The sequence below is a fragment of the Nuphar pumila genome, chromosome 10 (genome assembly GCF_984573655.1).
Source record: "Nuphar pumila chromosome 10, dmNupPumi1.hap1.1, whole genome shotgun sequence".
Taxonomy (NCBI): domain Eukaryota; kingdom Viridiplantae; phylum Streptophyta; class Magnoliopsida; order Nymphaeales; family Nymphaeaceae; genus Nuphar; species Nuphar pumila.
In genome coordinates this window covers 78,152,846-78,212,250 of record NC_143258.1, presented here as the reverse complement: position 1 = coordinate 78,212,250, position 59,405 = coordinate 78,152,846, and the positions used below count along the sequence as shown (strand labels likewise).

Genomic DNA, 59,405 nt, shown 5'->3' with positions numbered 1-59,405 from the left:
CCAAATGGGGCGAGGCGGGGCAGAGCCCCGCTTTCCCTCGGTCCACTGCCATCCCTACTTGTGCTCTTTAAATCAGCCCAACTCCTTTGTAGTAATTTTTTTTTTGAAGATGATGAGCCCTCGTCGAAGTGAGGAAAACCTGGGTGGGGCCTCACGTGGCCCACCTGTGAACACCAGGGTTTGATCTGGTGTGCTCATTTCGTTACCCTCACAACCACACTGCTGGCCGTGTGGACGACCCTGGGGGTATTCCTTGTCTTGCCACTTTTTGGTTGGTCTGCAGATAGCATATGCCACATCGTTTACGAGAAACACTTGAATGACCCGTAAAGAGCATTGTTATTGTTGCACATGAAGTCTCAGCGAACCTTGCAGCATGCCAGTGGTATGAAACTTGGTACGGTACTTGGTGCAGAAGAAGTGTGTGCATGATACAGAGTGTGTTCTGTGCCTAGGTTCGGCACTAGGCTGTACAAGGGGCATGGCATCTGTCTGGGCGTGGTACAACGCAGATGCGACAATGGATGCTCAGATATGTTTGAAGTGCGGTGGAATTGCCTTAGGTGCGATGGATTGGTTGGCTGCAACATGCATGGGGCAGTCGGGCCAGCCCCGTAGCAAGCAGGCCCAAAGTGGGCCTGCCCGTATGTGCAAAGGCTGTGCACGACCTCCTGGGTGCATTAGCAGGCATGCACAACTTGGTGTGCGTGCACAACAGTGGCACCGTGCATGGCATGGGCTACGACCGTGCATGCTGGGCGCACACGGCACCCACGTGTGATGCAGACTTGAGTGAAGTTCCAACTACCGTAGTGGGAGAATCTAGCAGAGGTGCACGACAAAGGGTCATGACCAGGTCAGGACAAGAGGATGGAAGTAGCCGCCAGGTCAGAATTAGTACACAGCAGGTCAACCTAGTGTGCCTAAGGTAGATGAGTCTAAGTGCGAAAATGAGTCTAAGTGAGGAACAGGGTGATCAGCACCAGGTCAGGTCAGAGGCAGCATGGTCTCAACATCAAAGATAAGGTCATCAACAAGCTTGGGCCGCCCAAAGCACGGCGCCAAAGCTAAAGTCAAAGGTATAAATACCTGATCTTTTGTAATAAGAAGTATTATGTAATCTGGATAGTTTTGAGAAATAAATTTATGATTTCTTTGGCTCCAATTAGAGATGGCCTCAATTTGAGGATCGACCTTTTCTAGTCTCGTTCATAGGCTAGCAAAGGATTTCCACTTCATCACTTCATCTTCACTCACTTCCAGTTCTCACTACTGAAGTTGCGCTAGCGTTAAGATGATGAGCCGCATAGAGTTGATCTTGATGATCGAATTTTCAATCAGCTTAGCATCTAGCTACCGCAAGCTGACATACTACCGCAACATCCGATCGCGGATGACTCATTGAACATCTTAGCTCATGATCGTCTCAGCTCTACTAGCAGATGAATGCAAGCACAACATTTGCTTTGATAAACACATAGCTATACTTGACACATTTCCTTTACAGCTGCAATAGCTTGATTGTTCACAGTCGGAGCTTGAGATCTCGCCTATCACCACATCAGTGCACACCAAACCGCAAGCACAATGCATCCGACGTCTTTGAGCTCATAGCTCACAACGTCGATTCAGTGCGCCAAGCTAAGTGCATAAACACCTAACGTCGTCCTAAGCTTCTATGTTCGAACTATGGACCGTGTACTTGTTGCGGGACTTAGGCTCAGCAGAAAGGTCGCGCATCTACATCATCAACTCATAGAAAGAACTCTGCACTTAAGGACATCGCAGAGATTTCGGTGTGCAAGATCGATAGAGCTACGTGCGCCTTATACTGCAGAGCACTTGTGTGCGCCGTGAGCTGCAGAGCGCTTGTGTGCGCCTTATACTGTAGAGTGCCTGTGTGAGCCTTATACTACAGAGCACTTGTGTGCATTGTGAGCCGCAGAGCGTCTGTGTGCGCCTTGTGTTGCAGATCGCTTATGTGCGCCGTGTGCAGAGGAGCACATACATGTGTCTTGTGATAAGCAGCGCCTGCGTGTGCCTTGTGCAGAGGAGCGCCTGTGAGTGCCATACAGTTGAGTGGCCACAGAAATAGGCGAGTGAGTAGCTAGTGCGGTGAACGCATCCTGGATTGACCGCAACATTTGTGCCGCACATGAGCGCATGGGGCGTAGCGCATCACATGCGCTACGTGTGCTTGCATGCGGTGGCATGTGGCAGCGTACTACAATATGCATGAGCATGCAACTGTGGTGAGCATGACAGGAGCATGGCACATGTAGCAGCGTGTGCGACTGCGCACGATCTTCTGAGGCGGTAATCCAACATGCATTTGGAGTTATTTGGGGCCAAGATCGAAGATTCACCGTGTAAATAGACTATGAGAAACTCGTGGGTGAAGGAAAATTCGAAGTTAAAAAATTTATGGTTCTCCAAGTGTTTTTTCAGTTCCTCCTATTGGTGGGAGCTCAGCTCCCAAAACACCTATAAAGGGGACCTCTTGTTTGACACGTCTTGGCATCAGCTTGGCACATGCACCCCCTATATCGCACGAGTAACACTGTGAATGTCTGGGGGTGTTCGTGTGTAGTGCAAATCTTTCATTGGATATAGGTAAAGGATTTGGGTGAGCGGGTAGGCAGCCCTTGGTGCGGCGGTGTGGTCTCAACCTTACATGCATGGTGGCACGGGGTCATACAAGTGAGTGCACAACAACGATGCACACGTTTGGGTGGTGTTGTTCGCTATGGCATGTAATCATTAATTGGCTTTCAGATTGGGGGTCGAAAGACCTTGTCCCATTGGTAGTGAGGTTTTGCTGGGGGAGTGCTCATGAGGTTGCTATCCGCTCCATGGTACACGAGGCCAAGGCATCCGTGCGTTATTGGCTTGGGTAGCTGAAATTAAAGAAAGGTTGCTCAAAATGATACTTGGAGACTTGGCATACATCGACAACATTGAGTTTCTATGACATACTGAACATGGGATATATTGAGTTCTGGCACCTGCGAGCTTCTCATAGCGTACCATGAAAAACTCTTATTATGGTGGAGAAGGTCTTTTGACCCTTCAGTCGAAGCTAGTGGTACGATCCCACTAGGAGGACCGCACCAACTGGGAGCATAGGCCCAAGTTGTGCGCATTGTAGGGGTGGCGTGTGCAGACAGCCGTGCAGGAGGCAGGGCGCAGGCAGTGTGCTGTTACAAGGTGGCATGTGCAGGTAGCTGCGCAGGAGACTGGGCGCTGGCAGGAGGGTCAGTCTCAGCAGCCCCTGCGGCAGGTGCGCCGCAGGGGCCTTTTGTGGCAAGTCTCAGCAGCCCCTGCGGCAGGTGCGCCGCAGGGGCCTTTTGTGGCAAGGCTCAGCAGGCACCCATTATAACGCACCTCGGGACTGACCCCTGCACACTGTGCAGGGGTCTTGTTTATTTCAGAGAGCCGTTGGGGGCTCTTCTTTTTGGTTTTGGGCGCCCCAGCCATGGGAGCCCGTTTTTGTAATGGCTATAAGCCTTCCCTGTTGCGGAGTAGAAGTCATGGAATTTTGGAACTAATGCACCTTCGAGTTGCCATTTTCTCTTCTTTATTCCCTTACGCTCCTGCAGGTGCAAGCTCGGAGCCAGACTCACACAGTGAGTAGCTGAAGGGCGTGGCTCTCCCTTGAGCTGGCCGACAGTCGCGTGGTTCTCGACGTCGGATTTCTGGGACTCACTCAGCAAGTAGCCAAGGGGACGTGGTTCTTCCCCCTGGTCGGCCAAGGTCGCGTGGAACGCAACCCCGGATCTGCCTTCCTCAGTGGCGGCAGCAGCAGGTTAAGGCGTGGGATGCCTGCCGGTCTCAGCACTCCCTTCCACCTTCGCCAGTGGCGCGCCAGCCTCCGCAGCGCGGCACTCCACCCCTCCATCCGCAAGGCCCTCGACGCGCCTTGCCTCTCGCCCGTAGCTCCCATCGTGCGCCCTCCCGGCGCACGGCCTTCCCTGTCACTACGCGCAACCCTCCGCATGACCGCTCGCTCTCGACCTTCGTGGCACGCACCAGCCCCTCCTTCACCGCACGCGCCTTCCGCGCGCCTAACGGTTCCAAGCGGAGAATCTCCCCAGCATCGCGCACCGCACGCAACGCGCGCGGGGGATCTCGCTGCCGAGAAACCTCTCTTCACCAGCGCGTCGTCGCCTTCGCTGAGCCGAACTCCGTGCGCATTCCCGCTATCGCGGTGTGCCCCTCCGCGAGCAACCATTGCGCGCTGGGGTTTTCCCTCAGTGCCTAGGGGCCGACGTTCTGAAGAGTGCCCCCTCCAACAGTTGCGCCAGTTCGGACTTGAACTGGTGCACGCCAGTGTATCAGTTGCCTTCCCCACCGAGCCACAGGAGGGCGAAAGTTTTCAGGGCCCCAAACAACAGGAGCTATCAACCTGGTATCAAAGCGAACCACAGATGGACATCCCCGAGTCTTCCCACGATCGTGAACGTCAAAACGATTCCTATCGCCACAGCATGCAAGCTTTGGCAGTGGCCGAGCAAACCCAGATCGACATGGCAAGGGACCGCCAGGAAATGGCAGAGCATCTCAGGCTTCTTCAACATGCTATTGCGACCCTGACAGAGCGCATGGATACAATGAGTGCCTCCATGCGTGTCGGATAGGGCACAGGTGGTCTTCACACCAACCCGCAGCACCCCAATGGCGCGACAGGCCTTGGTGCATCAAGTTTTGGTGCAGCAGGCCTGGGCGCATCAGGTTTTGGTGCAGCAGGCCTGGGCACATAAGGTTTTGCTGCAACAGGTCATGGCGCAGCAGGCCCTGGCACAATAGGCCCAGGCGCCGCAGTCCCAGGGGTAGCCGATCAATTCAGTATGGATGAAGCAATAGGCTCTTTTCTTGGTGAACCACCAAGGCACGCCGCTGCAGGGAACTTTTACGGCTATGAACCAAGGCTTAGCCGCAAGGTGAGATTCGAGATACCCCCATTTTTCAGAGAAAATGTGCGTGAGTGTCTGTACAAAACAACTCAATTCTTCACCTGCCACGACATACCACATGATGCCAAGGTAGATGAGGCAGTGGCCCGCCTCGATGGCAGCGCCCTTAGATGGTACCAATGGGTCGTTACAGTGCGAGGCAAGCCTACGTGGGATCAATTTGTGACTGGGGTGATGGAACGCTTCAGACCTACCACCCTAGTCAACTACCACATAGACCTAAAACACTTAAGACAAAAAGGCAGCCTCGAAGACTATCAAAAAGAATTTGAGGAGCTTTGCACGTTGCTCCCGCATGTAGATCAAGAGACATTGTTGGGCTCATATACGGGCGGGTTACGTGAGGAGCTGTGAATCGAAGTTTTGGCAGCCAATGTAAGATCCCCCGAGGAGGCTTACAAGGTTGCCCGATTGCACGATGAAAAACAGAAAAGCTTATGGGCTGCCAAAAAGCCGCACCGCCCAGCCGACGCGCATGCAAAGGGGAAGTCAAGCAAACTGAACCCGCGATTTGCAAGGGGCACCTCCCCCTCCATGCCAAAAGTAGAATTCATTACGCGCACCCAAAGGGAAGACAAAATTAAGAAAGAGTTTTGTTTTAACTGTAATGAAAAATGGTCCAAAGACCACCAATGCAAAAAATTCCACGTGTACCAAGTGAGAGAAGATAGCGGAGACGAAGCGAGTAGCTCCGCTGACTCAGAAGAGGGAGAAGCAAATGAAAATGAGGAGGATTCCATGCATGGAATCTCCTACCACGTGCTCTCGGGGGCACCAAGTCCCCAAAGCATGAGGATATGGGGAAAGGTTGGCACGCATGATTTGGATGTCTTGATAGACACCGGAAGCACCCACGACTTCATTCGCGAGAGCCTTGTGCTATCCTTGGGATGCAAATTCAAAGAACACCCCACGTTCGATGTTATGGTAGGGGACGACTCCCATCTCAAATGTAGAGAAGTATGCGATGATGTTCCCCTACGGCTTCAAGAGAGTGGATTCGAGGTAGATCTTTACGTAATTCCCATGAAAGGAGTCGATGTCGTCCTTGGTATTCAATGGCTGAATGGCTTAGGGCATGTTGTGTGGGATTTTTCCTCCATGGAAATGAAATTTCAAAATGAAGGAAGGGAGGTCAAGCTTGCGGGGGTCAAGGCCCCCACAGCCACCGCTATCGAATCCACCGCAGCACTTAAACTATTGCGGGGTAGCCATACAGCATACCTCCTCACGGCCCAATCCGTGGACCCTAGCCAAGAGAAGACCCCCAAAGCGGTCTCTCCAGAGTTAGCTCAAGTGTTGGAAGAATTCACAGATGTGTTTGAAGAACCATGCGGTCTGCCCCCCACTAGGTCCCAGGATCATCGTATTCCTCTAAAGGTTGGGAGTGGGCCCGTATCAGTGAGACCTTACCGGTATGCCCATTCCCAAAAAGGGAAAATAGAGAGACTTGTACAAGAAATGGTCGATCAAGGGATCATCCGACCTAGCACAAGCCCCTATTCATCCCCAGTTCTATTAGTAAAAAAGAAGGATGGGGGATGGCGATTCTGCGTGGACTATCGAGCCTTGAATGACACCACCATAAAGATAAATTCCCGATCCCCGTTATTGAGGAACTACTCGACGAGCTCCATGGCACTAGTTACTTCACGAAGTTGGACTTAAGGTCCGGCTATCATCAAGTGCGCATGAGCGAAGAAGATGTCCCCAAGACGGCTTTTCGCACCCATGAAGGGCACTACGAATTCTTAGTCATGTCGTTTGGGCTAACCAACGCCCCGCTACCTTCCAAGGCATCATGAATGATATTTTCCGGGGCGCACTACGGAGATATGTGCTTGTGTTCTTTGATGACATTCTTGTCTATAGTAAGTCATGGGGAGAACACTTGAGACATGTTAGGGAGGTGTTGGACACATTGAGAAGCCACCGTTTGCATGCAAAAATGTCTAAATGTCTTTTTGGCCAGCGCAAAGTTAGCTACTTGGGCCACATTGTGACCGGCCACGGGATTCAAGCCGACCCGGATAAGATTCAAGCCATGATAGATTGGCCCCTACCCCATACCATTCGGGGACTCCGTGGCTTCCTGGGCCTCACGGCTATTATAGGCGGTTTGTGAGAGGCTATGGGCACCTAGCCCAACTGCTCACCAGCCTCCTCAAAAAGGATAGTTTCCAATGGGTGAGCAGAAGCACAAAGGCTTTTGAGAAGCTAAAGGTGGCCATGACACAAGCCTCGGTCCTAGCAGTTCCTGATTTTTTCAAACAATTCGTAGTAGAAACTGACACTTGTGATTCAGGAGTGGGGGCGGTCCTAACCCAAGAGGGCCATCCCATAGCATTCATGAGCAAATCCATGCCCAATCGTAGCAAGGCACTCTCTACTTACGACAAGGAAATGCTCGCCATCGTGCTGGCCATCGATAAATGGAGGCCCTACCTCCTTGGAAGGAAATTTCTTGTGCGTACGGACCATCGAAGCTTGAAATTTCTATTGGGGCAACGAATCACCACCCCGAACCAACAAAAATGGATAGCCAAGGTCTTGGGGTATGACTTTGATATCAAGTACAAAAAGGGGCTTGAAAACAAGGCGACTGATGCCCTTTTAAGAAAATTTGAAGACTCACATGCAATGCACACACTCACCACTTTTACATATGATGTAAGAAGCAAGATATGTGAATCTCAAGAGAAGGATAGTGAAACACAATGAAAAATTCAAGAGATCCGCAAGGACCCCCAGGCTCACTCCCACTTCCATGAGAAAGGGGGCGTTCTTTACCACAAGGGAAGGATCTACCTCCCAAGTGGCGATGAACTCACCAAAGATCTCATTAAAGAGTGCCACAACACTCTTCAAGCGGGCCATGGGGGTGTTTCTAAGACATATCAAAAGCTCAAAAAACTATTTTTTTGGAAAGGGATGAAAAAAGATGTGAAAACCTATGTGAAAGAGTGCCCTACGTGTCAAACTAACAAGTATGAGAGGATCAAGCCCCCAGGGATGCTTCAACCCCTACCTATTCCGGAGGGGGCATGGCAAGATATTTCAATGGACTTCGTTGAGAACCTACCGCGTTCTGGAAAGAAAGAATCCATTTTTGTCATAGTGGATAGGTTCACCAAATATGCCCACTTTGTGGCCCTCCCAAAAGACTATACGACTCACAAAGTGTTGGACGCATTTTTAGAGAATGTGGTGAAATTGCATGGTTTGCCCAAAAGCATTGTGAGCGATCGAGACTCACTCTTTTTAAATCAATTGTGGGAGGAATACTTTCAACGAAGTGGAACTCGACTCCGATTCAACACTTCCAACCATCCCCAAACGGATGGGCAAACGGAAGTGGTAAACTGGATTCTTGCATCCTACTTACGGTGTTTTACCAGTGATCGACCCACTCAGTGGGCTGCCTATCTCCTTTGGGCAGAATATGCATACAATACGAGCTTTCAATCCTCCATCGGCCTCACCCCATTCGAAGCCTTGTATGGGTACCCCCCGCCTGCCATCATCTCCTACAAACATGGGAGCGCCGATTCATTGGACGTAGATCGAGAGTTGCGAAACCGTGATGAAGTGAGAGCCATCCTCAAGGCCAACATCGCTCAAGCACAACAGCGAATGAAGCGAATCTATGACAAAGGGCGGTTAGATCGAAACTTCGAAGAAGGCGATGGGGTGTGGCTTAAACGAGCTCAGCGAGGGCAAAAGTCCCTCTTCGGACAACACTACACCAAACTACTTCCAAGATACTATGGGCCGTTTCAGATTGAGAAAAAGGTTGGCAAGGTGACCTATCTTCTTGATTTACCCCAAGAGGTTAAGATACACCCCGTGTTTCACGTTTCAAGGCTCAAACCATTCTATGGGACGCTACCAGCAACAATTGAAATTCCGCAAGATGATGACTGCCCCCTTCCCACAAAGATCTTGAAGACTAAGAGGTTAAGACGTGGAGGAGGGCGCTTGGTAAAAAAAGCACCTGGTAGAAATGGACAATGGAGGTACAAAGACTGCTAGTTGGAAATGGGAGAGTGAACTTCGGAAGGACTACCCGGGGTTCTTGGCTTGAGGGCAAGCAAGTCGGAAGCATGGTGGGACTTGATACGATCCCACTAGGAGGACCGCACCAACTGGGTGCATAGGAGGACCGCACCAACTGGGAGCATAGGCCCAAGTTGTGTGCATTGTAGGGGTGGCGTGTGCAAACAGCCGTGCAGGAGGCAGGGCACAGGCAGTGTGCTGTTACAAGGTGGCGTGTGCAGGTAGCTGCGCAGGAGACTGGACGCTGGCAAGAGGCCAACGCAGGTTCTGGCAGGAGGGTCAGTCTCAGCAGCCCATACGGCAGGTGCGTCGCAGGGGCCTTTTGTAGCAAGTCTCAGCAGCCCCTGCGGCAGGTGCGCCGCAGGGGCCTTTTGTGGCAAGACTCAGCAGGCGCCCATTACAGAGCACCTCGGGACTGACCCCTGCACACTGTGCAAGGGTCTTGTTTGTTTTAGAGAGCCGTTGGGGGCTCTTCTTTTTGGTTTTGGGCGCCCCAGCCATGGGAGCTCGTTTTTGTAATGGCTATAAGCCTTCCCTCTTGCGGAGTAGAAGTCATGGAATTTTGGAACTGATGCACCTTCGAGTTGCCCTTTTCTCTTCCTTATTCCCTCACGCTTCTGCAGGCGCAAGCTCGGAGCCGGACTCACAGAGTGAGTAGCTGAAGGGCGTGGCTCTCCCTTCAGCCGACTGACAGTCGTGTGGTTCTCGACGTCGGATTTTTGGGACCCGCTCAGCGAGTAGCCAAGGGGACATGGTTCTTCCCTCTGGTCGGCCGAGGTCGCGTGGAACTCAACCCCGGATCTGCCTTCCTCAGCGGCGGCAACAACAGGTTAAGGCGTGGGATGCCTGCCTGTCTCAGCACTCCCTTCCACCTTTGCCAGTGGCGCGCCAGCCTCCGCAGTGTGGCACTCGGCCCCTTCATCCGCAAGGCCCTCGACGCGCCTTGCCTCTCGCCCGTAGCTCCCATCGTGCACCTTCTCGGCGCACGGCCTTCCCTGTCACTATGCGCAACCCTCCGCACGACCGCTCTCTCTCGGCTTTCGTGGCACGCACCGACCCTGCCTTCACCGCACGCGCCTTCCGCGTGCCTAACGGGTTCCAAGCAGAGAACCTCCCCAGCATCGCGCACCGCACGCAGCGCGCGCGGCGGATCCCGCTGCCGAGAAACCTCCCTTCGCCCGCACGTCGTCGCCTTCGCTGAGCCGAACTCTGAGCGCATTCCCGCTACCGCAGTGTGCCCCTCCGCGAGCAACCATTGCGCGCAAGGGTTTTCCCCCAGTGCCTAGGGGTCAGCGTTCTGAAGCGCGCCCCCTCCAGCAGTTGCGCCAGTTCGGACTTGAACTGGTGCACGCCAGTGTATCAGCTGCCTTTCCCACCGAGCCACAAGAGGGCGAAAATTTTCAGGGCCCCGAACAGCAGGAGCTATCACTAGTTGCTAGTGTGACGTAGTGAAACTCTCTAACTAAGAAGAATCATTGTCGCTCAACATGTACTCGTCGAGTTCCTTGTAAGTGTGCAAGGTTGGACGACAAGACATGTGACAAGTGTGGGGGCCCATGCATGTTTGAGATGCCCAAGTAGAGAATTTACATACTCGCGAGCACTCCCATGCACTCCAATGTGCTATTCACAAGACATAAGGGTTGCCCACTCAAGATCGCACGGTAGTACATCAATGCAAGTCAAGAGGAAGATATCCTATATAGGTGTTGTGGGTGCTGACCCCTCGCCAGTAGGAGGAACCCTAAAACCATTGAAAACACAACACTTTTGATCCCTAATGGTGCTCTGAGCTAAACTATCGTATTTCACCAAAACAATTGCATGATTGTGTCAGCGAGATTTAGATATTAGCTCAGAGATTCTCAATGTGAATGGGAGATACACGACCCTGAAGTTTGGGCGGGCTCATGTAGGCACCGACACGATAACCTAGGATAAAGTAATTTTTTTTTGTATTTTGACTTCACAGATGCGTTTTTCACATATGACTGTGCAAGAGAATACTCAATTGTGGTGGATAAAGTCTTTCATTTGCGAACATAAAGTTGAAATAGGTTGTGGGTGACATGGAGCATGTAGCTGAACAAATGCACTTGAGATGTAATGTGCACACTTATGATTGCTTGCTGAGCTTCTAACAAACAATGTTGCATTACCTTTTGCAAAAGCTGCATTTCATAGCCAAAACATGAGCTTTCTACTTAATAAACACGTGTCGTCATAGGCTCCACCACAATGCACATGCACCACTTTTGGCGGGTGATGAATAAAGTTGATCACATGAAGGATGGACAGACGGTATAACACTGCCATCTCACGCCTATGATGATGCCTTGAATGACAAGCCGAAAAACCTCCACCAGTGATGCCAGCCATGCAAGCCTCCTCCTCAACTTTGTGTTATTATTTTCATTTCGAGATTGGATCAAATCTGAAACGAATTATTAATAAGAGAGAGAGAGAGAGGTGGGTTTGAGGAGGTTTATGTGGGATCATCATCCACTGGTGGTGACCAAAGCATTAATTGGGTAGTCAGCGCTCTTGGTTTTAAGATGCGACGTATAGTTTCTAAAGGCTTCCTTCTTTTACGCCCGCCCCATGGCCAGCATAAGCCTCATCCACAAAGAGGCCTTCACCTACTACCTAAAGAAGCTCAAGTCTTACCAACTGGGTCTCCACTTGTCTGGTAGGAGCAGATAGTGCATGTCACTTTGTGTTGGAACGTTGCAAGTTCAAATCCCATTGGTATCGTTGTATAACTGGTCGGGGTCTGCCTAACCCCAGCTTGCCTTTAAAAAAAAAATGAAGCTCTTGTCTTTTCATTAAGAAGCTTAAGCTTTTCCAAAATGAGTTTCTTATTAAAATGTAACTGTATAATTTAGATAGTTTTAAGGCTTTTTCCGCTTTACAATAAAGTCCTCTAAAAATAAAAATATCTTGTCGTGAGTACAAATTTTAGTTAACTTTACACATTAAACATAAAATACAGAAAGTATATTTAAACTTTATTTGAGTAGGTAACTCTTGTAATACTACAATTCTATAAGAAAATTGGGCTGCATAATTACAATGCATTAAATAAAGTGAAAAGGGTAAATAAGCAAAGCATAAACCATATAGTGTTTTTTAGCATTTGCACGATGATGAAATAAAAAGAGGTAAGAACAAGTAAATGTAGAAGGTGTACAATTGATAAAAAAAAAACTTTGCTCCCAGCTCTTGCACTATTAATCTCATTTCTGCATGATTGTTTTTACAACTCATATAGATTCAATGGGTCAAATTTGTATAAAAACATTCTTTTCAAATCAATAATAATGTACACTAGTGGTTAACCATTATGTTAGCATGATCAATTCAAACAATTTAGTTTTTACTAGTATTTGATTTTTCATAACATTAAGGAATGAAAGTTCAAGTTTGTTCATATTTATTTCGATTTGGAAAATATTTTTTTAATATCTAAAAGAAATTTATGTTTATATCTCAAAAGACATTGAAACTTTCACATGGAAATGCTTCAAGGTTTACACCTTTTCTTCTCTAAAGAAAAGGTGTACACCTTGTTTATATTTGTCAAAATTCAGTTATTGCACTTCAACACCATTAAAATCCGTAGGTGCAGTGCGAAGTACTGCATAAGATTAATACTTTGGAAGCCTTAAAGGCGAGAGGGTGGTGTATGTTCCCCCCCCCCCGATGATTCACTGAATCCCACGTCTGTGTTCGGGGCTTTGAATGAGCACCACATATACAAGCACATGGGGCTCGTATTCCCGTGTATGTTGACATAACTTTGCATCGAACTCTGGTGTTGTTGCAAAGACTTAAGTACCCTTTCTTGCTATTCTTCTCATAAAGTGATGGTTTGAGAAAATGACAAAAATGCCCTTCATTCAAAAAAGAAAAAACAAACAGTTCAAAAAAAGGACAAACATGTCCTCCATCCAGAAAGTCGAGGATGATGTTGACTCTTCAAAGTCTTCTTCTTCTTTCTCCGTAAAACACTATAAAACCCTCTCTCTCTAGAGAAGAAATCAAGGGAGGCAAAGAGTTCTCCCTGGAGAAGGCCATGAACATCAACCCTCTCACTCTTTTTCCCTTCTCTTTTTACTTCTGTGCACATCCAACAGACGATCCTACATTGCTCCATCAAACACTGACTGACATGCACACTGATTGTAACATCGTTCAACTTGAAGAGTTGTGGAGTCTGATTCAGAGTTTTTGCCCTTACAGGAGAAGGGTTTGGGGGCTCCTCCCAGCGTGGGTAGCATCGTTCAACTTGATTCGTTGTGGAGCCTGATTTAGAGTTTTTGCCCTTACAGGAGGGGGGTCCGGGGGCTCCCCCCTGGCGCGGATCCCGGACCAGCTCCGTTCCGGACTAATTTTTTTTGGGGCCTTCCAACAGCGATTTGTAGTGTTATCGGGCTTTCCTACAGCGATTTGTAGTATTTTCGGGTCTCCAATGAGCCCCACAACGATTTATAGTGTTATCCGACTTTTCAACAACGATTTGTAGTGTCTTCCACAAATCGCTATAGCGATTTATAGTGTTTTTGGATCTCACTGTAGCGATTTGTAGTATCTTCCGCAAATCTCTATAGCGATTTATAGTATTTTTGAATCTCACTATAGCGATTTGTAGTGTCTTCCGCAAATCGCTATAGCGATTTATAGTGTTTTTGAATCTCACTATAGCGATTTGTAGTGTCTTACGCAAATCGCTATAGCGATTTATAGTGTTTTTGAATTTCACTATAGCGATTTGTAGTGTCTTCCGCAAATCGCTATAGCGATTTATAGTGTTATTCAGTAAGCAAATCGTTGTAAATCGCTACCCGAATTAGGACCAACTTGTTAGGGCTATATCTCCCTAACCGGAGGTCATATTCCAAATCCGTAAAAAACGGTGTCTTCGTTATTGAGTCTAGTTTATTCCTGTAAATTTTAAGCAATTTCTATTGTCATTTCATTCTCCATTTTAACTAAAAATCAGACCCTTATTATTTTGTGTTATTTGAGTTGCACAACACCATTCTCGCTTGACATCCACATCTTGATTCTGGCATGCTCCCTGTTGGATATTCCATTGATTTCTTCCAACCTTGCTTGGAACAAACATATGTCTTTCTCACCACGACACCCTGTACATTTTTTGACCACGACACCCGGGACCCGTGCCGGGGGGGAGCCCCCGGACCCCCTCTTGTAAGGGCAAAAACTCTAAATCAGGCTCCACAACGAATCAAGTTGAACGATGCTACCCACGTTGGGAGGAGCCCCCAAACCCTTCTCCTGTAAGGGCAAAAACTCTGAATCAGGCTCCACAACGAATCAAGTTGAACGATGCTATCCACGTTGGGAGGAGCCCCCAAACCATTCTCCTATAAGGGTAAAAACTCTGAATCAGACTCCACAACTCATCAAGTTGAATGTTGCTACCCACGCTGAGAGGAGCCCTCAGACCCCCCTTCTGTAATGGTAAAAACTCTTAATCAGACTCCACAACTCTTCAAGTTGAATGCTGCTACCCACGCTGGGAGGAACCCTCAGATCCCCCTTTTCTGTAAGGGTAAAAACTTTGAATCAGACTCCACAACTCTTCAAGTTGAATGATGCTACCCACGTTGGGAGGAGCCCCCAGACCCCTCTTACATAAGGGTAAAAACTCTGAATCAGGATCTACAACTCATTTAGTTGAATGATGCTACCCACATTGGGATGAGCCCCCAAACCCTCCTCTTGTAAGGGTAAAAACTCTGAATCAGGCTCCACAACAGTCAATGTGCAGGTCAGCCGGTGCTTGATGGAGCAATGTAAGATCTTCTGTTGGATGTGCATAGAAGCAGAAATAGAAGAGAGAGAGAGAGTGAGAGGGTTGATGTTCATGGCCTCCTCCAGGGGAGATATCTTTCTCAGATAATCCTGCAGTGCAGAGACTGGGTCTTAAATAATCATCTTCAGGGCACTTAAGTCTTTACAACCACTCTTTTTCAAGAATCGTCATTTTTTTTGGCACCAATGGAGGAGAGGGTACTTAAGTCTTTGCAATTGCATCAAACTCCAACGCTAATTAATGCTGACAAACATGGGGATACAAGATGCACATGCTTATATACGTACTCTTTGGGACCCCCGAACATGAGATGTAGCTAACTGCCCTGTTCGGCGGGGGGGGGGGACATATAACCTGTTTCGCTTAAAAGCGATACCTTTTTTCTTTTTTTAGGAAAGTTGGGGTTAGGTAGACCCACCGGTTACTATTCAACATACCACTGGGATTTTGAACCTGCAACGTCCCACCATAGGGAGACATGCACTGACAGCTCCTACCAACCACTTAAAGGAAATACTTTCTTGACACCATAAGTGGATAAAAATGCAAACGCCACACCTCTCCACTCCTCACTCCTAATCATTAATTGCTCTCTCTTTCTCTAAAAAAAACAGATGAGAATTATTTACCTATTTTGAAAACGATACTCATGCCTACATGCTATAAAAATTAAACATCAGCAGCAAAGAAAATGTTCAACCACAATCAGAGTTTGTTCAACAAAGAAGCATAGAAGAGTCGTAACACTCAAACAGCTAACACGACACCATGGTAATTGCTGTCAATGGAAAATACTGATTTTAAAGATATAAAAATATTAATAACTCTTTTTAGTCCAAGTTATATTTGTTATGTATGTTATATATTCTTGGTTCGCTCTACTTCATGGCCATATATTTTCCACATAACCTGATTAGGGTTTTCCTTGATTTTAAGAGAACTGCTTCCCTTAGAGAGACGAAGATGTGTTTCGAGTGTATTGGGGTTTTATAATTTTCTTGTAAGTTTGATCTCCATGATGGTAATCTTTTGTTATTGATAGTAGATTTTTTTGCTCCTTCACTTATGAATGGAGTTTAAAGGCTAGTGTTTCTCTTCTCTCTTTTTCTCTCTTTCTCTTTTCAATACCTGTTTCACAAAATAAAATATATATCTATGTCATACTTTGTTTGTTTCGTTTTTTTCAACTAGTATTGTTATATGATACATGATTGTTGATAGTAGAAGAATAAAAGGACAAAAGCCAATATGTTTCCAAATTTCAAACTATGCACGCAACACAAACTATGTCTGTATAACTGTCATGGGCTAAAATTTCAAGGCCAACTTTCTCACATTTCAAGCCAAGGAGCGCCTGTGCGGTACTAGCTAGGCCTTGCGACCTAGTCAGCCTCTCAGCACATGTTTTCCACACGTAATCTTCTTACACAACAGAACTTCAACTTAGTGAACTTTCCCTTTCATTTTAAGAAATCCTTTCGACATGGTTGTCGTGCATCCGATAGCTACTTATGTGCATAACCGTCTCATACACCTCCAGCCAAATGCCCAAACGTATCTTGCCGCTCACACAGACAATGTACGCTATCATCGGCCAAAATGTACCTTTACGGCACTATCGACTTAACCAATATCCAATGCAGGTCATAAGGAGCATGGCACATCCCCAAAGCCTTTACCGATGCATGCCAAGCCTTCAAGTATCATTGCGAGCCACCTTTCCTTAATTTTAGTTACCCAAGCCAATAACGCACAGATGCCTTAGCCTCGTGTGCTATGAAGCATATCGTGACTCCATGCACACAACACCGTAAAACCTCACCACCAAAGGGACAAGGTCTTTTGACCCCCAATCCGAAGACCAATTGATGATTGAATACCATATCAAGAGCACCACCCAAACTCATTCGCCGGTACCTAGGCATTCACTCGCCTAGCCCTGAGTCACCATACTCGGTTGGAATCACCTAATGTAATCCCTGGAAGAATTAGCCCTAACCTACACACACCCACGTCCGTCCAACTGCTATGTGTGGGACTTTGAAGCCGAGAGGTCTTTAACCAAATCTCCAAATGCAACATCCTCTGATCTGCTGACACTGCTTAACCAAACAATTCTCCACGTCTGTGTCGCCATACAACAATGCACTAACAATAATATTGTTGCCTATCGCATGCCATGCTACCACCGCACGTCACCGATCAAGCCAACACATACCGCATGTTCCTACACTCGATGCATTTTCCATTCAGTAGAGCTCTGCATTGCGCATGCCTCATTTTGAAAGATTAGCCCAGAACAATAACAATATATATACTATATTACCTTAGATCCTTCTAATTGAAAAAAAAACAAAATATCACAGTTCTCCGTTCATGGAAATTTTGTTTCATAAATGAGAAACTAGCCAGTTTTTCAAGAAAACCATTAGTTGTCTGATGAAGCCAACTTGGCCTTAACATGGAAGCTTTTTGTGACATAAAATGACCGTACTCTACAATGAAAATGGCACATTAAAAAAAACCCATAATTTGCTAAATTCGTTCGATGACCAAAACCGTAAATAGCCAACTTTGTTAAGACATTTTTACCCTTCATATATGAGAAACTCATGAAATTCATGCAATATATCGCTCTGCTCATCAAGTATTACAAACTCTCGCTTAAAAGGAGGTCCACACATTTTTTTTGCGAACCTCATAAACATGCAAAAAATTATATTATTTATGCAGTCTTTTCTGTTAATCATAAAATCATAAATACCTTAGTAAAATTGCATGTTTTATACTAGTCATGGAAAACCGTGCAAACCTCCTTTTTTTTTTCTTTAACTCTCACTTAAATCTATATTTACACATTTGTTTGCAGTCTTCATGAAATGCACAAAAACAAATTTGTGAACCTCTTTATGATGGTAATTTCGTAAATACCTTAGCAAAGTCACATATCTATGACACCAAAGTCATTGAAAATCTTGCGAACTAACATAGAATAAATGCGACTCTTTGAGGATATAAAAAGTGATTGTTCGCACCCTAAGGCTATTTTCACATATTCTAGGATTTCTTTATGGTTCCCAACTTGTGGTCCCCTTCTTGATCTTCCACAAAAAAAATCGTCAACTTTTTTAGCAACTATTTTCGGTCATTTTTTTTTGGCGATTCATCAACAACACTTCATCATTGAGTTTTTTAGATTCATCGATAATGAGTTTTTTGGTAAGCACATTCTTAACGATGAGTTTTTTCGGTAAGCACAATATTTTCGATGAGATTTTTGGTAACATTTTTCCTTAAGTTGTTGCATATACTCTCTTGTACCTTCTTTTATGAGTTTTCCAATATTTTAAGCATTGCAAAATTTTCCTTATTTGATACAATTAAACATTGTTTTATGCTTTTTAAGCATGTTTTTAGTTTAGCTTTTCTGGACTACATACAAACATTATTTGATGACTATGAGCACTTTTATCTTCTAAATCCTAGAGGCTTAAGACTCATGTTTTTAGTTTAGTTCATTGTTTATTTTATTTTTTTAAGTTGTTTTGTATGCAGTGGTGTTGTTACTGGTGCAGTAATCACAACTATGGCTAATAATTTATTCTCATGGATAAATAAATTTTATGCTTTTAGTCTTGTGCATGCTTTAATAGTGAGTATGCATAGTTTGACACAATGTGATGACTTAGAAGTTTGTGTCTGAGGGGCCCATACCTACATTGTCTGTTAGTGTTGGATCATAACAAGAAATGCCAAAGAAGAAAACCATGTACTAGGTCATCATATCTACTATGATGTACACCATCAACTTGACACATCAATAGAGAGGGAACTTGCTTCATGGTCAAAATACTGGTTATCCGATATTTACCACAAAAAATGTAACCTTAGTTATGAGCCACCCTCAAAGGAACAACACAAAACACATGAAATATTGGCTAAATTTCAGTTAACAACTCCTAGGTGGTGCAAAACTGAAACAAAATGTGCAAAAATAGATGAAGAGTTTGTTGCCACAATCATGTCTCTCATTCCGAAAGCATCTAAGAAAGGAGACTCAACAAACAAGAAGTTTAACTCATGCACTCATTATAAAGTTGTTGGTAACCTCAATGATCGAATAGATGAAGTTGTAGATGCAATCATGATGAATATGGATGATAGAGGGGCAGAGGAGGCACCTCAACAAGGAGAACAAGAGGAGATACCTCAACAAGGAGAATGAGAGGAGTCACCTCAGAAAAGGGAGGAGACACCTCAGCTAAGAAAGGATACATAGAAGAAAGTGCAAGCTCAGAGAAAGAGATCGAAGCAGGGATGAAGGTTTGGTGCTCTTGGATGGGTACTTTGGTCATTTATTATTTTGTATATAAATGTTTCTAAGATGTTTGCAATCATTTTTTATTTTACATTCAATCATTTATTAAATTGTCATACATATATTATAGAAGTTGAAGATGAGAAGAGTGATCGTATAGGCTACATGCACTGGTTTTACTAATTTCAAGCACAAGAATGGTTCCTATCTCTATCAGAGGATGCGAAGGACATGCTTGATCATATGTATTTTCGAAAATTCTTGGAGATCACACCATGAAACATCAGTCACCCCTCATAGAGGTCATTTTGCAATTCTGGAATGTGGTAACCGATATATTCCAATTCAGATATATTGAAATGACCATCACGTTAGAGAACGTGGCATAAATCACTGAATTTAAGTGTCATGGGGAGCCAATGAGTGGACATTGATGGAGAGATTTAAAACACATATGATATTTATTTGGGAGAAAAGGATGATGCATTCATATGAGAAAGGATGAAGTTATCATGGCTGATGAGTCACTTTGACCTAATAGAGTGAGGAGAATAAAGAAGAAACTATTATGTGTTGGAGAGAAGGTTGGTAACAATTATATCTTGGATAAGAAACTTTGAGCATTCTTGCTCTACATCTTTAGCACATACATATTCATCGACACTGGTGGGAAGTCAATCCATAGTTTATATATTAAACCAGTGACAAACTTGAAACACGTCGAGTAACATGCATGGAAAGTTGTCGCACTTGCATACTTTTGTGCAAGTTTGATTAGCGCGAGGACTGAAAAAATAAACATCACTGACATGTTGGTGTTATTGGAGGTAGTTTTGAAAACTTGACTTCAGTTGAGAAATTTCATCACATCAAATAGTTTTGCTAATAGCAAAAGAGAGACTCGCTGTTTAGACTTAAAGGCGAAACTCTTATCCATATAAAAGTAAAGTTTCACTTATTTGTGTAACCAAAAACTTTGTATGGATTTTCAATGGAAGGATATTGTAATAAAGATCCAAACTTCTGTTGTTTAGATCCTCATGCAAAGCTTAGTTATGCTCTTATTTGGTCTTTCATGAGAAAGGAGTTTTGAGAAAGGGTAGTGAATGCGAAAGCCATTTTTTTTATGTTTTAGCAAAAGGGTAAAATCATCATAAATACTCTTATATTCAACAAAAATTAAGTTGTGGGATTCAAGGAATATTGCGATATCTTGTTACTATAATGTGAATTCACATTATTCTCAGAGGTAATACAATCATTTTCTATAAAATTAAATCCAATTGTGGCCCCACGTATATAACAAACCAATTTGCTCATCAGGTCCATATATATTCAACATTCATAAACAAAGCCATTAATTTAAGCACTTGGGAAGCAACATATACTAAAAATTGTATGAGAAATATTCATCAAGAGATATCCTCAGGATATTTTTAACATGTTTGTTTTTCTTTTTTTTGTTTCAGAAAAATATTAACTGGGTTTTCTAAAGAATACCAAAAGAAATTGAAAATAAAAATTACTTGAAAAGAATAAAATTGAGTAATAGTTTAATGGTAGAATTGAGACAAGATTTTGATAATCAAAGGTTTTTTCAAAAGGTCAACTAGGTCAAATTACCACTTAATGCCCAAGTAGATCAATGTCCCACAAGGGCTTCACCCATTTGTTAGGGGCAACTTGTGAACGTCACAAGGTAGAGTTTTGTAACCTATATGGGGCATCCCTTGTGGGTGTACTCCTAGGCAAGGAGGAATTTCAAGGGTTTTACCAACTAGAGGATGGGGTCTCCCTTGGCCTAGCCAAAAGAAAAAATAAAAAGGCCGCAATACGTCCATGTATAAGTAGGGGTGTCAACGGGTTGGGTTGGGTTTAGATCCATGTGGAACCAAACCTGGCCACAATTTTTGGGTATGGTATCAGATTTAGACCTGGATCTAATCAGAATTACCATAAGAAAAACCATGTGGGCCTAATAAGAACTACATGAACCAAACCCGAACCATACTTAGTAAAATAATGTTTTTTATCATTTCTACATTAAAAAATTATGGGTCTTAATCAAAACTTGGGTCAATCCAGTGTCTGGTATAAAATTTTACAAACTATACACAGATCCATGTATTAATCGAACCTTCAGGTCTGGACTCGATTCTTAATCGGGTCTTCTTATTTATCACCAAACTAAGACCCTATAGGGTTTGGTACGGGATGGTCTGAGTAAACCTACTCCATTGATACCCCTATGTATAAGTGGTTAAGGTGTGATCCCTTTAGTTAAAGCCCAAGAGGCTAAGGCTCTGTTTGGGAGCATGTTATTGGAGTATTTGTAGTGTAAGCAGAGACAATTATCTAATATAAAATTCATCTAACAGATTTGGCTGCCATTTGGTAGGAGTTGGAGGGAGTCGACATTTTAGGCTGGGAATTAGCCGACTCCAAGTCCTTCAAAATATCCATTTGAACTCCTCTTAAAAAGATGAGGTATTTGTAACTCCTTGAATCACAAAGATTCTGAAGGGTTCCTAAATTTCTGATGGTTCAAAATTTTTATCCCATTTACCTCAGTAAATCTTATATTCACCTATTTTACCTCAATAAACAATAGGATTTTACACCAGTAAATCCTAATTTTTTATGTTATATATATATATATATATATTATGTATATACATATAATATATATACATACATACATAATATATGTGTATACACGTAATATATATGTATACATAATATATATGCATACATAATATATATATTTGTATACATAATTGTAACGTCCATAAAAAATCCAATCTTTTTAAAACTCTCTCAAACCCAAAATTTTGACAAAAAATTGAAACTTTTTATTTATTACAAAAATTTGCATGATTCTCAAAAATAATATGCCAACAAGTTTGTCTATGACCACATTCCAACCATTTCAAATACTAGATGGCCCACCTGAGCGCAAGCGCAAGTGTATATTAGTCTCCTAGTACAAGATCCAGTATATAATCATCCATAAACACAATTCGATTGGGGTCATTACTTTAAGGATTCTCACACGTGGACAAATGTGGAAGACAATTTATTTAAGGTTTAAGACAATTGAGAAGTTACGTAAATGTTTAAAGTTCCCAAACCATACGCATAACCATTGCAAAAATGAAAATACAGAATTCAGAAATCTTCTCATTTCAAAATATTATAATTCTTAAAACGTAAAGATCCAGACAAAAAGTTAAATTGTTACAAGTTTATAACCATCAAAATTTGCCTAGGTTCTTCAGGGATCGTAATAGGTAAGAGTGGAGCCTTCAGCCATACAGAAACCCGCACTTTGCTTCAGTCCTCCACGAGGTTATCTGTAGTATTGTAGGGCATCAATCACTTGCCCATAAAAAACACAAAACTAAACTTGGAGAATACAAATCAAGTTATAATGGTATAATCAAAGTGTGATTTCCATCATTTTAAAAATAAGAGTCAAGAGAATCCACAACACATGCACTTAACATTCAACCACATTTATCATCATTCATTCTATAGCATTCATAATTGCATAAGTTATAAGCATGAAACTCAAACTCACATTGATTCTCAATCATGATATTAAATATTATATTCATTCATATCCATGATAGGTGTTCGCATACATGAACGAGAATTCATAATTTATAGCATAATTCAAAGTGAAGTAAAATACAATAGTTCATGAAAATATAAACTTTCACTTTCTTTATCTTCAAAAGAGCATATTCATGTCCAACTCATAACTATGATATACATTATCTAAATTACTAATTCCAAAATCCATTCTCAGAATATTTATGCACCTTAGCATTCATATATATATATATATATAACATACCCTAATTTGACCTTTCTCGTGTATCTCACACACATAAGCACCTCGCGTGCAACAACCAAGCTTGTGGCTTGTATCAACAGGTCAATCACATGACCAACATAAACATGTCTTTTTCATTCACATGTAACAACTCATATACAATAACCATGCAAACCTTAGTAATCTCTACATGTTCACATCTATATATTTATGCATATGCTAGTAGTGATTCTAAAACATCCAATTCATTGTTTCTCTTGTTTATTCAAACCCATCTAGTATAAAAGAGGGTATAGACATTCAGAAACAATCATAAGAGTACTTATTATTCTATGTATTTAAATTGCCTTCCTATGACTTAACTAGTTCTTTCCTGAGCAATTAAACCCTACAATACAACGGTTGGGAGAATGGACCCATGATCCTAGGTCTTGACCTATGCCAAACCAAAATCATTAATGAAAAATTGAGCATGCATCCCTAACTCTGCAGGGCTGTGGTACTATCACCTAAGACTCATTGGTAGACTTGTCTTAAAACTTCTGTGAGACGTGAACAAGAGACAACTTTAGTCCTAAAAAACTCAATGTGTCCCACGAGGCTTGTACCGCTTTTCTCTTTCTCGGTAGAACAAGAGACCGAGACAGATCCAACCATCTCAAAGAGCCCGGCTTCACTGGCACCTCAAATGGACCCATGGTCCAGTGTTATCTTTATTATTAAGTCATAGGTTACAACCAAATATCATTATCTTATAGAATAACCCTTTCATGCCCTCATGCATGATATCAACAGTTCATGCCCTTTTCGCATAAAAAAAAATAGTCTATGCCATATGCATAACTTAATCTTATATGCTCTCATACATGTATATGCCATAATCATTTTTTTCTTTCATGTATGATTCAATCATGTCATGATTTATTCTACACATGCTCTCATGCATGATCCATTTCTAATATGCTTCAATTACAACATGCCTAATGTATGATTCTTCCATATATGTTACCATGCATGAACATGTTATAGATGATTCATTTTTTTTCATGCATAATACATGTCACATTATAATTAGCACACAAAGAGGATATGTACTAATACATATTCATATTCACATGCATGATATGTTCATTCTATAACATGTACTCATGATATATGCTTCACATACATGACATGAGTCACTCAGTTATTAATTCACATAAGCATTCAATGTGATCAGGTCAAATACACCAATTTATGCACATATATTTCACACAATGCATACTCAAACATGTACCTGCAATAAACACACTTCATATTTCACTAACTATAATCCTGACGTGCATGATCTCCGAACTACAAAAATAAGATCACTTTTATTCACATACATTCAAATCATGCTCAACATGATCTCCGAACTATAGTCATAATAGTCTTAGATATCCACAACTAGGTGAGTGTGCGAGCATATAATGGTATGGCATACAAGCACTTCTATCTTCATACATTCAAACCATGCTCAGCATGATTTCCGAACTATAAAAATAAGATCACTTATATTTTCATACATTCAAATCATGCTCAGCATGATTTTCGAACTATAGTCACAACAGTCATAGATCTCCACAACTAAATGAGTGTGTGAGTAAGAAAGTGTTGCATATAATCAAATAAATATAGTGTATGATGCATTTGCACCACCTACTTACCAAAGGTATTTACCTAATTTGTGTTCTTATGTATTGTATTCATTGCACATGACATTTCTAGCTGCAAGCGATACTTAGCAATAAGTATCATTTATCCTCCTTTTTTTTACCTGTAAGTAAAAATTTATATCTAAGTTTATTTCCTTTTTTATCGCAAACTATGCACGTACACGTGAGAAGATCCCACTAGCAATGTACATGTTAACATAGTTAACTACACACTATCACACACTCTCAAGTGCATGTTTACAATGAAAACTATGAAGTTAAAAGTCTATTTATACATGTATCAAGACATACTCAACTTCGGTATTATACAACATGCTTAACAATGTTAATACACTACATTAATCGTGCTAATAATAAGAAAAGCAAAATTACTAATTTAATTCATGCCAAACCATCTAATTATGCAATTCTAACTTAAGTTGCAAAATTTACACTATGTTGGAATCCTACTCAACATAGTACTTGAAATACATGAGATTAATATCAAACAACAAGAACTCACATTATGCAAATTTAGTTTAGAAATCCTACCTTTGTGATGCGATGAAAAAATATAGCAGAACTCAAAAACCAAGAAGTCCCGCAAAAACCGCAATTGCCTTACCGCATAGGTAAAACACTGAGCACTTGGTGCACGACACGCAACACCAAGTGAAAAAATCTAGAACAGATCAACTAGCCATCCTCTCACAGTGAGAGAGAGTGCTACAATGCTGCACAAAACTGAGGAACTTATCGAAATCTGCTTTCGCACATGAGCGACAAAATTTATAATGTAAATCGATCATTCGATTTGCGAAAACCATGAAACAACCAATTAAAGAGTCCAAAACCAGATTGGCCCGAAGTGTGGAGCATTGCCACATGCTGCACATTGTCCAACACATCACCTCGATGATAGCACAAAAATCAAAGCACCCAATTTCAAGGAAAAAATTACATTTCCTTGGAAATCAACTCCAAAATAGGGAAAACACAGAAAAATGATGGTGAAGAGAGGGATGCACTTGCAGCCATGGCTGAAAGTGGTGTCGTCAGCAGCCTAGCATGATTCCCAATGTTGTGAATCGGGCATGCAAACCAAGGCAATGATAATAATAGAAATCAACTAGAAGTATATGTAAACAACGAGTAATCAATGACTCAACAACAACAACAACTACGCCTTCATCCCAAAACAATTGGGGTCGGCAACGAGTAATCAATGACTAAAATTGAAAATGATGCACATAGGTACCTCAACCCACTATTAAGCATGAAAAATGATCCCAATCTGCTGAGCATGGATCCCTATGCAAGGGAACATTAAAAAATAATCAGAGAGATGGATTCAAAAGTACTTATAGAGAGATGGGTCAATATCAATATGTTCGTTCTTAAGGTAGACACAACTCATTGTCGATGGTAAGTTGTTGAGGGTGTGCAGTTCTTTTCTGGGGAGGAAAGAACATGCCTCCTGCAATAATAGGTCGAGGGTCCAAGCTAATCGAAGCATCGGGGTCATGAACAAGACTCCTCAGGTAGCAACTGGGTTGCGCAACACCCATGGCATAAACATTGAGATTCAATGCCAGAATAACCCTCACCAACAACAAAACCATCGAGCACCCAGATTTCTTTCTAAAATATGTTGGGTTACAGATTCTTCTTGGCAAGAAAACACCAGCACTGAAAGACTCCCCTCTAGAACCATATTTTTTGAGAAAACCCGCTCCCACGCCATTGTGGGTAGCTGGAGAGGGGGCCAAGCAGATGATGACAAGGAGCAGCATCCTGACACGCCTCCAGCCGGTCATCTAGCCGTGAACCCAAAACAAAATCCTAAAAGTCGAAAACAAATTAAGCCTAATCCCCAATTCAAAAAATCTCAACAAAATATATTGAACCAATGTAAAAACCCCTTTCTATCTACACAGAACCGAGAGCAATGCGTTTAAAGAAGAGGCAAAAAGGCTTATCTCAGAAACAAGGGCATTCAGATGGGTTAGCTTCAGGTGGCTCCCCGGCATGAGTGGTGGAAGACGGGCAGTGGCCGACGCCAAAACATGGGGGAATCGTCGAGGCTCGTGATGAGAACCGAAATTCGACGAAGATTTTGGTGAAGGATGGTCGGCCTTCGGTCAGGGTTGGGGGGAAAGAAGGAGAAGAGATGGAAAAAAAAAACGCGAGGGGATGTCGGCTGGGGTTGTGGAAAAGAATGATAAGAGAGGGAACAAGAGTGCCCTAATGGCCTCACCCATTTCTCTTTTGCGTGAGTTGTGTTGGGTCCAGATCAGGCCCGGTTTGGACCCAAACAAAAACAAAAACAAAATATATAATAATAATAATAATAATAAAGAATTAAAACTTAAACCTATTGAATGAATAACAATTTATTTTTAGACAAAATATGTTTTAAAACAACACCATGATAAAAATAAGATATTTTACTTGTTTTATTGTGAAAAATCCTTAAAAATTTTATGTTCGGGTCGACATAGTTGGGGCCAACCCATATAGAGTTCAGGTCCTTTATAAAATCCCTAATTTTTTTCTAAATTTATTTCTTATATGTTATTCATATTAATTACTTGTCTAATTTTAAATAATTCAAGGGCTTTGGTATTTTTTAAAATAATAATTTATTCAATTAAAATATTTTCTATAGTTTATTTTATGACCAAAATACCCTTTATTAGAATTTCTTTTGAAAATCACCAAAATGCATCTAGTTAAGTTCAAAAGACATTGAAAACACCTAGATGAGTTTGTGACCTTCTAAAACAATTAATTTTCATGATAATTTAAATATTTTAATAATATTTTATCTAAGGTATTCTTGAAATGACCATTTTACCCTTATTGGCCAGTAAGATATAATTAAGCATATAAAATACCCAAAATTGATATTTAAAAGATAGAAGCATATTTTTAACTCGAAGATAAGTTTAATTCTTTATTTATTTAATATTTCAAAATTTTATGGGTTTTATAATAATATATATGCACATATTATATATATGTATACATGATATGTATACATACATAATACATATAATATATATGTATACATAATATATTTGCATTATATATATATATATATAATATTTATACATATATACATAATATATATGCATACATAATATATATATATATAAAATAATAATTTATTCAATTAAAATATTTTCTATAGTTTATTTTATGACCAAAATACCCTTTATTAGAATTTCTTTTGAAAATCACCAAAATGCATCTAGTTAAGTTCAAAAGACATTGAAAACACCTAGATGAGTTTGTGACCTTCTAAAACAATTAATTTTCATGATAATTTAAATATTTTAATAATATTTTATCTAAGGTATTCTTGAAATGACCATTTTACCCTTATTGGTCAGTAAGATATAATTAAGCATATAAAATACCCAAAATTGATATTTAAAAGATAGAAGCATATTTTTAACTCGAAGATAAGTTTAATTCTTTATTTATTTAATATTTCAAAATTTTATGGGTTTTATAATAATATATATGCACATATTATATATATGTATATACAAATAATATATGTATACATGATATGTATACATACATAATACATATAATATATATGTATACATAATATATTTGCATTATATATATATATAATATTTATACATATATACATAATATATATGCATACATAATATATATATATATATATAAGCCCTAACCCAGCCCAAATACCATGCTACTGTTCCAAACATGTGAGGAATGAAGAATAGTTACAAGCCCGAGTCCTTGAAGGAATTGTTTATGCGAGAGAGTCCACAAACTCCTCCCAAAGCCATTTTTTTAAAATTCCGGTAGTTCTACTCTGCCCAACACGTGTGCAGCCAAAGCCAAGGTCGTTTCGAGTGGGGCCCAAAACTGCCAAAAGGGAGTTACAAGTTGCGCAAGTTTCTGGCGTGTAACAGGTGAGGGTAGGAAGGGTTAGCGTGGAATATTCTCCTGGTTTTCCTCCTAAGAGTCGTGTGAAACGAAATGAGGTCGAATTGCTTTCAAGGCAGAAAATATTTTGATAAGGGGAAACTGATGGCGGTAATGGTAATGGATTGGTGGTGGTTTTCTCTTCAACTTCAAGTTCTCGGCGTTACGCTTCATTTGAATAGAAAGGGAAGGCAAGTTAATTATATGGGGCTTTCTTCTACTACAACAATGGCTACACTGCCGTGCAAGTTCTAACCTTCTATCATGCCTTTCTAAACTAATACAGCTGAAGTACAAGCATGGTATGAAAAAACCAACAATAATAATTGGTCATCGCTTGCAGCCGCTAGAGCAACGATAATTGTTGCGTTACAAGGTTTCCCACATAAAATCTACCAGTCTTATTATTTACAAGTGCAAGAAATTTAAAGCAACCAGTATGGCATCACACTAGTGAATTGGTATTAGAACCGTAACAACATGTCAATAATGGTATAAGTAAACACACACAAAGGACCATGGTACAAATAAAGGGTGTTGCCAATATAAATTAAGCATATACATCAGTAATAATGTATCATTATCTGTGGCATTTTTCTTACTGTCTATGGACATCTATTTTCTTCTGTTGTATTTTTTTTCGCACATCCTATGATCTGCAGACCTTTTTTTTTTTTTTTACAGGGAAGCCAGCCATTATTCACATACTGAACAATTTCCTTTTTCCTTTTCTATCTTCTATGTTATTTTCACTATTGGCTTCCTCTTTCAGCAGTTCCATAGGCATTCGAGATCCACAGGTCCACCTGAAGAAGAAAGTGCTTCTGGATCATTGTCTGATCTGCTACCCAACTGATTCCTAGAAACCACTGAAGAAATCTCCGTAGTGATATCTGTACTCAAACCCGTCTCTTGTGACATAGAAATCATGGATTGGTTGTGGTTGGAAGCACGACCGTATGTGGCTTCCTGCAGGGACGACTCTCCCTTCTGCTCTACTTTGCACTGTATCCTCAAGTTGTGCCGATTGGTATCTTCCATGGTTCTCAAGATTGCATGATCGGATGAGCTAAAGCCGGAATGCGGAAAGAATGATCCTTCTAAACTGTTCCTCACTTGATGGTGAAAGTTGGTAAATCTTTCAATCCCTTGCATGTTAAACAGTCGATTTTGAAGGGGCATCTGAGTGTAGAATAGGGGACTCGCCGGAGCCATGTTAGGGTTCGCTTGATTCAGGTGAGGGTAGCTTTGAAGACCCTTTTGATCACCGAAGTCTGTGGAGACGCAGGCCGCATGCAATGACGGATCAGAGACCTGTATTGCGAATGTCGGTTTTAAATCATCATCTATATCACTTAAGATAGGCCCGTTCGCGGGGAAACAAGGGGAGTCCAGCAATGGTGGCAATGAGGAAGAATCCAATTCATCGTCAAATGAGTTGATCCTCAGCAGCTCAGACCTTTTAATGCCACTGCTTTTCTGGAAAATTCTGCAGACAACCCATTCGTCCTGCACAGTAGTAAAACATATAGATATGGGATAAAGTATGGATAGAGAGAGAGAGAGAGAGAGAGAGAGAGAGAGAGAGAGAGAGAGAGAGAGAGAGAGAGAGAGATTCACCTTTGCTGCTTTGGGGTGATTGTAGTAGGAGAATTTTCCTTCTAGTCGATATTCATGCATGACCCAGTTGGTTTTCTCTCCTTTAGGAGCTCTTCCTTTGTAAAAGACTAAAGTCTTCTTCATACCCACCGGTGTGCTTCTTCCTTTATAGACCTCCTTATCTTTCCCTGTGGCCTTCCAGTATCCTGCCTCTGTGGCTCTATTTGTCCTTATACCAGTTGGGTACTTTCTATCCCTCATACAGAAGAAATACCACTCCTTTTCTCCCATCTTGGCCTTCCCTGTAGATATGAAGCAACAGCTTCTTGTCATCAATCTAATAAAGAAGACAAAAAAGAAAGAAAGAAAGAAAGAAAGAAAGAAGAAGAAACTAACACGGAAGATCCCAAGGTTCACAGTTATTCAAATCCACTTCTCCTATCGCTCTTGCAGTGAAACTAGAATCCAGAACCTTTTTTGAAAGGTAATGGGACACGAGTTCTTCATCTGTAGGATGGAAGCGAAATCCAGGAGGCAAGTATAGGTTCTCGTCTCCTCCCCTTGTCAGCATCGATGATCTCTGTTCCATCCTCCAAAGGCAAACTCCAAATCAGCAGTGACAAGGCCAAGCCGGAAAACTGCAGACTGCAGGCAGAGATGGAACTAACTGGATCGCCGCCGATAATGCAATTTATGGCTAAGGTTTGGAGGGAACAGAAGAACGGGAAAAGGAAGAGGAAAAAGATTGTCTTCGGAATTATAAAGGTGTTGAGGATCTGGACTCTTCTTCTTCCTCCTCCACCTCTTCTTCTCTGTGTCTCCTTAAAACCACCAATTACAGGATGCAATTAAGAAAGACGCACCCGTGCAAGAAACCGGAGTTTATAAACAGAATTTCCGGAGGGGGAAGGTTTGGAGTGGTGGGGTCCGTGCTCAAGAAGGCACTTCCCCAGGAAGCCTTACAATTCAACAGTTTTTTTTTTTTTTTTTTGTTATAAGATTAGAAATATATAACTACTCCTTTCTCTTATTATGTTTTCTAGTTTTGTTCAGCATGCCTTTTGGTCTTATGAACTCCGCTTTCCTTTTACGCGGCTACTTATCTATCTAACCATGTTGAAAGCACTCCAAAATAGTTAGTCCTTTCTAGTTTCTAGAGAGAGAGAGAGAGAGAGAGAGAGAGAGAGAGAGATTCAACCCCGTACCTAACAGTGCTAAAACTTAAGGATGGGTTCATACTTCAACGCCAGGTAATCGCGGTCTAGTAAGTGCCAGCCGCTTATAAGCAGCAAACTTTGACGGTTAAGATGGTATAAACCACCTGCTCCCTTGAATGTGAAGAAGAACGTCACCTCCTTCCTTCTTGTATGCATTAGACTTGAACAAATCAAATTGAACTAAACCCCATTGATTCTTCCTCATCTTTTAATTTCTTGGCGAGAGAGAGAGAGATCACATTGATACAAACCTTCTAAGGTGAAGAACAATCATTTGGGGATGAGTCCGGGTCACTCTGACTATTTTTCCATATCAATGGGAAGTCAGTGATTCATCAGAGGGGAGGGAAGTCGATCAAGGGTATCTTCGGATTAATGGGAAAAGGTAAGGTGTACTTTGGAAGAAAACATTGTAATTTCCACGGTGGCAGCGGAACTCTATAAGGCTTGTTTTTGAGAAGTGACTGCTGGTGAAGTAAAGCATTGACTTCTTTCTTTTCTTCACCGCAGCTCAAGGCCGTCCCTCAATACCAGCTCCGTTTTGACTTTTGGATGTTTGACCATGAGGCTGGCAATTTGACATATCCGACCGTCCATTGGGTTTCGAACCCCGATTGTCTTGGCTGAGGGAAGGTTGACGTGTCGTCCAGCTGGACTCCGCTGGCATATGACATATGGCATGATCAGATTGTCCCTCAACGTTCGTTCATCTGTGTGCGAATAATCATCATCGTAGAGCTGAGGAGGAATTAGGAACTGGCCACTGATAAAACAATCAGGGGGTGGGCCCTCTCCCTCATGAGCTCAGCGCGACTCGTGGCGGGAAAAGCAAGCCAAAGCAATCAACTGTAGACGTTAATTTATTTAATAAAAGAAAAATGGGGGGATGACAGTGACACCAAGTTGAGTTGGCCTCACCAACTCCGCAATCGCTGCTGACTTTTATAGAAGCCCAAGGAAGCTTCCCAGGTGACGCCTATCTGACATCACCGACGAACCAGGCTGTTCCACAACCGGACCTTTCTTTTCTTTTTTCTTTTTTTCCAAAACACATGTTACTGTAGGGAGGAGACTTCATGTATATCAGTCTTCTTTGCATGAACTCGTATAAATTTTTGGAAACACAAACTGGCCACAGGAACTCCCACACGTGTGCAACATAATAATATATATAACAAGCGCATGAAAAGAAAAAAAAAAACATTGGTGAAAATAAATGGCAATGGAATATCAAGAGATTCAAAATCATGTAATTTGAAATCTCATGTGATTCCAATTCTCATATTTGTTTATTGTGATTCAAAACGTTGGACAAGCTCTCCCTCTTCTTCACATCATCGTCAATTAATGTAAACTAAAAATAAAAAAATAAAAGAAAACCCTAAATTGGGGCTCTCCAGCAAAGAGTTCTTGTTTGAGTCTCGGATGGGGGATGGTGGAGATCGTTGGATGTTTGGCGAGCTTCCCCCTCCCCCCTCTCCACATCATAACAGAAACCATACTCGAACCCTATAAGAACTACATGAACTAGACTCGGGCCATACCTGGTAAAATATTATTTTTTATCATTTTTACATTGAAAATTTGTGGGTCTCAGTTAGAACTCGGATTGGGCTTGGGTCTGGTATAAAATTGGCTCCATGTATTAATCGGACCTTCGGGTCTGGACCTGGGTCTTAATGGGATCTTCTTATTTATCACCATACCCGGACCCTATAGGGTTTTGTACGGGTCGGGTCCAGATAAACCCGACCCATTGATACCCCTAAGCTTCACCATGCATCTTCCCTTCTCTGCCTGGCATAGGTATCTATCTTCCAGCAAGACGTAGGTGTGAAGAAAGATGGTGGGGGCACATTGTGGAGCCAGACCCCTCATGTAAGCAGAACCCATTGTCAAGAACAAAATCCCAACATTCATTTCATATCCATGTCAAGCATATGACAAGCCATGTGATTTTAAATCACGCTCAAACCCATGAGATTTCTGGAGTGATTTCAAATCACATGGGCCCATTTTGAGTTCCGTCCCACTCATTCCCTATGTCATCCCCATCTTCATAGCCTTTTTTAAATTTTATGATGCAAATTGTTTTGATCAAATCCAACCTTATAGATAGATTCAACATGGTCAATTTCATCAGATTTGACCCTTGGATCCTATTTTTCCATGAAAAATATGATTTTTTAAATCATAAAAATTTGTATTTTGTCAACCATGATTTTTGAAATACCAAAAAAGTCCTCCACACAAGTGGATTTTGACCATTTAAATGTTAAAGTGAATGATGTAGATCACATCTAACATCTATGAAGTCTAATTTGACCAAAACAACTTGCATCACTGAAATCTCAAAGAGGGGTACGAAGATTGAGATGACTTTGGGGATGAATGAAACTGATTTGCCCCATTTTCTCATGTTTGGTTGGTCAGAAGAAATTGGGGTCCATCATTTGAATGAGAGAGTGATTCTCTGGGGCTCAACTAAACATGGCCAAAGAGTAAGTCAAGTATGTGTACTTGAATTGGCATAGGTGGTTTTTAGAAATTTTAAAAAGTTTTAGATACTAAATTATAAATAGTTCTAAAAAGACCTTGATTTAAATTTTGTAAAATAATTTTCTATATATGGAGAACGTCCAACATTGAGAAAAAGGTCTTACACCCATACTGACAAACATTTTTATCAGTGATTTCTCATTTTTCAAAAACTCGTGAGAAATTAAAAAAAACTATAAATCTTGCATTTTTTTGGCAAAATCTCGTCAATAAAAAAATAAATTAAAAATATATAAAATAAATTTTATAAGAAAATATTAATAAAAAGTATTTAAAAATAAAAACACATAATTTTTTGTGATAAATAGTCATTTAAAACATAAATATCGCGTTTAAATCGCGGTATTTATGTTTTTTTCATAAATCTCACGATATTTTGAAAATCTCATGAGAAACTGTCCTTTTAAACTTTGAGGCAATTTCTCGTGATATTATCGCAAGATTTTCATAAATCTCGTGATATTTGTCACACTGCTTACACCTAGGGTTTCATGCCCCTTTTACCATATCCCCTTTTCTCCTTTTTTCCTCTCTACCTCTCCCTCTTTTCTACTTTCCTTCTTTATGCCATTTTTGCTTCTTTGTATCATCTTATTTTTATTATTTTTCTTTTACTTTTTCATGTTTGTTTTTCGTATTTGTTGTAGGTACATACGGTTGGAAGCTTTAAACCTTGAATTTGGTGTGAATCACCATCTACCACCATGATCGGCGATCAAGAACATCTTCCTTTGCAATCGACCAATCTCTTTCTTCTAACACCGATCCCCCGTTAACTCAGTTTTCAGGCATGCTACAACAAAAACATAATCTCAGCAAGAAAAAGACGTATATGATATGAAATCTGAAGCGTAAGTCCATTCTTTTTTACCCCCTTTTTACTTTTTGGTTTTTATTTATATTTTTTTAGAAAAAATACAAAAAAAAATAAATTTTGGCTGTTTTTCTTTTTCGTTTCGAATTGGGTTTTTTATAGTAGGTGTTATTCATCTAGAGTCTAGATATAAGGTTTAATCATTTTTTTTGGTGTTTTGGTCAATTCTTGAGCTATTCGGTATAAGAACTTAATCGAAAAAGCTCATCAGGTAAGTTCTGATTTATAAATTTGTTTGTATTGATTCATTGAATAGTTTATTTTTATATTTATATTGATTTGATTTGATTTAGAGTAGATTTAGATCATATATGAGTTTCTTTATTTTTAGATTTAGGTTTTTCTAAAACAAAAAAAAAATATACTGGATTCGGTTTGGTCGTCGGAGAAAAAAATGAGATGAAGAAAGAAAAAACGATGATCAGCTTCTTTTAATGTTTTTTTTTTTGAGCGGCAACCCTCCTTTTTTTGTGTTTTCTTTTTTTTTTTTTTCTCATATCCGAGGTTTGATTGCTATGCTGGGGTTGTCGAAAAAAAGAATTTCTTGCCGTGATGATGTCGGCGACTGAGAAAAAAAGACAGACTGTTCGGTCTGCTGGTTGGATCGCCAGAAAAAATAGGAGGTGATTAAAGCAGAGAGTCGATGATGGAAAAAAAAAGAACAAGTAATCTTTCCCCTTTTTTCGATTTTTTTTTTGTTTTTTTTTTGTGAAGAGAGGTCGTTGGATACCGATGACCCTCTGCAAAAAAAAGTCTTTCTTGTTTATCGAAAAGAAAAAAGGAAAAGCCCCTTTTATGGGTTTTGTTTTTCTTTTCTTCTTCTTTTTTTTAAATAAAAAGTTATCATTGTCAGCGACCCAGTGTAGTCACTGGAGAAGTCTGGTGCCGGCGATCGAAGACTCTCTATTTTAAAATATATATATATTTAAGTTTTTTTTTTCAGGAGACAACAAAACAGAGGGTTTTAACTTAAGGGGTTGCCAGTTTTTCTTCTCCGATGATCATTTAGCATATGACGCAGACCCCAGATTGGGTTTGTGTTCTTTTTATTTTACTTTATTTTTGTTTGTTAAAGCAATGTAACCAAAACTTTGGCAGGGTTTTTGTTGCAGGGGCATTTTTTTTCTTTTGTTTCTAGTGGGTTAGATTGCCGGAATCTAGCGACCTATCAAACTTTTAAAAAATGATATGGTTAATGGAAAAAGACCCTTTATTTTTATGTGTTGTCTTATTGTCGGATTTCCACCGTTTGAGGTTGAAAATCTAATCAGACTCTGTTAGGTGCCAAGAGAAAAAAAAAACTTCTAAAATAACAAACAAGCATTGACCTTTCTCGTGCTTGTTTTTCGGTGATTGTTGCGGTTCTGAATGTCAAATGGTGATTGGCGATCTGAACAGCGAGGTGGAGGCGAAATCTGCGCACAGCAAGAATCGAGCTCTGATACCACTGAAAGATCGATGCAAATGTGCGTGAGAATGATATATATGACTTGCTTCAGGAGTGGTTTTGCTCTAACTCGTTTTCAGTACTATGTCAATAAGTAAGCACTCTCTTACTTTAAATAAGAGAGATATTGTGCTGGGGATTTACTCCTTCCTGGGTAGCCAATAACCGAGCGTGAAAGTGGATAACCGTTTTACGATTTGAGCTTATCCAAAATGAAGCATGCTTTAGACACTATTATAGGTGGTTTCACCCATTGGGGAGAGAGTGGGCCCACCTCTCTCTTCAACGGCTGAGACTCTCCATGAAACATGGCCACGGATGTCTTTATGATTTCTGTTATCTTCTTTTAGAATTCCTGCTGTTTTGGTAGGTCAGTATGATTGTATTGGTTTGGAAGTTTGTTGATCGTTTATATTTTGTCGGTGCTTCAATTTTTAGTTGAATTGAAGGAGAAGGGAACTATTTTCTTTTGTTGATGATGCTATTTTGCTTGATCTTGTTTCTTATTGTGGAAAATTTGATTTCTAATAGTTGGTCTCTTTTGCAATGGTTGCGGGGGTATACGACAGCAGCTTGCAGTTGGAAGCAACCACACGCATGTGTGCAAGAGCTTTGCTATAGATGTAAGTCTCCATTTTCCTGTGCATCGTTGGCTGCGCTCAAGGCTGATTCGGTGCATCCATGATTGTATCGAAACATAGTCATACTAGGGCACCTCTGGTAAGTTTATAAAGTTGCAGTATCACAGAGCCTGTCAATTACAGGTTTGAATCAATTCACAAAATACATAGCTTCTTTGATGATCTTGTGGATAACCCATTCTGTATTAAATTCTCTCTTAACAGGTATTCTTGCTGGATGAACCATCGCAGGGGCATGGCTGAGCTTCTGAGGTCCGAGGTGGCACCAGGTCTTGAGGCTCACCATTCATCATCCCTTGCTGCTGCCTATGATCAGAGTTTGGATGTCGTGACTAGCGGAAGCCTCTGGGCTCTGTATGCATGTGTGAAGTTGGCACATGGATCTGATTTTTTTTCCTGTACCCACCAGCTATATGGTTGCAAGGCTTATAAGTCGGGACTTGTGTTTGGAGGCGCCTGTTTCATTTCATGTCACGTAATTGTTTAAGAATTTTGATGAACATTTATTTCATCAGGCTTGGTGATGCTTGTAAGAATTTCTTGTTTCACTTTGATAAACATTTCTTGTATATCAAGCTTGGTGATCCTGTTTCATTTCTTGGAAGAATTTTCCCATGTACCCACCAGCTTGTTGATGATTGTCAATGATATAACTTTCTTGTATATCAGGCTGTGGACCTGAATCATTCAATTCAACATTGATCTGTAATTGGCTGTGATTATTTCTCTTGGACATTGTTTGGGAGTCGGACTAGAAAGGCAGGAAAATTTGATGAGTTGCAGGTCATTTACGACGATGCCTTCTAAAGCATAAAAAATGTCATCAATATTCCAAGATTTTTTTTTCAAGGACCCCCCCTAGTCTGCCACTAGTATCACCGGTTAACGTATATCCTGGCTACAATCTTTTCTTCTTTCTAGTGTTGACAAACTGCATATCTTCCCATCAAATCAACCAGTCTTCTAGGTATCAAAAATGCAGAAAAACATGTATTCTCCAGTCCATGAACATATCTGCCGGAGTATCCCATGTTTGGATTTCAAGTGCATTGCCAATGTCCGTTTTCCTTCCACTTTTTATGAATTGCAAATACCATGTCCTGAGAATTAATCAGCACAGCAGAACTCTCGAGAACTAAAGTTCAAACCCATGCCATGTGCCATACTAGCACATGTTTTCATTCATTAGCTGCAGGTAAAGAGATCCCCTTCTGCACTTTCTCTAATATTTTAAATTCCTTAGAATTTATGAGGGGCCAACTAAACAAAGAAAAAAGTAAAGAAAAAAAGGAACCATAGAATAATTTGTGAAGTACGTGCGTAACTTAAAACTGATAATGCTACAGCCTTCCTCAATGCTTTCAAGGATATGTTAATGGCAATACCATCTGCATGCCCAGATCCTCTCATCAATTATTCACCCAGATCACTGCAGTGAATAAGAAAAGCTGAAGATTAATACCTGAAGAGAAGCAAGTAGACAAGCGCCTCAAATATTTCTTCAGTAAAATTTTAGCACCATTGAGAAGATACATTCCAGTGCCACCATGAAAGTTCTGCACCTAAATCAACACACTATGAACAAGGGTTTAACTAGGCAAAAGGTGCATCTAGCCATACACAACAACCAACTTATCTGTCTCATATATTTGAAGCTGAATTATTAACAGTTCACAACTACAAGTCATTTACCACAAGGTACGAACTATAATGATAAGAAGCAAATTCTGCTTTTAGTACTACATTTAGGACCCATTTATTTCAAGAAAAAAATTAGGTGCACCTTCTTTTCAATTTAACATATCAACCGCCAAAAAGAATACATACTTGCAGGGGAATGTTTGTGCCAGCAGAAGTACCAGACTACCATAATTCTTCTGCATTATGCAGATTATATGTACCACAGATTTCTTATATGTAAAAGAGTTGGATAATCTATATCATGAAGAACAAACATCATGAATTCATCTACTTTAGCTTTTGTGCCATAAAGGTTTCATTTCATGCTATATACAATTGGTTCAGTTTTCACCAATTGGCAAGATAGTTGCATGAAGCTGAGACTTTCAAGACTTGGTTGATGAACTTTCAAGATAGATTGGAAAAATTGTTGCTCTTCTATCATATCCACATGAATAACCCTCATCTTGGTCACATATTCATCTTTGAAATTGCAAATGCATTAAGTTAAAGATTTGTATGTCAAAAATAATCACAACATAATATATCATGATTTAATGAGTGTTTAGTGCAATTTTTCTAAAAAGTTATATACTGATATTTCTAGCTGAAAACATCTTGACCATCATATTCTAGCCCTGCCTGATCTATCAAAGGCTTTTATAGTAGATTAAAAGAAGCCAATAGAAGACGTATGTACAATGAGAAAAACCTCAAGAGTTTCAATATATTCCTTCTAGACACAGCAAGGACCCATGTTATTGATTGTGAAGCAACCTCACAAACTGCAAATTAGAACACAAAGTATAGGTATTAAAGCAATGAAGGTAAGTGACTCGGCCTCTTTGAGGCATTCCAACAAACAGTTGATGTGCAGACCTGGTTATTTCTTCAAATGATTCAAAAGAGCATATTACATAATAAAAAAAAAGGCATAGAAAACTGCAGTTACATGTATTCAAACTTAGATATGCTAAATTTGTATCAAAAGAAACCTAGAATCAAAATCTGATCGAAAAATCTGACCCTAAACAAACATGGCTCCAAATCCAGAGAATAATCTGAAGTAATTCAAGGAAAAGAAGAAATACAAAGAAGAGGAAGGAGAAGAAAAGTAGTTTTATCTTATCCAACCAAGAGTAGTTTTACAGATTCAATCTAAGAGAGATGATTTCAGGGGGTGAAATGAAACAGTTCAAGAGAGAAAATGGGATCTATCAAGGTACCTTCTTTCCAAAGGGGGTCGCCTGCAGGGTCGAGAAGAAGGCCTGGGTCTGCATGCCCTCCCACTTCTTCAGGAGGTTCTCCCTCTTGTTCTTCCTGATCTCGACCATGTTATCCTCCCTCTTCTGCCAGGCCTCATCAGTGTCCACGATGACCTTGTAACTCTTTCTTGCAGACATCTGTCTGAGCGTTGGGCCTCAGAGACATGGTTGCAAACACACCCAAATAAACACTTTAACACCAGAATCCCCACCCAAAGGGAACCAAAGAAAAAAGGGGATGCGAGAGACATAGAGGGCTAGACAGAGAGGCACACCTGAGGCGCGGCGAGGGTCCGGCGATGGTGAGGCAAAGATGCCTCAACGACTGCATCTTGAAGCGGGTGGGGAGGAGAGGGAGAGAGAGAAGGTGAACTCATTTTGGGTTAAAAGTGTTTTTTAAATATATTTGATGTTGGCCAGATCCAACGGCTAGCAATCTTATACTCTCATTGTGCTGCTAAGAGTTGCTCAGCTAGTAATTTCTCTCTCGCCCGCGATGGACTGTCAGCGCGCTTTAGCTCCGATTTAGCACCTAGAGAGAGTAATATATATATATATATATATATATATATATATATATATATATATATATATATATATATATAGAGAGAGAGAGAGAGAGAGAGTAATGGGCCCGTGCTAAACCACATAGGTGCTAAATCAGAGCTAAAGCACGCTGACAGTCCATCGCGCGCGTTGATGGACGGTCAGCGTGCAAAAAACGTGTCAAAAATGTGATTTTTAGCTTTCCGCGGCATACAAACGCGCCCTTAAGCTTTCTCAGAGTATGTAAACAACTGTTAGAAATATAGTACATGCTAAGAGAGCCCTACATTGCTTCAGCAAAGCAGGGCAGCATAAATTAATAGCTCCCCTGCCCCGACCAAACAGAATCCCACTCGCTCTAAGTCATTCCCTAATCCTATTTCACAACTGAGTAGTGTGGTTCTTAATAATGGAGAGAAGACACAAACTTCCTCAAAAGGGAAAGAGTTTAATTTAAAGATCAGCAGAATACCAAGGATTGAAATATCTCTGACTGATGATATTGCAGGAACTAAAAGCTTGCTCTCTGATGAATGGTTCTGTAACATCTTCACTGCTACATGTCATTTTCACTGATATACTCAACTATTTCCTACCTTCTAAAATAAATCAACAAGAGGATTTGTCCCTAACCTGGTAGGTTTGTCCAATTTGAAAAGCCAATCTCCACTCAGTGCACAAAATGTGTGTTTCCTCTGTAGATGCCCTGTTCAGGTCCAAAAAACAGATTACTAAGTCACCATAATATTTGCAATTTATGTTTTAGAAGCCTCTAAGACAAGTCACAGATAAATATGATAAACTGTGGTTGCAGAAGACCTGCAATCAACATTTGACAGACTCACTATGAGCTTCAGATCTAATTGATTATTGCATCCCATAGCTTGATGGACAACTTGTTCCAACTCAGCACGCGTGCAAGTGGACATACCAATGCACTCAGCAACACATACAAATTGCAGAAAGCAGACCCAATGTTCCTAGAGATTCAAGTAAATAAGTGTCAACTGAAGAAACTTATAACAATTTCAGGGGATCAACGTATGAAGCTCCACTGAAGTGTGTGTGAAACAAGCCCATGAACTTTAAGTTTGGTTGTTACCATGCGTTCAACTACAAAATTATGCCTAGAAACCAGATAGAAATACAAGCAGCCCTCCTTATCATGCAAGGTCATCTGATTTCAGCATCTTTTTTTTTCGGCTAGGCCAAAGGTCCACAGAGACCCCACCTTGGCCCCAGCCTCCCTCCCCAGCAGGACATAATCCCAGGATAAGATAGTCCATCGTTTGTCCTTCCTGTACAAACCAATGCCACTGCTGCTACAGAAAAGGCTCATTCTTCTAGCTTACACTTCAAGCCATGCACTTGCCAAGAACACTATGTCAAGATTGTCTGTGTTACGACTAAGCATTACAAGTAAACTACCAAATGGTTGTCAATTTTCTCACTTTTTCCTACAGGACAATATCCCTGAAAATTAGTATTTCTAAAGAAATTCAGTGCACTAAACCTTTAGCTCCTTGATTAAATGAACAGGAATACTGATTGAGTGTGACAACGACATATTTCATAGACCAGATTCCAATTTGCCCTCAATCCCCTATCTTTACACATGCATGCATGCACGCACAGACTAAGCTATGTGTTATGATACTGTTGCTTAACAAATTAAAGGTAAAAAAAAGAAAAATTCAAAAGTTCTAATATAGCTTGTTGACAAATGGAGATAAAAGACATATTATACCTTCAAGTAAAATAAAGAAGCAACATAAAGAATAAACTAAATAACCAGTTGTCCCTGTACATCATATAATAACATAATCAAAAGTTACAAAATTTCATTGGAACTCCCACCAAAACTAGCAATCCCATGTTTAATATCCAATCCTAATCAGAATCCTTCCAAGAAATCAACAAGCAAAATAAGTTCTGATAGCCAAGTTGCAACGGAAAATTTAGACATCATAGGAGCCAATGGTATACAATCCACATACCAGAGTATGCAACCCATGCGTTCTGCACCATTTGAAAACTAGTGAGGCCAAAAAACTCATCGGGAGGACCATCCCACTTCAGCTGTTGAACCAAGCTCCTAAAGAAATTATTAAAAGATATTAAGAAATCATTCCTTGTACCTATTGCTATAGAGTTTAGAGTCTTTAGACATTAGGTTAATTCTTGGTCAACTTAATCACACTGAGCTGGTTTATAATGAATGAATGGCACACGCTAAAAATCCACAAGACTGCTAATTCCTGTTCTTAGATTTGCAAGGGGACAAACTGAGAATTTATGGCTTTCTGAATAGGCAATAGGCACTTACATTGGATTCAGCTCACTGAATCTTCACCCCGTGTCTTCAGCACTACCAAGTTCAGCTTTCTGGTCTTCTATAATGCCATCTTCTCCATTTCTCCAGTACTCACACAAAGGCCTTGTCATGTTCAAGTGTTGCATATATAGAAGGGCATTTGCTAGCTAAGAGTAGTCAGCGTGATCCTGACTCTAAAACATCTGCTCGGCAAAAGACAATGGCCAAGCAATAGTTCCTTTCATTGCTGAATGCTGGGACACAAGCAACAAGATTTCAGTTTTACAAATGGAAGATGGCATCACCAATATTCTTTACACGAGCATAGCCCACCAACAAACCGATGGAACCTAATCCGATCTCTAATAATAATTTCTCGTTCAAAAACCTTGCTAATAATCTTCATAACTTCATGACAATCGCTACAGATCCTTAGGTTCTTAACAATTCGAATAACTGCTGGTGGCCGAGTCTTCATCAACCCAAATGTCACAGCCAACTTCTCACTGTGCTGGGCGAGGGCATTCTCCTTCTCTTCCTCCCCAATATCGTGCAGAACTGCAGATGTCCTAAACTCATACCCAGCCCTCCGAATCGTCAACATGACATCCTGCAAGACAGCATATAGCTCCTTTGACAGTGGGTGTGACTCATCCCCCATGAAAAACTCGTGAACCACACCATCAACCTCGATTGAACTGCATGCAGGACATGGCTTAATCCCACTTTGCTTCATCATTTTTCGCACCGAACTAACATTCTCCCACCTTGAACAAGCAGCATACATGTTGGACAACAGGACATAATTCTCTGCATTGAGTGGTTCTAACTCGAAAAGACGTTTAGCAATAGCCTCTCCTTTGGCAACGTCCCCGCTGTTCCTACATGCAACCAGCAAAGTCCTCCACATAACCGCATTAGGCTCCACAGGCATGGCTCTAACATACTCATACGCCTGATCAAGGAGCCCACCACGGCAAAGAAGATCGACCATGCATCCATAATGCTCCATCTGCGGCAAAATCCCATAGTCAACCATCATATCAAAGTAGGACTTCCCCTCGAGCACCAAACCTCCATGAGCACAAGCAGACAGCACCCCAATAAACGTAACCCAGTTTGGGCTCACATTCTCCAACTTCATTCGAGAGAAGACGTCCAAAGCATCCTCTGCAAGCCCATGTGCTGCCAACCCCATAATCATGGAGCTCCACGCCATAGTATCTCTCTGAGGCATTTCATCAAACAATTGACGAGCTCTCTCAATACACCCACATTTTGCATACATATCAACCAGAGCAGTCCCCAACACGACATCCAACTCCACCTTGTACTTCTCCGCATAGGCATGAAGCCACCTACCCGTATCCAAAGCCCCCGCCTGCGCACACGCAGAAACCACACTCACCAGCGTCACTTCATCCGGTCTCACCCCAGACAACTGCATATCACGAAACAAGGCAAGCGCCTTGGTAGCCATCCGAGCCCTCGAATACCCACCAACCATAGCGCTCCAAGCGACCAAATTTCTCTCAGTCATTTCTTCGAACACTTGGTGCGCATCAGCAACCTCCCCGCATTTCGCGTACATGCTCACCATCGTAGTCTTGACGTGAGAACTCCCACCAAACCCGCTCTTCACGATATGGGCATGCACCTCCTTGCCTTCTTCGACGGCAAGAGCCACCGCGCACGCCTTCAACACAAAATTGAACGTAAAACTATTGGGTTTCGCATCGTTCTCGGAGTGCATCCTCTTGTAGAGAGAAAACCCATCGTTGGCAGCGAGGCTTCTGCCGTCCGAACAGCCCCTGATCATCGAATTCCACATGAACACGCTCGGGCGAGCAACTCGGTCGAAGACGGAACGCGCGTATCTGACGTCGCCGTGAGGGGACGACGAGCAGAAGGCGACGAGACGGCTCGCGGCGTAGTTGGGCCGATCGGAGAGGCCGTTGGTGAGGATCTGGGCGTGGATTTGAAGGAGGACCCTCGTGGAGGAGCACGCGTCGAGGAGGGCGGCCAGACGCTCCTCTGGATTCAGCGAATCGGAAGAGGACACTGTATCGGAGTCGCTGAGGACGGCTTCTGCTGCCGCAGTGGAGGCTTTCATGGGAGAGGGGGGATGCCATCGACGAAGAAGAAGCTTGATGGTTAGCATGGAAACGGAACCGCCATCACATGTCGAGGAGAAGCAATCCCACTCTGAAGAAGACGGTTCGGATCGGAACGTTTCGTGGCCACAACGAGATGAATCGGATTAAATGTACCGGTTCACTTGGACTTGGAAGATACTTTAAGTAGACAACGAGCCTAGCTCGACCAAGGGCTCAATCAAACTCTCCTTACATCCAAAACATGCCAGTTTGAATTCGAGTAAGCTCGACTAGTCCCTTTAAGCTTAGCTTATGTAGTAAGTTAAAGGGTAGCATAAACATAACATATCTCTCTCCTGTTCAATACAAGGTAAAAGAGACGAACCGCCCCAATCTATTGATCCCATGAAATGGGTACTAAAAATTGAGGTGGAGTGATCCGAGTTTTGGATGTTGCTTATATAGTTCCTACAATAATTGCTTCTTCATACCCAGTATGTACTTCTGACTTTTTAATGTTCTAAGTCATAGTTTGCAAATCAGGCCTCACAGATGTGTTCAGCATGATTTATTCATTTGCTTGCTAACAGTGTTTTTTTTTTTATAAAACCATAATTTTATAAGTTAAAAATTTTATAAAAATTTTGAGTCATCTATTTTTTTTAAACCTTGTAAAAACATGCTCGCACGTCATATAACAAACCATATAAATCACATTTGTAAGGTCAGATTAGAAGAAATAAACTAAAAAAGAATTGAGAAATCAATATTGTCATTTCCCTCCTAGCCAGGTAAGAGGAACAAATCACTCCTAGAGCTTTCTGGATTTATAATCCGAATAAACTACACCTAGCACAAAGACCTCGTCGCATTAGCTCAGCCTATGATGAAAACCTAGATAGATTTACTGCTGTGATGAATCAAACTACTTGCAATAAAGGTATTGAAAAATTCTATGGAAATTCAACAACAAAAAATAGGAAAATAACAAGAAAATTTGCAAAGAAATATAACAAGCAGGAAAGTTCAGAATAGGTTCCAACAAAAAACTGCTCTCTCTCTCTCTCTCTCTCTCTCTCTCTCTCTCTCTCATATAGTGTTCAACTTGGCTCTGCTCAAGAAAGCTCATATAAATAAAAACTATATACAATTTTATGTATAATATATATGTTAATGTATAAAAGGAAAAATGCATCAAAACGCGTATACAAATTGCATGAAAAATATATAGATAGATAACACAAAATGTGTTTACACCAGCCAACCTATGTGTCACGGGCTTAGAAGCGAAGGCGCCCGCGATGTAGCTTCAGGCAATCACAAACATCGAAGGCAGGCCTTTTAAGCGCACAAGCAACGCACAATACACGCGTACGAGCGGAAGCAAGAGTACACGTATGCACAAACACAAAGAGAGCAAAGAGGCAAGGATGCAAAAAACTTCTTTATAAATACTTGAAAGCTAAGTACATCAAGAGGGAAAGAGAGGGTCCAAATACATAATGAATTGCGACCCTTTCTTCATGTCTCCAACACAAAATTCTGCTGGACGACGCTTTTCATCTGCTCATTTCTTCATAAGCTTGGTCACTTTGTTTAGATATGCCTTCGCCAACTCTGTCTGATCTTGTCAGTTCCTGACGAACTGGTATGCATAAGGTGTTTTTCCACATTCTCGCGCAACAAGAGAGTGCAAAGTCTGCGGTTGTTGTCCGGTTGTGACTTCAAATGGACTATGACTGGAAGACTCACTCTTTTGGAGGTTGTAGCAGAATTGAGCCACATCAAGTAAATCAACCCAATCCCTTTGGTTGACACTGACAAAGTGCCACAGGTATTCCTCCATCATATCATTTATTCTCTCTATTTGTCCATCGGTTTGGGAGTGAAAACTTGTGCTGAAATGCAAGTTTGTCTTCATTAAGCGAAACACTTCTCGCCAAAACTTGTCAATGAAACGTGTATCATGATTGCTGACGATGCTCTCCGAAATTCTCCAATGCTTGATTACGTTCCACATGAACAACTTTGCAGTATCTGCAGTTGAGCAGGTGGCAGGCACGAAGACAACATACTTCGAGAACCTATCCACAACCACATAAATCGAACTGCAGTCTTGTGCTTTCGGCAATCTCACAATGAAATCCATGGTTATGCACTTTCACGGATGGCTTGGCATAGGTAGGGGCTCCAATAGTCCACTGAGTCTCTGATTAATGGGCTTATCTTGTTGGCAAATCAAGCAAGTTTGCACATAAGCATCTACATCATCGCGCATCTGTGACCAGTAGAACGCACATTCTAACAATGCCAAGGTCCTCTGTTGCCCTGGGTGACCCGCCCAGGTAGTATCATGGCACTCGTGCATCAAACGCCTCCTCAAGGTATCCTACCGCAGAATGTATAGGCGGTCGCCCGCAGTGCAGAGCAAATCATCCTCTAGCCAGAATCTCTACATCTTTCCTTCCTTCACCAATGTGATCAATTATTGAGCCATCGGGTCACTTTTTGAAGCTTCTCGCACCTGTTCAAGAAGATTGCTCGTCGGTTGGCTCACACAGCCATCCCAAGTGAGCAATACTACGAGTTTCGCATTTCGACTCAAGGCGTTGGCCACAACATTAATCCTGTCTAGCTTATACTCGAGAACCATATCGAATTTTGCCAAGAAATCCAACCAACATGCTTGCCTTGAAATCAACTTATTCTGAGTCTGGAAGTAGCTTGTCGCAACGTTGTCAGTGCGCACAATGAATTGCGACCCCAAAAGATAGTGTCTCCATGTGCAAACTGAGTGCACGACCGTCAATATCTCGCGCTTATGCACAGTGTATCGACGCTCAACGTCGTTCAACTTCCTGCTTTTAAATATGATAGGATGTCCTTCTTGGAGCAACACTCTTTCAATAGCAAAGTCAGACGTGTCAGTCTGCACTTTAAACGATTGCCGATAGTCAGGCAACTTCAGCACTGGCTCCTCTGTGAGGGCATGCTTCAATCCATCAAAAGCCTTCTGGCAGGCATCCGACCATAGCCATGTTCTGTCTTTCTTTAACACATCTGTGAGCTCAATAGCAATCTGAGAGTATCCCTTAATGAAGTATCAATAATAATTTGCAAGCCCCAAGAAGGAGCGCAACTCAGGAACCTTAGAGGGCGACTTCCATGCTTGAATAGCCTCAATCTTCTTGTGATCCATTTTAAGAGTGCCTCCTCCCACAATATGCCCAAGAAAATAGACTTTCTTCTGGTCGAATAAGCACTTTTCTTGCTTGACATACAATTTGTGGTCCTTCAAAGTCTGAAACACAATCTGAAGGTGTTGAACATGCTGCTCAATTGAATCATTGTACACCACTATGTCATCCAGGTACACGACGATAAACTTGTCAAGGTGTGGGTAGAAAATCTTATTCATTAAGGTCAAAAAGGTAGCAGGCGCGTTCGTCAAGCCAAAGAGCATGACAAGGAATTCAAATGCCCCATATCGCGTTAAGTAGATAGTTTTTGGTTCATCCCGTTCTGCAACTCTGACTTGCCAGTAGTCAAATCTCAAGTCCAACTTAGAGAAGACCTTCGTCTTTCCAAGCTGATCAAACAAGTCCGTGATCAAAGGAAGCAGGTACTTGTTCTTCATCGTCATTTTATTCAGTGTCCTATGGTCGACACACAACCGCTTCAACCCATCATGCTTCACTTAAAATAGCACGGGCGTTCCAAAGGGAGCTTTAGATGGTTGGATGATCCCCGCTTCGAGCATATCATCCAGTTGTTTGCGTAACTCCTACAGCTCAAGAATTATCATGCGATAAGGAGCCATTGCGGGTGGCCGTGCACTCGATACTAATTTAATCTAATGATCTACCTCACACCTCAGAGGTAACTTCTTCGGCATCTCGATAGACATAACATCGTCAAACTCCTTCAATACTGGCGCTAAGGCCTCTAGGACATCCGCAGCTTCTTCTGCCTCATCCGTAGCGTGGATTGTGACAAGAAAAGTCTCGTCATTGCCTTTCATGCCTCTCTTTAACTGGAGCACAGACACCAAGTGCTCACAGAGCTTTCCTGATATCGCAGTAACCATACAGAGCTGATCCTCACTCTTAAAGCTGACACCGTTGAGGTGGGGCATCAACACTACCTTGCTGCTTCTCAAGAATTTCATCCCGAGGATGACTTTAAAATCATTCATAAGTGTGATTGATAACATGATCCTTCGCGACCAGTTGTGGATTCACACTGATGCATCATGGACAATACCATAAATGGCCTTGGCCTCCAAATTATCCGCTTTCATGTGGCGCTATTTTCGTTTCCACTGTAATCTCAACCGTTCTGCTTCTTCACGCGAAATAAAATTATGTGTGGCCTCTGTGTCTACCAATGCCTTGGTGAGCCTTCTGTTGAGCAGAAGCTTCAAATACATTTGTTCTTTACATATGCTCAGTTCTGTAGCTGCTGCCACCTTCACCACATTCATCATTTGTATTACGCCAATCGTTGGTGCCTCATAAGGCTAATAATCTTCGTCACCCTGAACAACATTCACAGCTCGAGGGTGCATGGTTACCTCCATTCCCTTGACCACGATTTTTGTTGGGACATGTATCCTACCAATGATCACCGTGGCGGATACGACAATCGCGACGACGATAGTTGTCACCTTGAACGTTATTCCAATTCTGATTATTGTTTTGGCCATCTTGTCGGCCTTGATTCTACTGGTTCTCGCAGCAAACATTCTGCCCATGGTCATTCCTTCGGTTGTCCCTTCGATTGTTACGGTCATTTTCCTATTGTCTGCCTTGAAATGCAGCATCGTTCCTGTCAAGCTTGGTAAGTTTTCCTGCAATCACAAGTGCCTCGGCTAGCGTCGCAGGGTCATGTCGGATAAGTTCAGTGTTTGCCCACCCTTGCAAACCGTTAGTAAAAAAAAAAACCGATCTTGATTATCCATTCTCTCGACTTTCAACATTATTGAAGAGAATGCCTTGACATAGTCTTGCACATACCCTGTCTGTTTCAATGCAAGCAATCGTTTGCAGACAAATTTCTCTTGCTTTTTAGGTAGAAAGTATTCTTGTAATTCCTTTTGGAGGTCCTCCCACGAGACTATAACAACCAAACCCCATCGAACATCACCCAAGCGACGTCTTCACAAGAGAGACACTTCATCCATAAAGTACATTATTGTGGTTTGCAGCCTATCTGCGTCGTCCATAAAGTACAATATTCTCGCAGCTTCTAAAAACTGGTCCATCTCGTAGATAAAATTCTTGAGATCCTTTGAGTCCTGTGTGTCTTTATACTTTGCGGGCTCAGGTAGTCTGTAACGTGGTCTATCCATGTATGTCGCAATGCCGCTAGTTAGGGCAGTCCTTAGCTGCCGCTCCAACTGTTCATTCTTTCGTCGAACAACATCCAATTCAACAACCCTGATGTTGAACCAACCCAACAAATTGTCAAATCTGGTGGCAAAGTCTTCCACTGAGTAGTTAAGTTTAGTGGCAAGACTTTCTACTGAGTCTTCCACTCCCTCTACTGCTGTTTTGATCTCAGCATTGAGATTCTTAAAAGCCATACAAGTTCCATTAACCAACTTCTCCATGTTGGTCACTGTCTCAATCAACTCCGCAACATCGTGTGAGATGACTGACACTCGATTATCGACCATGAAATCTTCTTAAGCAAGAACCATACTGCCTAAAGGAGTCATGACATTCTTCTTTGATGTCATTTCCACTCCCAATGTCGACAAGGCTTTTGTACCAACTTGTCACGGGCTTAGAAGCGAAAGCCCTCATGACGTAGCTTCGGACAGTCACAAACATCGAAGGCAGACATTTTAAGCGCACAAGCAATGCACAACATATGCGCACGAGCGAAAGCAAAAGTACGTGTATGCATAAACACAAAGGGAGCAAAGAGGCAAGGATGCAAAAAGCTTCTTTATAGATACTTGAAAGCAAAGTACATCAAGAGGGGAAGAGAGAGTCTGAATACACGGGGTTCTTAAGTCGTAAGGTCTTGTGGGGCACTCGAGAGTGCCAAAAAGGTATATACATCAAAGTAAAAAGGTGAAAAACATGGCGGTTCAGAACACTGTCCGGCTCGTCATATTCTTCTTCTTCTTTTTCATGTTTGACTAAGGCTGATAAAGTTGTTTTTTCTCTTTCTGGCTGGTTTTGCTGCTAGGCTGAATCCTAAGGTTAAGACCCATGAAATTTACCAAGCTGAATGAATTTAAGGTGACTTAATATATTAACAAGGTTTATATATAAGATAATGAGAGAAGCTTCTAGCGGGATTCTAGGGTTTTTTAAGAAAATAAAAATTTAGGCTCATGGATGGGGCTTTCAGAAATTTTTATGGATTGAATATAAAAAATTTAGATCATTTTTTAAATCAAGTCATACTTTAGGTTCATTATAATAAACTAACTTGTTTTGGTCATAACTTCTTATTCGAATGTCATATTGAAGTACGGTTTAGTGCGTTAAAAAATTAACATTCTCTACTTTAATCTATCTTTTAAGTAAAAAATCAAATTCAATCATTTTTGTAATAAAAAAATTATTCAAAATAAGTCTTACTTAAAAAAAAAGATTTTTACTGAATAAGTCACCTTGTTTTGAAAGTAACTTTTGATTATGATATCTTATTCATCTGATCTTTTGCTTGTTTGAAAGTTAAGATCTTTAATTTTAATTTAGCTTTTGGGTAAAAACTTTTAAATACCTTTTTGGAGGCTAAAAATGTATTTAAACTTAATTTTGATTAAAAAAACCCTAAACACTTTGTTTTTAAATGAGATTTTTCTAAAAAAAAAACTACTTGGTAAAATTTGGGTGTCTACTGAGATATCTCTTAGTTTTTCTTTTCTTGAAATTCGATACACGTATCCAGCTCTTCCTTATCCATCATTTAACCTACATTTAAAAATTCAAATTTTATTACAACGTTTACCTTTCATCTTCTGTTGGACCCCACAGCTGACAGGCTGTAATCGATAGATGGAGGGCAGTAAGGTGAAGGCTCAAACTGTAAGTGTGCGATGCCACAAACTACCAAGTTTGGAATATTCCGTTGGTTATCGGTAGCTATTTCACCTTCATTAACTTGACATTTTTTTATGTTTTTGATTCCTAAAACAGTTTTATTTTGATACTTTTATTTTCTGTTTTTATTATTAAATTTACCTCCATTTTGTACATCATTTTCCCGAAAACATTTTTTTTAAAATATCGTGAAACTTTCGTCCTGCGGACCAGTTTCATGACACTTTGCTTGACTTTCAGTTTCTTGTTTGAGTAGTGATGACCTAAAACTCAAGCCTGCATTGTTATCCTGCCACTTCCACAAAGCTTCACATCATTTTTGACATTGACGGAAAAGATGAGGGTCAATTCTCAAAAAAGAAACTGCACCCTGTGGATCCAAACCCGTAACTGACTAAAATAATAGGACATACGTATCCAAAACAAGATCCAACGTCTAAACGCATTAATGTCTGAAACAGATCCTGTCCCGCCCAACTAGGTCCATGAATGTCCATAATCCAATCTACAAAGTCTGAGGGATGGTCTATCCATTCTGAGCCCTAACAGGTTGGGGTGATCGTATACAGATGAAAATATTGCCGGTTTGAGCTGTGCAGAACCAGATCGATCTCGTAGTTTACGACCCAGTTTTTTTCCTAGTTTACGTAAAGATCCCTGCCTGTTTTGCACCGGATCTCGAATCCAGGTCCACATAATAAATCTGGTATGCCTATTGGAGCTGCCTGATTGGGTTGGTACATGATCTGTCCCAGATGAACAGGCTAAGCTTGGCGTTATTAATAAAACCCCAATTCTTATCGTTTACATAAAGATTGGGACCCGTGCTCCAACATTCGACCCAAGTCCGCCTACAGAATAGGCAAACATGCAGTGTCCAGCTGGACTATCCATAAAAGCCTAGTGCTGTTAGGCCCACCCCATGTCTTAACCAGGATCACGTTATTTTAAAATTGTATTTTCAACCCTCGTAAAATTAATTATATTTTTATGTCGGACAAATATCAACCAACCAAGAGTAATTCTTACTATTTTGGCCATGCTAAACACATCATCCATGACGTTAGTTTTGGTAAAAAACAACTTTATATTATGATTTTCAATCTTACCTACGAGTGTAGTCATTATTATTATTATTATATACGTGGCGAGCGTATCGTCGAACACCCCAGAGCATCAGATGAGTGGCATTGCGCCGTGCATTTTTTTTTCTAACCCTTTAGTGACGGAAAACAATGTTTTGTGCATTTTTTTTTTTTTTTGCACCGCTGATCCAACGCTATTAGAGGTGCAAAACAATCTGATTTAGCGTCGAATTTTTTACTGTTTGACAATACCCGTTTCTCTCTCTCTATATATATACTTATATATTAGAGGTGTGAGCTGTCCCGTCTGTCTGCTTGGCAATTTGTGCAGGCAATACTCACTAACGTGCACCCCTGAATGGGGCAATGTACTAAATGTAGCAGCCCCAATTGATGATTTCGGAGTACGGGCCCATTTTAGATCAACCATCTGTGACCTTGGAAGATTTAACAATCGACATTAATTAGGTTAGGTGGCCCCATGGCTTTCAAGACACATTAAAAACAAACTGCTCTTGTCCCTTGGTCTAGCTAAGAAAAAAAAAAAAACTTTCATGCATTTTTGCGGTTTGAGCTTTAAAAAAAACATGAGTTCATTCTTTATCTTTTCGTTTGCTGTATTATATTACCATTATTAATAGTATTAACCTTTTCTTCTCCTTAAGAAAAGTATAATAATGCTTAAGATAACTAAGTTTGGTATCTTTTGGACCAAACTGTCGTGGATATATATAGTAACATTTAAGCTTTTGTTATAAAGTTAAGTCCAAGCTCCGTATACATAAACGAGCCTAGCTTGATCAAGCCACTAAACTCGATAAAGCTCTAAAAGCCCAATTAGGCTCATAAAAATAGTATATATAAACTTTGTTTGTAAAAAATATAAACGATAGTTAGTGTTTCTCTTACGGCAAGCTTTTGATTTTTCTTGGAAAGGTCATGGTATCGAATCGGCTGCCAGTATGACTTTTCACGTTTTACAATAACCTAGACCGTGTTTTTAGAATATGTATTTTTTTTATCATAATAGTAAAAAATGGTCAACCTTTGTACACATTTTGGAGAGGTTGGGGATCGAATCCCACCTCTTCAAAAGTGAAAGATACTTTTTTTAAAACTCGGGTAAAGCTCGGCTCGGCCCAAAACTAAGACGAGTCTCGACAAGGTTGTTCCAGCTCAGCTTTGTGCTAGAGTCGAGCTTGAACAAGGGTGTTTCTGAGCAATCCAAGTTTGAACAGCCTAGGCTCGACTCGAACTCATCTTGTGTGCACCCCTACTTAATTAGAGTACACCGAGCTTCAACCTTGTGGTTGTGGCAAGGGACGCCACCTGTGAGTAGGGGTGTCAACAGGTAGGGTTTGGTCTGGACCTAGGTGGAATTAAACCTGGACCAAATTTTCAGGTATGGTATCGGGTCCAAACATGGGTCTAATATATCGGACCCACCATAAGAGAAATCATACTCAGACCCAATAAGAACTACATCATGAACTGGACCTTGGCCATACCTGGGAAAATAATATGCTTTTATCATTGAAAAATTGTGGGTCTTAATCAAAACTATACCTGACACTATATATTAATTGGACCTTCAGGTTCGGACCTAGGTCTTAATCGGATCTTCTTATTTATCACCATGCGCGGACCCAGTAGGGTTTGGTAGGAGCTGGGTTCGAGTAAACCCGACCGGTTGACACCCCTACTTGTGAGGTTTTAAAGTCATGACTTCCCTTCAATTGTGATATTTTCAACAAAAATGTCCATGCTACCTTTGAGAATAATATTATTTCACAATATAGCTGCAAGATATCGCAATATTCTTTAAATACTCACCAGTTCAATGTCTAGTGAATATGAAGGTATTTTTGATAATTTTACCCTTTCACTAGAAGATAAGAAAAGTGAGTTTCACCCTCACCACACTTTCGCGAAACTCCTTTCTTGCGAAGGTCAAAATAATAATCTAACTGAGATTCACCTAGGGATCTAAACAATGAAAGTCAAGATTCAAGGTCATGATGATGATAACACCCTTTCGGTCAAATATGACAGTAGCTTTTGCTATTACAAACTAGTGAAACTCTACTTTTAGGTGACACGAGATTCACGTAAATGTAGAAAAAGTGAAACTAGGTTTTGATAATATTATCCTTTAATTTGCATCTTATGTGTTTTGATGATGCCTTATTAAGCTCTCTTATCATTAGAATGTGCAAGCTCATTGGGTCATCTTTATGCTCTCTCAATATGTCATCTTCATCACATGAAATTACAAGATAAATATCGGTACCGCTTAACATTAAAACCACACCATCGTCATCTTCAATACATGTCAACCTTATATTACCATCAAAATCCTCTCGTCAAAAGCTAAAGTCTCTCTTGACCAACTTAGTTTTGTGTTTCATCAATTCAATAGCATCATTAAAGTTGTTGCTTCTTAACAACAGTAAAGTTCTTTCATCCTCATCGTTCATAATAACAATAATAAATCCTTACCTTTTTTGATCTATTGTAACTTAACCTAAACAACTCAAACAATTTATTATAGGTACTCAACAATAAAATCTTAAGCAACAGGTATGCTTATAATGCAAAACATATACTGATGCCATGCATGTTAACTAGAATAACATGGCCAAAGAATCAATAATACAATACTAAACAAGAAAATGCAAAATTGTAAGGTCATCAAATACAAAAAGAATACATAATACAAATAAAAATATGACAATGTTTGACAATCTTATACATTATTGCATTGAACAATCCACACATGCACATGCACATGCACATGCACAGGGTGATGTTATTGCAATCTGAGCGTACCTGCATATCATATCACATTCAGGCTGTAAGAATTTTTAAACTTCATAGTTTTAAAACATCAACAATACATGTACAAATGAAATAATGAACTATCAATAAATTTTACAAAATAAGGTAAAAAAAAAATCTTATAAGAAATGATACAATCGTGAAAGGCCCATTAAAATCTAGGGATAGGTTAAAACATGTCATAAGAAAATATAAATGAATATCTTACAAGAAAAGCTCATCAAAATCTCACAAAAGTAAGTTGATAACATCTCACAAAATGAGGTTGACAACGATCGGATAAAACAATGTACAATAACTTTAAACAAGAACATCAAAAATTCAACGAGCGAAAGTGTAAAAGAAAACTGATCAAAGGAGAACATTGGCTGAAGAAACACGCTGAAACAGTTGATGGCACTGTCGTCAGAAAAAAACCCACCAAAAACTTGCCAGAGAAATTGAGTGGAAGGGAGGTAGTGACACGGAACCAATAGAGAGTTCTTTCATGGAAAGTGGTATTTTGCCAACCAAAAGGTGACTTTTCAAAATCCGCTTTTATATAAAAAAAAAGTTTTGCCAAAAACATATTTTTGCAAGAAACGAGTTCTGCTTAAATTATAAAGATACGCGAGTTTAGTTGGAGGTCTAAGAGTTTTGTTCACAAAAAAAATACGTTGAAAACCTGACTTACTCTTAGAAATTACACTATTATTTTGACTTTCTTATGAAAAGTTTCACGAAAGTGTGGTGAGTGCGAAAGCAACTTTTGTTATGTTCTAACAAAGAGGTAAAATCGTCAGAAATACTCTCATATTCAGCTAAAATGGAGTGGTTATGCTATGAAATAGCATTATTTTTAACGGTACTATGGTTATTTTTTATATTTACAAATCACCCTACCAGATGCGTAAAGCCCTCATGGTACCTTTTACCTAATGTTGTTACAAGACCAATGTGAAAAAGGTGTTAGTCAAAGCAAATGTGATGGCTCAGCCATGGGATATGTCTGAACGTGAGATGTCATTTGATCTTGGAAACAAGGAGGGGAGGGTGGTGTATGTTCGCCCCCGATGATTCACTGAATCCCACGTCTGTATTCGGGGGGCACAAAAAGCACTATGTATATACTATATAAGCACATGGGGCTCACATTCCCATGTATGTTGACATCACTCAACATTGGAGTTTGGTGCGGTTGCAAAGACTTAAGTACCCTTTCTTGCTATTCTTGCCATAAAACGATGGTTTGAGAAAATGACAAAAATATTCTTCATTAAAAAAATGAAAACAAACGGTTCAAAAAAAGGACAAACATGTCCTTCATCCATAAAGTCGAGGATGATGTTGACTCTTCAAAGTCTACACAGCGAAACGAACCTTAGCCGACGATTCGATGGTGATTCGACGAAACGATGGTGAGTCGACGATCCGATGGTGAGTCAGCGATCCGATGGTCATCCAGCGAAATGAACCTGAGCCATCAAAAATGTCTGTTTGAACTTTTTATCGTCATCTTCTTCTTCTTCCTTCTCCGTGAAACACTATAAAACCCTTTCTCTCTCTAGAGAAGAAATCAAGGGAGTCAAAGAGTTCCCCCTGGAGAAGGCCATGAACATCAACTCTCTCACTCTCTCTCCCTTCTCTTTCTACTTCTGTGCACATCCAGCAGACGATCCTATATTGCTCCATCAAACACCGACTGACCTGCACACTGACTGTAGCATCGTTCAACTTGATGAGTTGTGGAGCCTGATTCATAGTTTTTGACCTTACAGGAGGGGGTTTGGGGGCTCCTCCCAGTGTGGGTAGCATCATTCAACTTGATGAGTTGTGGAGCCTGATTTAGAGTTTTTGCCCTTACAGGATGGGGGTCCGGGGGCTCTCCCCTGGCGCCGGTTTCGCTGATCCAATGAGCGGGCGGGGGTTCAGGGGGGGCCACGCCCCCCAAACCAAAATTTTTTGGGGCCTTGTATAAATTTTTTACTTTCTTTCTCTCTTTTAACTATCGAAAAGAGCAATAAAATGTTTTGTTTAATCATGAGGCTCATGTTTTCTTCGGTTGCTTCTTGCTCGAGGTTTTCGTAACACTCCTTCCCACGATTTTTCTATTTTTCTTTTTCGGTTTTTTTTCTACAATTTTTTTAATGACTCCTCTACAGTGATTTTAGTGTTGTCGGGTCTTCAACGAGCCCCACAAACATTTATAGTGTTGTTTGGTCTTCCAACAACAATTTGTAGTATTGTCGGGCCTTCCTACATCAATTTGTAGTGTTTTTGGGTCTCCAACAAGCCCCACAGTGATTTATAGTATTGTTCGGTCTTCCAACAACAATTTGTAGTATTGTCGGGCCTTCCTACGACGATTTGTAGTGTTTTCGGGTCTCCAACAAGCCCCACAATGATTTATAGTGTTATCCGGCCTTTTAACAACGATTTGTAGTATTGTCGGGCCTTCCTATAACGATTTGTAGTGTTTTGGGGTCTCCAACAAGCCCCACAACGATTTATAGTGTTATCCGATCTTCCAACAGCGATTTGTAGTGTCTTCTGCAAATCACTATAACAATTTGTAGTATTTTTGGGTCTCCATCGAGCTCCACAGTGATTTATAGTGTTGTTGGATCTCACTATAGCGATTTGTAGTGTCTTTCACAAATCACTATAGCGATTTGTAGTGTTATTCAGTAAGCAAATCGCTACCCGAATTAGGGCCAACTTGTCAGGGCCATATTTCCCTAACCGGAGGTCATATTCCAAATCCGTAAAAATTAGTGTCTTAGTTATTGAGTCTAGTTTATTCTTGTAAATTTTCAGTGATTTCTAACTGAAGAATGAAATAACACAGAATAATAGGGGTCTGGTTTTTAGTTAAAATGAAGAATGAAATGACCATAGTTGTCCGGAGAAGATTATCGTGAGGTAGATTATCATGACAATACACATAATAAAAGTGTAGGCACTGAGAATGTACATGGAAGTACACTTGACTATGTTCTGGTAGAAAAAATGCAGTTTAATAATAAGGAAGCTGCATATAAATTTTACAATGATTATGCCTTAAAAGTTGGCTTCAGTGTGAGAATGTTTTCTTGGTCAAAAAATGCACAGGGTGTCGTGGTGAGAAAGACATATGTTTGTTCCAAGCAAGGTATCACATCAATATTTTCATGCCAAAAGTTAGAGGTCGTGTATTGAAGCATTTCACGTCTTATACAAGCTCATTCTGTCTTACACCGTCTACAAATAATTCATATTATTCCATGAAGCGAAACATTGTTAAACATGAATACAAAGTTTTCTTCAACGTGGCATGCATAGATTCAACTCTTTGTGTGCTTATCATACCTGCATAAAAGTATTGCCTTCCATATGCCAATGCCTACTTCTCTTTTTCTGCATATAAATTTTGTAACCAAAGACAATCTTTAAGGTCGTATATCTTAATCATTTCCTCCCAATCTGACATAAAGGTGACCTCGTCTAAGCTATGAAGTACACACCTTGTAAACTTTTTGTTAAACCCTGTCTTCTG

The 59,405-nt window shown here is 40.8% G+C and overlaps 1 protein-coding gene and 1 pseudogene across 2 annotated transcripts; both read right to left on the bottom strand.

Moving 5' to 3' along the window:
- Positions 1-29,405: 29,405 nt before the first annotated feature.
- On the bottom strand, positions 29,406-31,073 carry LOC149826943 (NAC domain-containing protein 100-like). The gene is made up of 3 exons (XM_090019063.1): positions 30,665-31,073; positions 30,290-30,570; positions 29,406-30,178 (listed from the first exon to the last, which is right to left on the bottom strand). Exons 1-3 carry the CDS (start codon positions 30,855-30,857, stop codon positions 29,438-29,440), a joined length of 1,215 nt encoding a protein of 404 aa, XP_089875189.1. The 5' UTR covers positions 30,858-31,073; the 3' UTR covers positions 29,406-29,437.
- Positions 31,074-40,975: 9,902 nt separating this feature from the next.
- On the bottom strand, positions 40,976-45,321 carry LOC149826942 (pentatricopeptide repeat-containing protein At2g02980, chloroplastic pseudogene; annotated as a pseudogene). Its single transcript, XR_016435124.1, has 3 exons — positions 42,824-45,321; positions 42,495-42,592; positions 40,976-41,203 (listed from the first exon to the last, which is right to left on the bottom strand). The product of XR_016435124.1 is annotated as a pentatricopeptide repeat-containing protein At2g02980, chloroplastic pseudogene (transcript).
- Positions 45,322-59,405: the final 14,084 nt, after the last annotated feature.

What these genes read in the sequence shown, in the direction of transcription:
- LOC149826943 (XM_090019063.1), bottom strand. Translation starts at nt 30,857, where the DNA reads ATGGAACAGAGATCATCGATGCTGACAAGGGGAGGAGACGAGAACCTA. An exon ending in TGAACCTTGGGATCTTCCGT is followed by an intron (nt 30,571 to 30,664) that starts GTTAGTTTCTTC and finishes TCATATCTACAG; the next exon opens with GGAAGGCCAAGATGGGAGAA. An exon ending in ATCACCCCAAAGCAGCAAAG is followed by an intron (nt 30,179 to 30,289) that starts GTGAATCTCTCT and finishes ACTACTGTGCAG; the next exon opens with GACGAATGGGTTGTCTGCAG.